The sequence below is a fragment of the Nicotiana attenuata genome, chromosome 3 (assembly GCF_001879085.1).
Source record: "Nicotiana attenuata strain UT chromosome 3, NIATTr2, whole genome shotgun sequence".
NCBI classification, from domain to species: domain Eukaryota; kingdom Viridiplantae; phylum Streptophyta; class Magnoliopsida; order Solanales; family Solanaceae; genus Nicotiana; species Nicotiana attenuata.
Genome location: NC_031991.1, coordinates 67,158,499 through 67,225,469, shown reverse-complemented (window position 1 = coordinate 67,225,469; position 66,971 = coordinate 67,158,499). Strand labels below are relative to the sequence as shown.

Here is a 66,971-nt window from a genome sequence, read left to right as displayed (position 1 = left end):
AGGTCTAATAGGTAAATTCTGAAATTAAAAGAGGAAAAAATGTGTGAAAGCTTCCAGAATATTCTGCCCCACTCCTTGCCTATAAAAGGCACCCCTAATGCCTTCTTGAACAAGTTTTCAGCCTCTAAAATTTCCCCCAAAGTTTTTCTTTCAATTTCAGATTTAAATTTGAAATTTAAGCCTTCCAAAATCCAAAAACATTAGAAAATCAACAGAAAACCAAAAAAAAAAAAGACTGTTTCATTCAAATTTTAGTTTAAAAATTCGAGTTTTGTTGTTTGATACACATTTCTCAGCTTAATCTCTTGCAAGAGAAGTTCAGTTGTAGTTTTAGCTGGTTTCCAGAGAATTTTGAGTTCAACCGAGATTTTAGAAACAGTTCTAGGTTGATTAGTTGTTCCTGCCTGGTTTTAAGCATGTTGGATTGTTGAAATCATTCCTGGGTTAAGAAGTGTTGCTGTGAGTTGCTGCTTGCTTTACAACTGCTCAAATTGCTGCTGATCTCACTTTTGCCTTCTTATTTGCAATTACCAGGTACAAGCTCTGAACATGGTGCTGTGTATTTGATTTGAGAAGTTAAAAAATGGAAATCCTATTGCTCTTAGCTCGATGTTTATGTTATCCGCATCTATTCAATTTAGCTTGGTTTAATTTCGTTAGTTAAATTTGTAATAACTTTGAACTGTATTGGACTGTTTAGATCTCTTTAGTTTGGTTTAATAGGACCATCAACTGCAATTGTGTAGTGTAGTTTTGTAGCATAAAGAGGATGAGACTCACGTAGGTTTACATACAGTGCTGGGATTAAGCCTTAGCAGTAGCGTTTTGTTTTAGTGTATAAATTCAGATCCAAACGCGAAATACAGGTTTAAATCAGCCTAAGGATTGAACGTTCAACAGTTTTGTCTTGACTCTTGTATAATCCAATTCTGATTTCGTATTCAATTGAATCATGAGTAGTCAATTATTTGTCGTGATAAGGTTTTTTTTTGAATCATTCAGTTGCTGTAGGCATCAATTTGTTAAGGCTAGACTGTCTCAGTTTCTGAAAATAGTCTCTTGTTCCATAAGTTCACAAATTAAACGTGGATATCAAAATACATGAACATATATAATTGTTTTGGGTTCAGTTGTCATGATGTTAGGCCTAACAAGCTATAAGACCTTCATTGATCATATTCTCCGGTTGGGCCTGCTTGTCTTCTGCACAAGGCCCATGTCTGGACAGCATTTATTTACTGAACGTTTAAGGCCTATTTTAAGGCCTGTTTTCTCTTACGGGCCTGTTTTAAGGCCCACAAAACTGAACATTTCCTTGGGGCTATTTTGTTTAAGTTCAACACCTATTTGAATACCATGGCAATAATACATGGACATACTAATTAATTGGGGCCTTTTCTTATTAGTAGAGACAATACTTAATAGAAAAATCATAGTTCTTCTAGGTCGACTTTAAAATAAATGAGATGAGTCTCGCTAAGCAAATATATAAATCGCGGGGCCCTCAATAGATGCTATATAAAATGCTTAGAATTCGAGCGGACCATTTAGCGAATTTCACGGTCTTCCCCAAATATAATAAACTCGTAGTTGCTTTAGGCGCGTATTTTAATAATATTACCTTCCTAAAAGTGGGTGCGCATTTATGTGACTCAAATCCAAATCTCAACGAAGTCGAAATGTGTTAACAATCACGGGTGCACTGGTGCGACGTGGTTCGAGATGCATTTTCACGACGTTGCAATTCTTATTAAAAATAAAAAATAATAAAAGCGGTTTACTAATAAAAGCACATGAGTTTGGACATGTTTTGAAATCAGATAAAATCAAATACAACAGTTGAGCGACCGTGCTAGAACCACGGAACCCGGGAATGCCTAACACCTTCTCCCGGGTTAACAGAATTCCTTACTCGAATTTCTGGTTCGCGGACTGTTAACAAAGTCATAATTTCCTCGGATCGGGATTCAACCGGTAACTTGGGACACCATTAATCTCCCAAGTGGCGACTCTGAATATTAATAATAAATCCCGTTCCGATTGTCCTTTAATTGGAAAAACTCCTTTACACCCTCACAGGTGTAGGAAAAAGGAGGTGTGACACCAATCACACACACTAACTCAACGACATCCTACGAACTTAACCGTGCGATCAAATCGCCAAAATAACATCAAAAACGAGGAATCAAACCTCAAAATCATCACTTTTTCATCAAACTTCATAAACTTTCATTTTTAGATATTTAGGTCCGAAACACGTCAAATGACGTCCGATTTTAACCAAATTTCACTGAAAGCGCTTAAACCACGTATAAGACCTGTACCGGGCGCCGGAACCAAAATACGGGCCCGATACCAACACGTTCTAATCAATTTCCCTTTCAAATTTCCATATTAATTTCAAAAAAAAACAATTTCACATAAAAATTCATTTCTCGGGCTCTCGACCTCGGAATTCGACTCCGGGCATATGCCCAAGTCTCATATTTTTCTACGGACCCTTCGGGACCGTCAAATCACGGGTTCGGGTCCGTTTACTCAAAATGTTGACCAAAGTCAACTTTAATCATATTAATATCAAAATTCATCGATTTTTACATAGAATTCATATTTAAGCTTTCCGGCTACGTGCCCGGACTGCACACGCAAATCGAGGCAAGTAAAAATGAGGTTTTCAAGGCCTCGGAAGCACGAAATGAAAGAGAAAACAGGTGATGACCCTTTGGGTCATCACATTCTCCACCTCTAAAACAACCGTTCGTCCTCGAACGGACAAAAGAAAGAAGTACCTGAGTCGGGAAATAGATGAGGATAACGGCTCCGCATATCAGACTCGGACTCCCAGGTCGATGCCTCAGGAGGCTGACCTCTCCATTGGACACGCACTGAAGGAAAACTCTTCGACCTCAACTATCGAACCTGCCGGTCTAGGATAGCTACCGGCTCCTCCTCATAAGACAGATCCTTGTCCAACTGGACATTGCTGAAATCTAACACGTGGGTTGGATTGCCGTGATACCTCCGAAGCATACGTGGGTTGGATCGCCGTGATACCTCCGAAGCATGGACACATGAAAAGCTGGATGCACGGCTGACAAGCTAGGCGGCAAGGCAAGCCTATAAGCCACCTCTCCCACACGGTCGAGAATCTCAAATGGATCAATGAACCTAGGGCTAAGCTTGCCCTTCTTCCCAAATCTCATCACGCCCTTCATAGGCGACACTCGGAGCAATACCCGCTCACCAACCATGAAAACTACATCTCGAGCCTTACGATCTGCATAACTCTTTTGCCGCTACTGAGCCGAACGAAGCCTATCCTGAATGATCTTGACCTTATCCAAGGCCTCCTGAACTAAATCTGTACCCAATAATCGAGCCTCTCCCGGCTCAAACCGGAGACCGACATCGTCTACCATACAATGCCTCGTAAGGAGCCATCTGAATGCTGGACTGGTAGTTGTTGTTATAGGCAAACTCCGCTAAAGGCAAGAACTGATCCCACAATCCTCCAAAGTCAATAACACAAGCTCGTAACATGTCCTACAATATCTGAATAGTCCGCTCGGACTGTCCGTCCGTCTGAGGATGGAATGCTGTGCTCAACTCAACCTGGGTGCGAAACTCTCGCTGAACTGCTCTCCAGAAGCGCAAGGTAAACTGCGTACCCAGGTCCGAAATGATAGATACCGGCACCCCATGAAGGCGAACAATCTCTCTGATGTAGATCTCAGCTAACCTCTCGGATGAATAAGTGGTTGCCACAGGAACAAAATGCACTGACTTGGTCAGCCTATCAACAATGACCCAAATCGCATCAAACTTCTTCTGGGTCAACGGGAGTCCAGTAACAAAATCCATAGTAACCCTCTCCCACTTCCACCCGGGAAGCTCAATCCTCTGAAACAGTCCACCACGCCTCTGATGCTCGTACTTAACCTGCTGACAGTTCAAACATCGAGCCACATATGCAACAATATCCTTCTTCATCCTACGCCACTAATAATGCTGCCTCAGATCCTGATACATCTTCGCGGCCCCCGGGTGAATAGAATACCGAGAACTATGGGCCTCCGCTAAGATCAACTCTCGAATCCCATCGACATTGGGCACACAAACTCGCCCCTGCAATCTCAAAACACCATCATCATCTAAGGTCACCTTCTTGGCACCTCCACGCTGCACCGTGTCTCTCAAGACACACAAATGGGGATCATCAAACTGCCGATCACGGATACGCTCTAATAATGAAGAACGAGCGACCGTGCAAGCTAACACTCTACTAGGCTCAGAAATGTCCAACCTCACAAACCGATTGGCCAAGGCCTGAATATCCAAAGCAAGCGGTCTCTGGCTGACCGGAATATAAGCAAGACTACCCATGCTGGCGGACTTCCTACTCAATGCATCGGCCACCACATTGGCTCTCCCCGGGTGATACAAAATAGTAACATCATAATCTTTCAATAACTCCAACCACCTCCTCTGCCTCAAATTCAACTCCTTTTTGCTTGAACAAGTACTGAAGACTCTTGTGATGAGTGTACACCTCACACGTCACACCATATAGGTAATGCCTCCAAATCTTCAAAGCATGAACAATGGTTGCCAACTCTAGGTCATGAACCGGATAATTTTTCTCGTGGATCTTCAACTGCCTCGAAGCATAAGCAATGACTCTGCCATCCTGCATCAATACCGCACCAAGCCCAATTCGGGAAGCATCACAATAAACTATAAAAGGCCCTGAACCTGTGGGCAAAACCAATACCGGCGCCATAGTCAGAGCTGACTTGAGCTTCTGAAAGCTCGTCTCACACTCATCTGACCATCTAAACCGGGCAACCTTCCGGGTCAATCTGGTCATCGGGGCAGCAATAGATGAAAACCCCTCCACGAACCGTCTGTAGTAGCCTGCCAACCCCAAGAAACTCCGAATCTCTGTAGCTGATGCTGGTCGGGGCCAGTTCTTGACTGCCTCTATCTTCTTCGGGTCCACCTGAATACCCTCTGCTGATACAACGTGACCCAGGAATGCTACTTAACTCAGCCAGAACTCACACTTGGAGAACTTGTCATATAACTGACTATCTCTCAGAGTCTGAAGAACCACTCTGAGGTGCTGCTCGTGCTCCTCCTAGCTGCGGGAGTACACCAAAATATCATTAATAAAGACTATCACGAACATGTCCAAATATGGCCTGAACACTCGGTTCATTAATTCCATAAATGCTGCTGGGGCATTGGTCAACCCAAACGACATGACCAGGAACTCATAATGCCCGTACCGAGTGCGGAATGCTGTCTTAGGGACATCAGACGCCCTAATCCTCAGCTGGTGGTAGCCAGATCTCAAGTCTATCTTTGAAAACACCTTTGCACCCTGAAGCTGGTCGAACAAATCATCAATCCTCGGTAGTGGATACTTGTTCTTAATCGTCACTTTGTTCAATTGCCGGTAATCAATGCACATTCTCATCGAACCATCCTTTTTCTTCACAAATAACACCGGCGCACCCCAAGGCGAAACGCTAGGTCTAATGAAACCCTTCTCAAGCAAATCCTGCAACTGATCCATTAACTCTTTCAACTCTGGCATGCAATACGGCGGGATAGAAATGGGCTGCGTGCACGGAGCCAGATCAATACAAAAATCGATATCCCTGTCGGGCGGCATACCCGGCAGGTCTGAAGGGAAAACCTCGGGGAACTCCCAAACAATAGGAACATAATCAATAGAAGGGACCTCTGCGCTGGAATCGCGAACATACGCCAGATAAGCTAAACACCCTTCTCAACCATGCGTCGAGCCTTCACATATGAGATAACACTGCGAGTGGCATGACCTGGGGTCCCTCGCCACTCCAAACGGGGCAAATCTGGTAAAGCCAAGGTCACGGTCTTGGCGTGACAATCCAAGATGGCATGATACGGGGACAACCAATCCATCCCTAATATAACGTCGAAATCCACCATGTCTAAGAGCAATAAAATCAGCACGGGTCTCAAGACCCTCAAACACTATCACACAGGAACGATGAACTCGGTCGACCACTATAGAATCACCCACCGATGTAGACACATAAACAGGAATACCCAAAGCGTCACTAGGCATAACCAGGTAGGGTGCAAAATAGGACGACACATATGAATACGTAGACCCAGGGTCAAATAGTACTGAAGCATCCCTATCACAGACCAGAATAGTACCTGTAATGACTGCATCTAAAGACTCAGCATCTGGCCTGGCCTGGGAGAGCATAAACATCGGGGCTGGGCCCCCACTCCCTAAACGATATCTTTGGGACGATTCGGCTGCTGGCTGACCTCTACCTCTGGCGGTTCCGAGCCTCCACCTTTTATGACCTCTACCTCAACCTCTATGGCCTCTAACCCCCGCCTCTAGCTAGCTGGGCGAGCCTGTAGATCACCTGATGCCTGAACAATAGGACGAGGACCTGCTGCTTGGGAGCTATCAGAAGCTCGAGGGCAACACCCTGGCAATATGTCTCGTGTCGCCACACGTGTAACAGCCCTCAGCTGCTGAGAATAACGGAGTGGTGGTGCGCTGATAGTGCTTGATGGTGAACTGAAAAGCTGCTGGTCAGAAGACTGCGGCTGAGAGGCCACGACCACCTGAAGTACCATGTGAGACTGTAGGGCTGACTGAAAGGGCCTCGGAGGATGGCTCTACCATAAGAATCCCACCTCCAGACGAGATACCACTGAATCTACCTGTATGACGGTGGCCTCTTATCTGACCCATGACCACCTCCCGTGCAATAGCCATCTCAATCTACGGGCCGCATTGGCCGCCTCCTGAAAAGAAATCTCACTCCCGGCTCCCATAGCCATCTGGAGACGGATCGGCTGAATCAACCCATCAATAAACCTCCGCACTCTCTCTCTCTCGGTAGGGAGTATAACAATAGCATGGCCGTGCTAGATCAATGAACCGAGTCTCATACTGAATACTGCATAGAGCCCTGCTGGAGGCGCTCGAACTGCCTGCGAAGAGCCTCTCGCTGAGCAACTGGGAGAAACTTCTCCAAAAACAACTCTGCAAACTGGTCCCAAGTCAATGATAGCGACCCTGCTGGTCTGGATAAACAATAGTCCCTCCACCAAGTCTTGGCGGATCCTTCTAGTCGAAAGGTGGCGAAGTCGACCCCATTGGTCTCCACAATACCCACAGTCCGAAGAACCTCATGGCTGCTATATAAGAAATCCTGGGGGTCCTCTGAAGAAGCACCGCTGAATGTGGTGGTGAAGAGCTTGGTGAACCTATCCAGTCTCCACAAAGCATCTGCGGACATAGCCGCCCCATCGCCGGTCTGAGTCATAATACCCGGCTGAACTGCCACAGCTGGCTGAGCCACTGGAACCTGAGTCTGGGGAGCTACCTGCTCCAGAGTACGTGTAGCAGGAGTCTGAACCCTTCCTCCAGCCTGAGAAGTGGCTGGTGCTACTGGAAGCAAACCCGCTCGAGAAACGCTCTCCATAAAGCCTACCAACCTGACCAAAGCGTCCTGAAGAACTGGGGTGGCTATAAACCCCTCTGGGATCTGAGCTGGGCCCGCCGGAGCTGCTGGGGCTGGAACCTCCTCATCATAATCAACATGAGGCTCTACTTCTGGGACTGCTGCTCGGGGCTGAGCTCTGCCCCTGCCTCGGCCTCTGGCACAGCCTCGGCCTCGCCCTTTGCCCCTCGTAGGAGCTGCTGTTGGGGGCTCAGGCTGCTACGCGGTAGAAGAGGAAGCACGTGTTCTCGCCATCTGCGAAAGAACAGAGTAGAAAGACAATCAGTATTTGAGAAACAGAATCGCACGACAAGAATGAACAAAAGTGAAATTTTCCTAACTCCGTAGCCTCTGGGGATAAATACAGACGTCTCCGTACCGATCCCTCAGACTCTACTAAGTTTGTCCGTGAGTAGCGAGACCTATGTAACCTAGTGCTCTGATACCAACATGTCACGACCCGGATTTCCCACCTTCGGGAGTCGTGATAACTCCTACTAATAGGAGCTAGGCAAAGCCAATTAATTTAATACCACTCTTGACAATATCAACAATATAAAGAAAGATGAGACAATTAATATAAAATCGGAAGTCTCAAAACATAAATAGCTGAAACCAAGTGCGGAAGCTCAAATACATCTCTACCCAGGTCTGGTGTCACTAACTCACGAACTTCTACAGAATGCTAAATACAAAGTCTGAATAAAAACACAGTACTGTCTGATCCGATACAAAGGAAATCAAACGAAAAACAAGGATAAGAGAGACTCCGGGCCATGCGGACGTCAGCAAGGCTACCTCGGGGATCCCTGGACTGAAGTCAGCTCCCAATGCTCCTACTGCTGTCCAAAAGCTCCTGCTCCGGTACTGTGATTTGTGCAAAAAGATGCACAGAGTGTAGCATCAGCACAACCGACCCCATGTGCTGGTAAGTGCCTGGCCTAACCCCGGCGAAGTAGTGACGAGGCTAGACAGGACTACCAATCAACCTGTGCAGATATATATATATATACAAACTCTATAAAGATAACAACGGAAGGTAATAATTAAGACCGGGAGGGGAACATGCTTTTGGGGATAACAGATAAAATAGAACGGTAGGAATAAATAAGGAAAACTACAACTAATCTCTTCTAACACAGAATACGTGGTCGGCGTGCCACACGATCCCATTTCATGATATATAAGTGGTCGGCGTGCCACACGATCCCATTTCATAATATATGAGTGGTCAGCGTGCCACACGATCCCATTTCATAATATATAAGTGGTCGGCGTGCCACACGATCCCATTTCATAATATATAAGTGGTTTTCCGGCAAGGGAACAAGTATCAATTCAACTATCCCGACGAGGGAGAACACAAGTAAACAGCTAGTTCCCGGCAAGGGAGCAACGACAATAACTTACACGTCCCGGCAAGGGAATAATTACATCTCTTTCTCCTTCGTTCACTTCTTACTTCCTAACCAAATCATAATTCGAGCCAACGCTCCAAGGAGTTTACAAGTCATATTCCTCTTCATACTGTTCACATTATATAACAACTATCAATTAAACAAGGAAGAGTCACTACAGAATCCCAAATAAGCACAACTAAGGACTCACTGTCATGCTAGACACCGGTGTATAGATACTCGTCACCATGCCTATACACCGTACTCCACATTTAGCAATTAGCAAACAATACTCTACTCCTATTCCCTCAAGCCAAAGTTAGATCAAACACTTACCTCGAATGTTCCAAACTCAACTCAAGCCTCTAGTATAGCTTTACCCCTCGAATTCGGCTCCAACTCAGTCAAGTCTATGAAATAATGACTTTATAATATTAATATAAGCTAAACAAATCAAGCCCAATGCCTAAATATAGATTTCTAAGCTTTCTTCCCAAAATCCCAAAAATCGACCCCGGGCACGCTTGGTCAAAACACGAGGTTCGAACCAATTCCATGTCACTCATTCCCCCACGAGCCCGGATATACAATTTGTTTTCAAATTCGACCCCAAAACGAGGTCTATATCAAAGAAAATCGAAAAGCCCTAACTCTACCCTTTTCCCCCAATTTCAACCCTAGATTACATGATTTAGGTTTAGAAACTCATTAATTAATGAAGGAAGATGAAGGACATGAGTGGGAATTTACTTACCCAAGAAACTTTGGTGAAGAAGTGCTCAAAAATTCGCTCAAGAGCCGTGGAGAAGAAGAACTCGTGTGAAATATGGACTAAATCCCGTCACTGTTCTGTTTTGGGGTATTTAAAATCACTAGGCAAAAATGCCCTATGCGATCGCGAAGAAGGTTATGCGATCGCATAGGGTAAGGGGAAGCTGGTCATTGCGATCGCGGGAAGGCTACTGCGAACGCATAGAAGAAAAGACTGTGCATTCCAGGTTTGGACTTAATGAAACGCGAACGCGGAATAAGGATTGCGTTCGCACTGAAGGAACTGGCTAAGCTTATGCGATCGCGAATGGATCTATGCGATCGCATAGAACAAATGTGGGGCACCTGAAGGATTACTCTATGCGATCGCAGTGCTACCTATGCGATCGCATAGAACTGGATACCAGAACATCAGAACTGAAACTTCAGCAATTTTTCTAAGGCCAAAACCACTCCGAAACACTCCCGAGCCCTCGGGGCTCCTAACCAATCACACACACTAACTCAACGACATCCTACGAACTTAACCGTGCGAACAAATCGCCAAAATAACATCAAAAACAAGGAATCAAACCTCACAATCATCACTTTTTCATCAAACTTCATAAACTTTTATTTTTAGATATTTAGGTCCGAAACACGTCAAATGACGGCCGATTTCAACCAAATTTCACAGAAAGCACTTAAACCACATAAAAGACCTGTACCGGGCGCCGGAACCAAAATACGGGCCCGATACCAACACGTTCTAATCAATTTCCTTTTCAAATTTCCATATTAATTTCAAAAAAAAAAAATAATTTCACAGAAAAATTCATTTCTCGGGCTCTCGACCTCGGAATTCGACTCCGGGCATATGCCCGAGTCTCATATTTTTCTACGTACCCTTCGGGACCGTCAAATCACGGGTCCGGGTCCGTTTACTCAAAATGTTGACCCTTCGGCTACGCGCCCGTACTACGCACGCAAATCGAGGCAAGTAAAAATGAGGTTTTCAAGTCCTCGGAAGCACGAAATGAAAGAGAAAACAGGTGATGACCCTTTGGGTCGTCACAGACTCCGGATGAATATCAGGAACTTATTTTGATAAAAATGTTGAAAATGTACGTGAAGGTTGAAGACATTCGCAATAATGAGGTTGCGCAAAGCAGAGATAACCTTCAATAATCGGGTGGTTATTCTGGGCAGTTTTAGCCGAACAGGTTCCGACTAAAAGAGTATGGTCGGATCTACACTTATCTCCACGGGCGAATGAGCAGCGTAGAAATAATATCTCTCCTACTTTACATAATCCACAAGACGACTGGTAAACTTCAATTTTCCTTTGTGTTACGATGTTTATTTTTGTTGTATTGAATTTGTATTAACACTCATATATCCACAGGGGGTACCATCCAGATATGAATATTACAAGTTATGAACCCGCGCCCAGGTGGAATATGCGTAGTTTTGGTGTGTTGGATCAAGGTGGTCCATCCGGGAGTCATCACCAACAGGATAATGTCCATCATGGAATGTCAACACATTACGACTTGTAACTGAAGTGATATATCTATATGTAATGTATTTATCAATTTGAGTAGCTTATTATTTTTTTGTTTGTGCAGTGAAAACGAGCAACTTGATGGTCCTATCCTCACTCAGTTGCTCGTAGACGACGTATTTACTCGGGATTTGGCAGATGCGCAAAGTCAGGAAGATAATAAAGATTATGAAAACAATGCAGATGAGTCTGGAGATAACACACCCTTCCCTAACGGGGGTGATGATGAGGAGGAAGAGAATGTCGAACCTGATTTGACGAGGGAGCATGCTCCACCTCCCGTTAGACCAAGAGTGTACGAGTCTCACGTGTAGTTTCATTCAAGGCATATTGCCTACCTTGATCATTTGCCAAGTATGCCGGATGTGGATGCCCTCACAAGGAATTTTGACAAAATTCGGACATCAATGTGGGATGAGTCAAGACCAACGATGCTGGCAAAGGGCATGCTTTTTCCTTATAAAGCGCGCCTAAGCAGGGGGGCAAAAATGTACTGCGTAAAAGATTGATGATTGTATAGGAGTCAAATCCGGATGTATACAAGGTTGTTTTCCATAGATGGTTTACGGGTTTTCATTGGATGCTGCATGCGAGCAAGAAGAAAACAGGATTATGGAAAGTGGGTAAATATATTGGCACCCACAATTGTGAAATGGATACATTCAATGAGAATCACTTCAACTTGGATGTTGACTTGATTTCTCTTCAGCTGATTCCACACATTTAAGCGTCCATAAGGTACAAGACCAAAGAGTGTATTACATCCATCCACCATGAATACGGGTGTACTATTACCAAAAGAAAGGCATATCTCCGGGGCAAACGTGCAATTGAAATTGTTTATGGTGACTAGGATAAGTCATTTGCATCTCTACCCAGGTAAATGGATGCATTGAAACACTTTAACCCCGAGACTATTGTTGAATGGAAGCTTGAGCGGAGAGTAGGAATATCGAAATATATATTCAGATACGTGTCCTGGGCATTTAAACCAGCAATTGATGGTTTTGTGCATTGTCGTCCGATAATTTCCATAGACGGTACTCATGTTTATGAAAAGTATGATATTAAGTTGTTGATCACCGTTGTAGTAGATGCAAATGGACAAATGTTTCCATTAGCTTTTGCCATCTGTGCTAATAAAAGCCAAGAGACGTGGACGTTATTTTTGAACCACTTGGAGCACCACGTTGTCAAATAACGTTCAGGTATTTGTCTAATATCGTATCGGCATGGTGATATATTAAGTTCTGTAGAGCATTTGCCTGAATGGCAGGAACCCTATGCGTACCACCGTTACTGTGTGAGGCACCTGAAGGCCAATTTCCAGAAGAAATATCTCACAAGGACTTGCATGATTTGATATGGATGCCTGCAACTGATAACCAAGAGTGCGAATTCAGGAGGCGCATGGATTCAATCCGATAGTTAGACGAAAGAGCCTATCATTGGTTGATGCGACATGAGCTTCACAAATGGACATTGCATGCGAATGGTGACAAATGATGGAGAACCCTAACTATAAATGTGTCGGAGTCTTTCAACGAATTATTGAAGTCTGCACGTGGATTACTTGTCACTGCCATGGTGCTGATGTCATTCAAACAGATGGCGGAGAGGTTTGTTGAAAGGCATAGAAGTGCATTGGAATTGATGGAGAAGGGTGTTGAATTTATGCCAATACCAATGAAAAGATTTGAGAAATACAGGAGGCGGGCACATTGCCATTCATTTTTAAAGTATTGCAATGAGCAAAATATTTTTTAAAATCGCACCGCTATCCATCAACACCGGGAGAATAATATACACACCGTAAATGAAGCCAGCTGGTTGTGTTCTTGTGGGAAATGGTCCATCTATCACATGTCGTGCTCACATGCCATGAAGTGCTTTCAATATACAGGTTTAGGGCCAACCCAACTATGTTGATAGGCAATACAGTGTTGCTGCATACTTAAACACATATACTGGACAGTTGCAGCCAGTAGGTGCTGAGCATTATTGGCTGCCGGAACCATTTAAAATGGTGTGTAACAAGTACTATTTTCGTAAGCTACAAGTGCAAAAAAGAACGCATATACAGAACCAAATGAATGTTGGTGATACCATTTATGCGCGTAAATATGGCATATGCTCGCAAACAGGACACGATCGTCGTAAATGTCCTTCAGCTAGTTTAGGTGGCGGTGGTAATCTAGCTCCCGGTGGAAGTTCATCTAATATGCCCAACTATCAAGGATACGTAGCGCTTTGTTTTCTTAATGTGGTTTAATAAGTGTATGTACTTGTTTATATTGCAAGATGTATCAAATAAAATAATGTTTCCATTGTTGTTAAATCTTATCGATATTTAACATTTTTCAGTTGAGTAAATTAATGAATTTCTCCCTCCCGTTCATGTAATCAAAAATACTATTAGATTAAAAAACAAAAATTTTTTACATTCACTTTCGAATTTCACTCCAAAATTATTAGAAAACTACAATGTCAGAGGAGGAGGATGTTTGATAAATAAGTGAATATATATAGCGCGGTAAAATACTACGCTATATGTGTTTTCTTGTCGATCTGAAAAGCTGCCCGACTGTGAACATGATTATCCGGTGTATCGCCATCGATGTCAGGATGCAATGCCTCCAAATACTCTCGAACAGTCGTCAACGAAAAACGACTGGTCCCAGCCTGTACATTCTCATCTTATGGCCGAAAACCAGTGAGCCGCTGCAGCATGTCCAGGTACTGCACACCTGTCATCACTCTCATGCAATGCGGCAGAGCAACGGGGTGTCCATCAACAGGCAGCCCATATAAAACCTCCACGTCCTGCAGTGTGATAGTGGCCTCGCCAATGGGCAGGAGGAATATGTGCGTCTCCGATCGCCACCGCTCTATCAGGGCCGTGACCAAAGACCAATCGAGCTGCAGCCTCCCGATCTCCAAAATCTCGTACAAGCCCGTCTCCCGCAGGCGTGTGATAACACGGGGATGGAGAACTCTGCCATGCAGAAAGTCCCATATGTCGTCCACTCTCCTAACGCGGAGAGTCTGGGTCGATAACTCTCCCTCCTATATGTGGCGGACCTATGATTGCCCTGTAACAATAGTAGCTCATCGCTGAAAGGTCCGGGATGAATAGGCGGCACCTCCATGTCGTCTACTGTAAATTAAACAACATTAATTACATGTTAGTTTTATAATTTTATATGTTTATTTGTAAATTAAATAATTAATTATATTTAGTTATTATATATTAACATAAGAGCTTCAGGCTCGATATTTGAGGCCCAGTAGGACCAAGATATCCTGAATTCTTCTATGTGTTAGTTTTATCATTTTACATGTTAGTTGTGATGACCCAAAAGGTCATCTTTTATTTTAGAGTCCATTTCCGTGTTCCGAGGCCTTGAAAACCTCCTTGTATCTCTCCTCGATTTGCATGCACAGTCCGGGCGCGATTTCGATAAGCTTTTATGTGAATTTTAAGAAAAATATTAAATTTGGCCTTCAAAAATTGATTAAAGTTGACTTCAGTCAATATTTTTGGTAAACGGACTCGGACTAGTGATTTGACGGTCCCGTAAAGTCCGTAGTAAAATATGGGACTTGGGCGTATGCTCGTAATCTTATTCCGAGGTCCCTAGCCCGAGAAAAGAATTTTTTGAAGAAAATTATTTGCTGAAAATTTAAGGACTTTTGGAAATGAAAAGGTGTAAAATCTTGATGGTATCGGGCCCGTATTTTGGTTCCGGTGCCTGGTACGTGCTTAATATAATATTTACGTCATATCTGTGAAATTTGGTAAGAATCGGAGTTGATTTTATATAAATCGGACCCTTGGTTGAGAAAATAGAAATTTGAACTATCTTGTGAAATTCATGAGTTTTGATGTTAAATTCATCGTTTGTGATGTTATTTTGGCGATTTGATCGCACGAACAAGTCTGTATGATATTTTTAGACTTGTGTGCATGTTTAGTTTGGAGCCCCGAGGGCTCGGGTGAATCTTGGATTGGCCACGAAGTGATTTTGGACGTAGGGAGATTGCTGGTATGTTTTAGCTGTGTAGCAGGCCCCGGATCTCGCAATTGCGAGATCAGGTATCGCAACTGCGATGTAAACAGTGACCGCAAATGCGAGCTTTTGCTTCGTACATGCGGAAAAGGTCAGGGCCAGCTTTTCTCGCAAATGCGAAATTTACTTCGCAAATGCGAAGTTGTTCAGGTAGGCTAGAGGTCGCAAATGCGACAAGATTGTCGCAAATGCAAAGGCAGCAGAGATTGCGAAGGTTCGTATTTGCAATGCCCTTCTCTCAATTGCAAGCTTCGCAAATGCGAAGCTACAGTCGCAATTGCGACATCTGCAGCTGATCAAAGCATCATTTGGACGGGATTTTCACTTCACTTTTCAAATTTTCAAACCCTAAACTCCCATAGGCGATTTTCTTGAAGAGAGTTCTTCCCCAAATCATACGTAAACGATTTCTAACTCATCTTCTTCAATCTATTTCATCTTTTTACATGATTTCACTTCAAAATCTAGGGTTTTTCATGGGAAATTGGGTGTTATAAGGTAGAATTAGGATTTTCGAATATTGCGGATTTGGACCTCCATTTGAGGTCGGATTTCAAAACTAATTGCATATTTGATTTTCTGGGTGAATGGGTAATCTGGTTTTGGTTCGAACTTCGAGTTTTGACTAAGCGGACCCGGGATCGAGTTTTGACTTTTGGGGGAAAACATTGGGAAATTCATATTCATGCATTAGAATTGGTTTAATTAGCATATATTGATGTTATTGAACTAATTATGGCTAGATACGAGTGAACTGGTGGTGGAATCGAGAAGGAAAGCGATGGTTGAGTGTTGAATTGTCCGCTGGCTTGAGGTAAGTGTTTGGTCTAACCTTGACTTGAGGGAATAAGAATTCCCGACTTATATGCTAAATGAAATATCATGTGTGTGGCGTATAGGTGTGATGACGAGTAACTATGCGCCACCAAATTTCCATTTTTAGTTTGCTTCCCTTCCTCGTTTCCTATTATACTATTTCTTGTCTTATTTGCTACCTGCTTAAACTGTTTCCATGCCTTAATTGCTATTTGATCATAAATGCTTCCATGCCTTAATTGTACTTGATCACAAATGTTCCATGTCTAATCGCTTCATGTTAACTGTGTTCTCTTCATTGAGTTATTTAATTGTTTCATGTTAGTTGCTGACGTTTCCGTTGAGGTATTATTGGTTTCGTAGCTTCATTTTATTATCCTGTTGGTTTATATGGATTCATTGGTGCCTTATGGTGCACGTTGGTTGGTCTCGCTGATTTGGTTTCGTGAGTGAAGTTTCATAATCCTGGCGAAATTCCATTGTGTAGTTGAAGTATAAGAATTGTGGAAATTGAGTAAACTTTGTGAAACACCTTGTGTTTATTCTTTGTGATTGGTGTTGATATATACATATGTTGGGATCGGGTTGCACGCCCCAACAGGAGGAATAAGGGAGATTTGTGATTGTCAGGTGGGATAGGTTTGTACGCCGCAACAAATAGTAATACGGGTGGACAGGTGGGATCGGGTTGCGCGCCGCAACAGGAGGAATAAGGTTGATATGTGTTGAGGAGCAATAAGGGAGGATAGGTGGGATCGGGTTGCATGCCGCAACAAGGGGGAATAAGGGAGAATATTGATACTGTTATTGTTGGAAATATTGATATTGTTATTGTCTATATGGCGGGATCGGGATGCGCGCCGCATCAGTTATTGTTTTTGGCATTTATTTCTGTTAAAGTTATATTGAGGTGTTGAAATTCCCTAAGGCTTGGTTATAGCTGAATACTAGTAGACTTGTTAAGTCTTGTGTTCCTTTAATGCACGTTCTGGTTATTTTTCATTCCGTACTTCTTTTTCTGTTATTACAAAATGTTGCAGGTTATATATATTATTATGCCCCTGTAGCCTCGTCACTACTTCGTCGAGGTTAGGCTCGACACTTACCAGTACATGGGGTCGGTTGTACTGATGCTACACTCTGCACTTTTTGTGCATATCCCAGTGCTGGACCGTACAGACCGTAGTTCAACGTTGCTGCCTTCAGACTAGTGGAGACCCGAGGTAGTCCTGCAGGCGTCCGCAGGCCTTGGCGTCCCCTTCTATCCTGTCTTCCTTTTCTGTTTTATTTATCTTCGAAACAGATGTGTACTTCTTTGTTCAGGCTATTATGTGTAGTATTCGTAGATGGTCCGTGAAATTGTGACACCAATTTTGGGTGGAGTTTTATTATGGTTTCGCAGTTGTATAGATAACTTGTTAAATTCTTTTCTTTCATTTTATTTCGCTGGTTTACTAATGTTAACTTGCTAATTGTTAAAAGATAAAAGGTAAATACGAAATAATTTGTAACGTTGGCTTGCGTAGCAAGTACAATGTTAGGCGCCATCATGGTCCCAACGGTGGGAAATTCGGGTCGTGACAAGTTGGTATCAAAAGCTCTAAGTCGCTTAGGTCTCACAATTCATGGAGAAACTTGGTAGAGTCTGAGGGATCGGTACTGAGACGTTTGTACTTATCCCCTAGAGGCTACGAAGTTAGGAACAGTTTCACTTCTATTCATTATGTCGTGCGATTTGATCTCTCAATGCTAATTGAACTCCCTACTCTATCCTGTTGCAGATGGCAAGAATGCGTACCGCTTCATTAGCTGATCACCAGCCCGAGCCCCTAATGGCTTCTACAAGGGGTAAAGGACGAGGCCGAGGTCGTGCTAGAGGCCGAGGCAGGGGTTGGGCACAGCCCAGAGCAGCAGCGCCAGCGGCGGAGCCTCAGGTTGAGTTTGATGATGAGGTTCCGACCCAGACCGTTCTAGCGGACCAGCTCAGGTCCCAGAGGGGTTCATAGCTACCCTGGTACTCCACGATGCTCTGGTCCATCTAGTGGGCCTTATGGAGAGAGTCACTAAGGCAGGCACACTTCCAGTAGCACCAGCCGCCTCTCGTGCTGGGGGAGGAGTACAGACTCCCGCTACTCACACACCGGAGCAGATGGCTCCCTAGTTTCAGACTCCAGCAGCTCAGCTAGTTGGGTAGTCCCGCCGGGTGTTGTGGCTCAGACCGGCGATGGAGCAGCTATGTCTACAGATGCTTTATGGAGGTTGGATAGGTTCACCAAGCTTTTCACTACTACCTATGGCGGTACATCTTCAGAGGATCCCCAAGATTATTTGGACAGTTTCCATGAGGTTCTCCGAAACATGGGGATAGTGGAGACCAATGGGGTCGACTTTGCTGCTTTTCGCTTATCAGGTTCCGCTAAGAAATGGTGGAGGGATTTCTGTTTAGCTAGACCAGCTGGGTCGCCTGCTTTGACTTGGGATCAGTTTTCTCAGCTATTTCTGGAGAAGTTTCTCCCTATCACTCAGAGAGAGGACTATCGGAGGCAGTTTGAGCATCTTCAGCAGGGTTCAATGACCGTCACTTAGTACGAGACCAGATTTATTGACTTGGCCCGTCATGCTCTTCTTATACTTCCCACAGAGAGAGAGAGGGGGTGAGGAGATTCATTGAGGGACTCGCTCAGCCTATCAGATTACAGATGGCTAAGGAGATAAGGAGCAAGATTTCTTTCCAGGATGCGGCCAATGCGGCCAGACGAGTCGAGATGGTTTTAGCTCAGGGTAGTGGTCAGGGGTTGACAAGAGACCACGTCATTCGGGCATGTTCAGTGGTGCCTCATCTGGAGGCAGGGATTCTTTTGGTAGAGGCCACCATCCCAGGCCGTTTCATTCAGCGCTTCAGGCATCCCATGGAGCTTCAGGGAGTCGTGGTCCTTATGTACCTCCTTCAGGACAGCCAGCTCATAGTGCACCGCCAGCTCCCATCAGAGCACCTCCTCTTCAGAATTATTATCGCGGTCAGCCGGCCCGTCAGGGTCAGTCTCAGTTTCCTCAGCCACAGTTCAGGTAGATGTTTTTAGTGTGGTGAGTATGGTCATATCCGGAGGGCTTGTCCGAGATTAGTGGGTGCTCAATCACAGCAGCAGAGTTCTCGTGCATGATTCAGGCACCGCCTGCCCAGCCAGCTAGAGGTAGGGGTCAGGGAGCCAGAGGTAGGAGTCAGCTCGCTAGAGGTGGAGGTTAGGCCATTAGAGGTGGAGGCCAGGCCGCTAGGGGCGGAGGCCAGCCAGCAGGAGGCCATCCCAGAGATATAGTTTAGGGTGGTGGGGCCCAGCCCCGATGTTATGCTATCCACCTAGGCCCGAGGCTGACGCTTACGATGCAATTATCACAGGTACGATTTCAGTTTGCAGTAGAGATGCTTCAATTCTATTTGATCCAGGGTCTACGTACTCCTATGTGTCATCTTATTTCGCTCCATATTTGGTTGTGCCTCGTGATGCCTTGAGTGTTCCTGTGTAGGTGTCCACGGCAGTAAGGGATTCTATTGTTGTAGATCATGTCTATCGTTCGTGCGTGGTTGTCATTGGGGGTCTTAAGACTAGTGTATATCTTCTACTTCTCGATATGGTTGATTTCGATGTCATTTTGGGGATGGATTGGCTGTCACCTTACCATGCTATATTGGATTGTCATGCGAGGACCGTGACCTTAGCCTTGCCGGGGTTGCCTCGGTTGGAGTGGAGGGGGACTCCTAGTCATTCTATCAGCAGGGTCATTTCGTATATTAAGGCTCGGCGTATGGTTGAGAAGGGGTGTTTGGCCTATTTGGCCTATGTTCGTGATTCTAGTGTTGAGGTTCCTTCTATGGATTTTGTGCCAGTTGTTCGGGAGTTTCCATAGGTATTTCCTGCAGACCTGCCGGGGATGCCACCCGACAAGGATATTGACTTTTGCATTGATTTGGCTCCAGACACTCAGCCCATTTTTATTCCTCCGTATCGCATGGCCCCGCCAGAGTTGAAAGAATTGAAAGAGCAGTTGCAAGATTTGCTTGATAAGGGCTTTATCAGACCTATTGTCTCGCCTTGGGGTGCGCCAGTGTTGTTTGTTAAGAAGAAGGATGGGTCGATGAGGATGTGTATTGATTATCGGCAATTGAACAAGGTCACCATCAAGAACAAGTATCCATTTCCGAGGATTGATAATTTGTTTGATCAGCTTCAGGGTGCCAAGGTATTTTCGAAGATTGATTTGAGATCTGGCTACCATAAGTTGAGGATTAGGGCATCCGATGTCCCTAAGACAACTTTTCGCACTCGGTACGGGCATTATGAGTTCTTAGTGATGTCATTTGGGTTGACAAATGCCCCTGCAACATTCATGGATTTGATGAACCGAGTGTTCAAGCCTTATTTGGATTCCTTCACGATTGTTTTCATTAATGATATTTTGATCTACTCCCGCAGCCGAGAGGAGCACAAACAGCATCTTCGAGTCGTTCTTCAGACTCTGAGAGACAGTCAATTGTACGCTAAGTTTTCTAAATGTGAGTTCTAGCTGAGTTCAGTTGTATTCTTGGGCCATGTCGTATCAGCAGAGGGTAATCAGGTGGATCCGAAGAAGATAGAGGCAGTCAAGGACTGGCCTAGACCCACATCAGCTATAGAGACCCGGAGTTCTTGGGTTTGGCAGGTTATTATCGCCGGTTCGTTGAGGGGTTTTCATCTATGCAGCCCCGATGACCAGGTTGACCCAGAAGGGTGCCCAGTTCAGGTGGTTGGACAAGTGCGAGGCGAGCTTTCAGAAGCTCAAGACAGCTTTGACCACGGCGCCGGTGTTGGTTTTGCCCACAGGTTGAGGTCCATTTACAGTATATTGTGACACATCTCGTATTGGACTTGGTGCGGTGTTGATGCAGAATGGCAAGGTTATTGCATATGCTTCGCGGCAGTTGAAGATTCACGAGAAGAATTATCCAGTTCATGATTTGGAGCTAGCAGCCATTGTTCACGCGCTGAAGATCTGGAGGCATTATTTATATGGCGTGTCATGTGACGTGTTCACAAATCATAGGAGTTTGCAGTATTTGTTCAAGCAGAAGGAGCTCAATTTGAGGTAGAGAAGGTGGTTGGAGCTACTAAAAGACTATGATATCACCATCTTGTATCATCCGGGGAAGGCCAATGTGGTGGCCGATGCTTTGAGTAGGAAGTCAACTAGTATGGGCAGCCATCCGTATATTCCGGTCGGTGAGAGGCCGCTTGCTCTGGATCACTACTAAAAAATCAGGTTTTGGCGACGGACAAAATCTGTAGCTAAATAGAAAAATCCATCGCTAATCTAATTTAGCGACGGATTAGCAATGGATTATCAAGAAATTCTGCTAGCTATGAGCATTTTAGCGACAGATTAGCGACGTCGTTCGTAGCTAATTCCAGTTTTTTTGTAGTGGATGTCCATGCATTAGCCAATCAGTTCGTGAGGTTGGATGTTTCTGAGCCTAGTCGTGTTCTAGCTTGTTCAGTCGCTCAGTGAGCGTATCAGGGATCGGCAGTATGATGATCCTCATTTACTAGTCCTTAGGGACACAGTGTGGCACGGTGGTGCCAAGCAGGTTATAGTTGGAGATGATGGAGTTTTGAGGATGCAGGGTCGAGTTTGTGGGCCTAATGTGGATGGACTTTGTGAGTTGATTCTAGAGGAGGCCCATAGTTCCCGGTATTCTATTCATCCGGGTGCCGCTAAGATGTATCAGGTTTTGCGGCAACATTATTAGTGGATAAGGATGAAGAAGGACATTGTTGCGTATGTAGCTTGGTGTTTGAATTGTCAGCAGGAAAAGTACGAGCATCAGAGACCGGGTGGTTTGTTCCAGAAGATTGAGATTCCTGAGTGGAAGTGGGAGCGTATCACCATGGACTTCGTTGTTGGACTCCCACGGACTCAGAGGAAGTTCACTGCGGTATGGGTTATTGTTGATAGGCTGACAAAGTCAGCGCATTTCATTCCTGTGGAAGTCTCCTATTCTTCAGAACGGTTAGCTGAGATCTGTATCCGGGAGATTGTTCGTCTTCATGGTGTGCCCGTGTCTATCATTTCCGATCGGGGTACGCAGTTTTACCTCGCATTTCTGGAGGGCAGTTCAGCGTGAGTTGGGTACACGGGTCGAGTTGAGCACAGCATTTCATCCTCAGAAGGACGGACAGTCCGAGGGTACTATTCTGATTTTGGAGGATATGCTCCGAGCATGTGTTATTGACTTGGAGGTTCGTGGGACCAGTTCTTGCCATTAGCGGAGTTTGCCTACAACAACAGCTATCAGTCGAGCATCCAGATGGCTCCTTATGAGGCATTATATGGTGGACGGTGTCGATTGCCAGTTGGGTGGTTTGAGCCGGGGGAGGCTCGGTTGTTGGGTACGGATTTGGTACAGGATGCCTTTGACAAGGTTAAGATCATTCAGGATAGGCTTCGTACAGCTCAGTCCAGGCAAAAGAGTTATGTTGATCGTAAGGTTCGTGACGTGGCATTCATGGTCGGAGAGAGAGTATTGCTTCGGGTGTCGCCCATGAAGGGCGTGATGAGATTTGGAAAGAGGGGCAAGCTAAGCCCTAGGTTCATAGGGCCTTTTGAGATTCTTGATCGAGAGGGAGAGGTGGCTTACAGACTTGCGTTGCCACCGAGTTTATCAGCTGTGCATCCAGTGTTTCATGTGTCTATGCTACAGAAGTATCACGGCGATCCATCCCACGTGTTAGACTTCAGCATTGTCCAATTGGACAGGGATTTGACCTATGAGGAGGAGCCGGTAGCTATTCTAGACCGGCAGGTTCGTCAGTTGAAATCAAAGACTTATCCGTCGGTTCGTGTTCAGTGGAGAGGTCAGCCTGTTGAGGAGCTATCTGGGAGTACGAGTCTGATATGCGAAGCCGGTATCCCCATCTTTTCATCGACTCAGGTACTTTTCTATGTCCGTTCAAGGACGAACGGTTGTTTTAGAGGTGGAGAATGTGATGATTCAAAAGGTCATCTTTTGTTTTAGAGTCCATTTCCGTGTTCCGAGTCCTTGAAAAGCTCTTTGTATCTCTCCTCGATTTGCATGCACAGTCTCGACGCGATTCCGGAAAGCTTTTATGTGAATTTTAAGAAAAATATTAAATTTGGCCTTTAAAAATTGATTAAAGTTGACTTCGGTCAATATTTTTGGTAAACGGACCCGGACCCGTGATTTGATGGTCCCGTAGGGTCCGTAGGAAAATATGGGACTTAGCCGTATGCCCGGAATCGAATTCCGAGGTCCCTAGCCCGAGAAAAGAATTTTTTAAAGAAAATTGTTTGCTGGAAAATATAAGGACTTTTGGAAATAAAATGGTGTAAAATCTTGATGGCACCGGGCCCGTATTTTGGTTCCGGAGCCCGGTACATGTTTAATATAATATTTACGTCATATCTGTAAAATTTGATAAGAATCGGAGTTGATTTGGTATAAATTGGACCCTTGGTTGAGAAAATAGAAATTTGAACTATCTTGTGAAATTCATGAGTTTTGATGTTAAATTCGTTGTTTGAGATGTCATTTTGGCGATTTGATCGCACAAACAAGTCTGTATGATGTTTTTAGACTTGTGTACATGTTTGGTTTGGAACCCTGAGAACTAGGATAAGTTTTGAATAGACCACAGAGTGATTTTGAATTTAGGGAGATTGCTGGTATGTTTTAGCTGTGTAGCAGGCCCCGGATCAGGCATCATCCTAAGAATTAACGAACATAAAATTAAACGAAGAGACTATCATCCGAATCCAGATCCTTGTAGTGGACCAGGACCAGTGCTAATCTGGGAAAAGTAAAAAGATGGGAAGCTTTATTTGAATTTGTCATGTGGCTTTTGGCTGTGTATCAAGTAACACCGAGTACGAGAAGGGGCAACCTCTAGGCTCTACTCGTGTACTCCTGTCCCCCATAGACATCTTTATCCTCAATTTTTTTTTAAAAAGAAATTTTCTTTGATATTCAAAATTTAAAATATAGCCTCTCAACTTTTATAAGGTATGCATACAAAATAACATTCGTTAGACCTCACTTTGTGGGATTACATTGAATTTACGTTGTTATTGTTGTTGTTATCAAAACCTAACGCTCAATATAATTTGATCTAATGCATTTTCTTGCCGGGTGTATTCTTATTATATCACCTATAACACATTTCTTGGTATTTTTAGCCAAATATTGAGTTTCAACTTTTAACAAGAGTTACAGTATAGTGGTACATTTTTTTTTTATTCTTAATCAGAAATCCCGAATTCGAACCCTGTGTGAAGTCGTTTCCATTATGAACTTTCCTATGTGAGTTTAAATTTAGTCATACGTCAATGCAAATACCAAATACCGAGTGAAAAACTAACAAAAAAAGAATTTTGCGTTTTTGGGATAACATGATGTTATTATCTTTTAGACAGAACGATCAAACTAAATTAAAAGATGTAGTTATTTAATTCATAACAAACTGATAAAGAGGGCACATCCTGTCGTGAAAATTAACTTTATTCTTTAAGATAACAATTTTTTCTTTTTTAAAAATGAAACAGATGTAGTATTTCTTAAATTTAAATCAGATCTCCCCTCTCCCCCATCCACCCACCCCCACCCAAAAAAAAAAACAGCTTTAATAATCCCTTCTTTTAACTTAAAGCAGGTAAAGAAATAAAACGTTAATCATATTAGTAATTTAATAAATTTTTGTTCTCAACAAATCATTTCGCATAAGATTGGGGTGGCCTTTGCTACATCTCATCATTGATGTGATTATTCAAATAAAGTTGATCATCATATATGTATGATAACCAATATGTAATTGCTGCCAATTTTTTTTTATAACAATATGTTAATTGAAAAAGCATACGAACAAAGCTATAAAATGCCAAAATCCGTCTACCTAGTTTTGTTGGAATGCTTACATTGTCCAACCAATAATTTGGACAATCATTAAAATTTATTTTAAACAAATTCTATAGAAAGATTAAGCATAAAGTATAAAAGTAAGATGTTTTAATATCCATAATAATCTATCTCTTTCCTTTTTAATATTTCCTATTCTCTTTTCTATCTCTATCTCTTTTCCCTTTTGTTTTAAATCTTGGATTTTTGTATCAAATTCCCTCCTAAATTTAAAATTTCCTCTGAGACGCTGAAATTGTCTCTATTCACTTTATAATATATATAAAAAAAAAAAATTAAAGTTAGCTGTAGTATTCATAATTACTGGCAAAAGTTTATGATTCCCAAGAAAAAAGAGACAAAAATTATATTATATGAATGAAAAAGACAAGTTAAATACTGCAATGACACCTTCCATTCTCTTAGTGGGGTCTCGTAGCAAATCTTCAGCTCATTCAAAATACAATAAACAAAGTATAATAAGTAGAAACTTTTGGTGAATTTCGTGCCAAAACAGAAAACGAAATAAATAGAAGGGACAAGTATATTAACTATAGGCTACAGAAAATGTAGCAATAATTTGGGACATGAATTTTGGAGTGTAGTAGCTTAGCATATCGACACCCTTCAAATCCAAAATCTTTATTTTTCTTTCTTTTTTATTTTTACTTGGGCGCTGCAGGATTTCAAAACTCAAAAAATTTGGCTCATACGAGGTAATCTTGTAATACTATATTTTTAGTTATATATGAGAATCAGAAAGTATAAAAAAAAGGTAAAGGTGCGGTGAAATTGATCTCACCAATTGTGTGAAAATTTACACATATTATTAGAGTAGGAGCTTTTACGGTTACATGGATTCTGTTTTATAATTCAATTATTCAGAATTTAAAGATTACTTTTTGACTAATGTAAATTTACGTCAAGGAAACTAAGCTAGAGTTTGGATATGGATCGAAAAGAAATTGAAGTTTAATGAGTAAAAACTTGAAAAACTAATCTACCATTTATTGAAACTTGAAAAATACTTCTTGAAAAATTGCCCAAACAATAGTTACTTTTATAACCAAACAATACAACAACAACAACCCAGTGTGATTTATAACCAAACAATATTTTAAAAATATTTTTGGAATTTTTTTTTGGCCAAGCACGAGCTAAACAAAGAATAAGATATTTCCTATAAACTAATTACAATTATAAACGTCTGAATTAAACGTGAAATAAGCTCAATTATCTTATCACATGCAAGTGTTTGCAATATAGGGGCGTTCGATTACATAAGTCATTGATCTTGTTAGGAGATTGATGGAATAATATAGGGAGATGAAGAGGGACTTGCATATGGTGCTCATCCAATTAGAAAAGGCTTACGATAAAGTCCCGAGGAAGGTTTTGTGGAGATGTTTGGAAGTTAGAAGGGTATATGTGGCCTACATAAGGATGATTAAAAACATGTATGATGGAGCGAAGACCTATGTGAGGACAGTGGAAGGGGTCTTGGATATTTCCCGGTCATGATAGGGTTGCATTAGGGGTCGACACTCAGCCCTTTTTTTATTTTCCATGGCGATGGACGTACTGACTCGCGACATCCAAGGGGAGCTGCTGTGGTGCATGGTATTTGCAGACAACATTGTTTTGATTGACGAGACGCGAGACGGTGTTACGCGAGGTTAGAGGTGTTGAGACAGATCGCACAGTCTAAAGGTTTCAAGCTGAGTAGAATCAAGACGGAATACTTGGAGTGTAAGTTTAGTGGTGCTATTTAGGGAGTGGAAGGGGAGGTAAGGTTGGATTCACAAGTAATCCCTATGAGGGAAAGTTTTAAGTACCTTGAGTCTATTATACAAGGAAGTAGGGAGATTGACGAAGGTGTCACACATCGTATTGGGGCGGGATGGATGAAATGGAGACTTGCTTCTTGTGTTCTCTGTGACAAAAAGGTACCACAAAATCTTAAAGGTATGTTTTATGGAGCGGTGGTCGGACCAGCTGTGTTGTTTGGGGTTGAGTGTTAGCAAATCAAGAGCTCCCACGCCTAGAAGATGAAGGTAGTAGAGATGAGGATGTTGAGATGGACATGCGGGCACACCTGGTTAGATAGGATTAGGAATGAAGTTAATCAAGATAAAATGAGTACGACCCCTATTGAGGACAAGATGCGGGAAGCACGACTTAGATATTTTGGACATGTGATGAGAAGAAGCACAGACGCCCCAAGGAAGTGTGAGAGGTTGACATTGGATGGCCTTAGGAGAGGTGGAGATAGGACGAAAAAGAGTTGGGATGAGGTGGTTAGGCATGACATGGCGCAACTACGATTGAGCGAGGACATGACTCTTGATAGGAAGGTGTGGAGGTCAATGATTATGATAGTAGGTTAGGTAGTCTAGATTATTCGTACCAGTAGTATTAGTACATACTCTTGCATTTGGTTGGTATTAGGTTTCTTTAAATGCACAACCTCTTAACCCGCACAAGGTAGGGTAAGGTCTCCGTATACACTACTCCCCAGGCCCTATTATGGAATTATATTGGATATGTTATTGTTATTGTTGTATGCAATAACTTATTTGCTATATATTCTACTTAACATATGTTTTTTCTTGATTGGCTTGCAAAAGGAAGGGAATTAATTATTGTACTCCAATTGATTCTGTATTAAAAAAATGTTTCACTTCATTACTTTAACAAAGTAATCACAATTGATTCGACGAACTACAATAAAGTGATTTCAAGCAATCACTTTATGTTTCAACTTTCAAAAACATAAATAATTCAAAAAACATTCAAGAAGCACACAACAAATGAAAACGTGATTCTATATCAATAAATTTAAATTTCATAATGGGTTTACTACTTCTCTTTACACATCTCTGAAATCAATGTAAGTAATAACTTATTAATAAAACAATTCAATTTATCATAAGAAAAAAGGAAGAAGAAACCTTGGAGAAAGAAAGGTCAAGGTCGATATTTTTAAAAAGAAATGAGGGTATTTGCGGGAATAAAAAAAATATCTGAGTACAATTGAATATTTGAATTGATTGTGTTTGACACAGTAAAAAATCTGCAGAAAAACTTTAACATAAAAGAAGAAAGAGCTAGCAGAGAGAGTAAATGTACTACTTAGCTGTCTTCTTTACCTGATCATTTCTTGATTTCTTGATATCTATATTTCTGTGTAAAAAATAATATATCTAAAGCCTAAAAGAGACTGTTAAACAGAATCACTGCTGAAAAAAAAAAAACACTGATATTGGAAAAGCACAGCTCATTCATTCATTAGCAGAAGTTATCAATTAAAGGTGTGGGTCAACTTCGAAAAATCTCTTTCATTTATTGTCCAGTTTCTCCGATTCAGCTCTTTCAGGTCATTATTATTATTATTTTCTTGAGTCGAATTTTTGTTACATTGTTTCAGCTTTGGGCAGAATGTTGTGTTTTTTAGCTGCTTTTTGATGTTGAAAGCAGAGAAAAAAATTGAATGAATGATAGAGATATATGCATACATTACAGACAGCTAAGACCCATCACATTGTATCTTCAACATCATTATCCTTTGGCCCCAAAAATCAATTGATTAACTATTCGTAAAAGTACTGTTCATTTACTGCTCTCGACTTTTTTGTATTGATATTGGAATTTTGTAGATTGGGGGAGGTTCATTCTACGATCTGAGTGCTTTTGGGTGTTTGCTTCACTTTTATTATCAGCCACAGGTCACTGAGATTTCAACTCTCGTGTCATTTCAACGATTTTGGGTCGTCGTCTTTTAGCATTTTGGACATTTAGGATGCTTTCGCATTTTGTGATATGAAATGGCAGAGGAAAACTGTTACAAGTACTGTTCCTATTCCATTATTAGATTCTGAATTCCATGGTTCTTTTGCTTTAAGTCTTACCATTTTTAAACATAAAGAGGATAAAGGGTCAGCGATTCAATAGTTTTTTCTTTCAGCTGAGGCTTTTAGCACAAATTTTTGACTCTTGTGATCTGATAAAGCAGCATATAAAAGAACACTTTATTTGGTAACCCTTTTGACTGTAGTGTTTGTGGGACAATATCTCTGTCCTTTGCATTGTATTTTTGCAGAAAAATCATGTGTTCAAGTTTTGGTGTTTATACACTTTTGAGCTATTTGTGCTTCTAAATTTGGAAAAAAAAGAAGGGTGAATCTTCTTTCCTTTAGCTAGAGTTTCTTGAGAAATTGACAAGGTCTATAGGGTTAAGAAACACTGTGATAGAATAGTGGCTATTTTGGTGTGTATATGCATAAAAATCACAACTTTTTTGTGGGTCAGTTTAGTACAATAATGAATGCTTATATTGTTTTCTTCTTATTGTTTGTAGCAGACATGAATTCCATGTGGGTTCTAAGATCTGGTATCTTGGTAAAGAGAAATAGTGTCATGTCTCTGTTGATTTGAGTTCAAAGTTGAATAAAAAAAAGTCCACTATAGTGTTGTGATGAGTAAAGAGATGAAGAAAGGAAAACAGGATATGAGTTGTGATGCTGCTGAGAAAATGATGGTGGCTGTTAAGGCTTCTAAGGAAATACCCAAAACAGCTCTTGTGTGGGCTTTGACTCATGTTGTTCAGCCTGGGGATTGCATTACGCTTCTTGTGGTTGTACCTTCACAAAGTTCTGGTAATTTCTATTTTCTTTGTTCTTTTATGATGTCCTAAAAATTATCATTCAGTGTAGCTTGCAATTCTCTAGCTGCTTACTTCTGTAATTGCTAGTTGAATTGTTGGTTAGTACTTCTGTTATACGAGAGAGACTTTTTGGCTTGTTAATTGTTTCTGCTCGCTTATCGTTGACATTATGGTATTCTTTTTCGAGTGAACTTTAAATTTTTTAAGGGTATCACCAATGTATTCTCTTTTCCTGGAAATTTTCAAAGATAAGCTTCCACTGGCAATTCTAAGAGTGTGGATGGGAATTACTTTACACAATACTGATTAGTTCATTGATGCTAATTCCATTTCATGTTTTTTCTTTACTGCTTTCTGACGGGGTTTTTCATTTATTAACTTTGTCCACTTGCCACTCTACCTTCACTAGGTAGGGTAAGGTCTGGGTTTGCACTACCCTCCCCAGACCCCACTTGTGGGAATATACTGGGTTTGTTGTGTTGTTATTGTAACTTTGTCCACTTGCTATATTGTTGTTTTCATTTGATGCTGTTTTGTGCTAGCACAAAAAAAAAGTCCTGTGAGAAGTACCTTTTGTAAGAGTTGCAATAATTTGTAGGTAGGAAGCTATGGGGTTTCCCTAGGTTTGCTGGAGATTGTGCCAGTGGCCACTGGAAGTTGCACTCTGGAAGTAGTTCCGAGCACAAATCTGACATAACGGATTATTGCTCTCAGATGATCCTTCAGCTCCATGATGTTTATGATCCCAACAAGGCAAGCATACAAATTCTTATTCTCCATTGTTGAGATATCATTAAAAAATTTGGTACTAAACAGGTTCTTCTTGTTTTCCTCCAGATAAATGTCAAGATTAAAATTGTTTCTGGTTCACCACATGGAGCTGTGGCTGCAGAGGCAAAGAAGACTCGAGCTAGTTGGGTCGTTTTGGACAAGTAATTTTTAGCAAGTTTTTTAGAGTCTGATGCGTTGTTAAAGTGATGTTATATTTTCAAGCTTTATTAAATTTGCTTGCTTCTTATTGTCTGAATTTCTCTAGGCACCTCAAACACGAGAAGAAACGCTGTATGGAAGAGTTGCAGTGCAATATTGTAGTCATGAAGCGATCTCAACCAAAAGTTCTCCGCTTAAATTTAGTTGGCTCACCTAAAAAGGAACCTGATGTGACGGGCACGTTATCTTCTGAGCAAACTCAAACATGTGGAAAAGAATCGAACAAAAAGGATTCGTTGGATTCCTCTCGAGGTCCACTAGTAACTCCAACAAGTAGTCCAGAGATGTTCAGTACGACTGAAGCTGGTACTTCATCAGTTTCAAGCTCTGATCCTGGAACTTCACCATTTTCTGTCGCTGAAGTAAATAGGGATATGAAGAAAGCAGATTTGTTGGCTGCTAAGGAAGATCAAGATGTAGATGAATCGAGTTCAGAGAGTGAGAGTGAAAATTTATCCGCGTCATCAAGTTTGAGGTTCCAACCATGGATGGTGGACATGATCACTTCACATTCTGAACTCTCACAAATCAAAGGGAAGAGTTCGTTGAGAACTCATGACAGGCCACAAGATTCCACAAATAAGGCATTGCTGCGGAAGTTTAGTAAGCTTGATGATGAAGGTGATTTTGGATCCCCGAGTTGTAGATCTGATTTGGAGTACAGTGGGAATGTGAGAGAAGCAGTTTCGCTATCTAGAAGTGCACCTCTTGGCCCTCCTCCCTTGTGCTCAATTTGTCAACACAAGGCACCTGTATTTGGAAAACCTCCTCGGTGGTTCGCTTATGCTGAGCTGGAGCTTGCAACCGGAGGATTCTCACAAGCCAATTTTTTGGCTGAGGGAGGATACGGATCTGTTCATAGAGGAGTCCTTCCGGATGGTCAGGTTGTTGCTGTTAAGCAACACAAATTGGCAAGTTCTCAAGGGGATCAAGAGTTTTGCTCGGAAGTTGAAGTGCTCAGCTGTGCTCAGCACCGAAATGTTGTAATGCTAATAGGATTCTGTATCGAGAACAGCAGAAGACTGCTAGTATATGAATATATATGCAACGGATCTTTAGATTCTCATCTATATGGTATGTTATACCCCCTTTTTTTTTTCTTTCTATCCTTGACAGCTCCAATGAGTATGATAATACTTTCTTTAATCAGTAAATCGACCTCTATCTAGATACCTTGTGTGAAGAGGGACACTCTAAGATCTTGATCTCCTTTCTAGCTCACTGTCTGGTTTTACTAATTTGTAATTACCTAAGGTGAATTTGTATCTGCACGCTTCTCAACTTCGATTACCTTGCAAATTAACATTGGGTTGTTTTAGACGTACTGAGCATTCAAAATTTGTAGATTTTCTTTTTTGCTTTGTGAATCTAAATTTAATCTCATATGATATAAACTTGCACTTGATAAAATTTATATGGGAAAAGTTTATGTAAAGGTTTTGGTGATCTGCTCATTTGTCTTCAAGGTTAATTCTTTCGTCTTTTATTGTTTAAAATCACTTTCTGGTATTCACAGGTCGTACTAGAGATCCTTTGGAATGGTCTGCTCGTCAAAAGATTGCTGTAGGTGCTGCCCGAGGTTTACGTTATCTTCATGAAGAATGCAGAGTGGGCTGCATTGTCCACCGAGATATGAGACCCAACAACATTCTCATAACCCATGACTTCGAACCACTAGTATGGAAATCTCTCTTCTCCAAATTTTAATGATATACATTACTCATGAGTATACCTTTTATGCTTCTCCTTGCATTGTCAAGGCACTGATTAGAATACTCATTGAAAAAAGTTGATACTAATAGAAAAGTTTGTGGTGAAGTCTCTATTCGATTCGATTATACTATTAGTCTCTAAATATCACTACATACTGGACTATTTCAACTGCACATCTCGGTTGATCACATACTATCTTTTTCTTTTTCCAGGTTGGAGACTTTGGTTTGGCCAGGTGGCAACCTGATGGCGACACAGGTGTTGAAACGAGAGTAATTGGAACATTTGGGTAAGCATTGGAAGTTGTTTGGTTTACTTTGATGTTATATTATTGAATCAATCGGCTAATTTGAGGAATTTAGGTACTTGGCGCCCGAGTATGCTCAAAGTGGCCAGATTACAGAAAAAGCTGATGTTTACTCATTTGGAGTGGTACTGGTCGAGCTTGTTACAGGACGCAAGGCGGTGGATCTTACTAGGCCTAAGGGCCAGCAATGTCTCACAGAATGGGTATATATTTAGTTTATCTTAATTGCAGCCATTTTTTGTGCTGACATGAGGAATATATATGTGGAGATTAAGGAGACCGCCCTCCTCCCCTTTCATGTGTAGCTGATATTGTAATTAATTTGTTATAGGCGCGTCCATTATTGGAAGAATGTGCGGTTGACGAGCTAATAGATCCCCGGCTAGAAAACTGCTACTCCGAACATGAAATATACTGCATGTTGCATGCGGCATCTTTGTGCATACGGCGGGATCCTCAGGCCAGGCCTCGCATGTCTCAGGTAATGGTACAACTTGTGTTTTCATTTTTCACAAACATGAATGCATGCAATGGCAGATATAGCATGCACCAACAAGTTTAACTTAACAAGCATTTTTGACACAATATATATTTTCATGTGGAAAATCACTAAAATTTCAAAAGAATTTGACTTCTGAACCGATAATTTCATATATGAAGCAAGTTAAGTTCCAAGAACCTTAAGGTTGAACTCATCAAGTGAAGTCTTGGATCCAGCTCTTGTTGCCCGTTGCATCTTCGTGCTTTGATATTTTGCCATATATATTGGGGAATTCTCATGTTTCTTTGGATGTTGTGGTGAAGGTACTGCGGATACTTGAAGGCGACCTCATCGTGGAATCTGGTAAACTGTCAGCACCACCTGCTTATGATGTTGGAAGCCAAAGTGGAAGAATTGTGTCAGATTCGCTGCAACAGTACCAAAGGTTTAGTGGTTCCTTATTAAGTGATGGATTAGAGGGCTTTAGTGCTAAGCTCTCATTCGACAAAAGGAGTCCCTCCAATATTTGGGATAGGGATCAATCCAGGAAAGCATATTAGGACCATCTGTAAATTGCATGATTTTGACACTAAGATACATTGCTTGGTTTATCAGGTCTATTAGCCAGGCATTTTTGTCGAAAGCCATGTTTTTTGTCATATCTTGTATAGAAGGTAGGCATAATAGTTAGTATATGTTTTATATTTGCTGGCTTGTTTACATATTTTGTATTTTAGGATTTAATGAAAAACTGGCCACTGTACTCAATCCTCAAGTTGTTTATTCGTGTAGCTCAAAGAAAAGAGCTCTATTTTCATGGGCAAAAAAGAATCTGTTGTTGCAATCTCTGTTGCCAGCTTGCCTACACATTTATATTGTTTCGTTCCTTCTCTTGTTAATAAGATAACAAAAGAGATACAATTACACTCCGACTCAACCACAATTGAAAACCCAAAAGATGATACTAACACCATGTATGCCAAAGTAATGTGATTTGTTTCTTGAAAGAACAATTTCTTACAAGGAAAATGCACGAAATGTTAAGAATTCTATAGTTCCCTCAACCCCCACGGTCAGGGAAGAAGATTGAATAACCTATGCCCTGTTGTCATTTTGTACTAATCAGAAACCTCAGAATACTGCTAGTAAAACTATACGGTCCTGTTCGATAACCCATAGCTAAAATCTACAATAACACAAACATATGTCAAGGCAGTTAAGTCTGCAAAAATCTTGGATTCGCATTTCTGCCCTTAAAGCCAATAGAAAAGGCAGTCAACTGCTGGTCCACAAAAGAGTAGTCAGTTAAGTAACCATTGAACTGCTTGTTTACCATAAGAAGGCATCTAGGGCTTTCTCATTTTGGATCTCGCGTACCTGAATAGGAGAGGAGGAAAATATCAGCAAAAGCACAACAAGAATGTAAACCTCAGAATATACACGCAGAGCATGATCAGGACTGAGAAGAATACTCTATGTGCATGCCACCCCGATCAGAAGATGGTAATGTGGTTCCTTGAAGAGCATTCAGCACTTCAGTTGCTTGGTCAATTCCCTAAAAGGTAAAATATAAATACATAACTGTAGAGCGGATTCAGAATTCCAAGAAAATGACTACACTATTACAAAAAGGTGAATCTGGAATTTATATTTGACAGGTTCAACCTTTGGGTTCTTACCATAATTCCAATACCATTTAGAATTTATAGGATAAAATAAACTTTTTTCTTGCAATTTTAGTGATTTTTAACGTATATACTTAATACTCCACACCAAAAATCTTGGAATAATTAAACCATGCTACATCATCCACTGCTATTAGTTTTAATTATATTAAATTTTGTGATGATAAAAAGGTAGATCAAGGATTTCAATGTGTTAGATTTTGGGATTTTGAATGGATAAACCAAATAAAACAAGAAATAAAAGAAAAAATACTTAATTAAAACACAAGAGGGGACACTAGACATGCTTAGGTTTACCAATTAAGATTTGAACCTCTAACTTTACTAGTAAAGGTGCACCCGATAATCATAAAACTCTTTGAGCTGGGTGCACACATGTATATTTAAGGAATTTAAAGAAATATTATACATAGTATAGAGAGAGGAGCATGGGTCCATGCGCCCCATGCTCCAACATATTGATATGCCCCTGCATAACTGGTGGGAACATGGTTATGGTAAAAACCCTTTACAGTTAGTAACGTATGTACAGGGAACTCTGATATTTTCCCGAATTACTGCAGCAGAGATTTAGAATGATTGAAAATTCCAAATACATGGGCATGTCTCTTGAGAAATTCGAAATGCGACAGCTGAAAATAAGCTTCTTATTTAGGTAAATTAGTTTTAGTTTTAAGTCTTTGACCTGATAGAAAATTTACAGTTTTGCTGTAGCCACACTAAGAAGCTGCAAGGAGTACCTGAAAATCAGCAAAAGCAACAGGCATCCCGCCTCTTGCACGCACCTTGAGGGTGTTAAATCCAGGATACCTGACAGGAAAAACAACATATACTGTCAATTATAGGTAGCCTTTAGCAAGCTACTTCATGAGATGGTACGTATGAGAGAGAAAAATGTCTCAAGTATAATATTGCCATTCTGCAGCTAGGTACAGAGAACCAACTTTTTAGCCATATGAACACTGAGTTGTCAAGAAAGAACTGAAAGAGAACACCCTCCATTGCAGGAGTTATACAGGAACTTACTTAGAAATAACTTGCTTCAGTTCATCCTCAGTGCAATTTGGACCAAGATTGGCAATAAACAGAGTGGAACATGGTTGTGCACCATCTGTTGTCTTCTCGCTTTGTTCCTATAATGTCCAATCCAAAGACGCTAAAAGTCACATTGGTCCATGCATTAATTGAAGAGCACTTGCTGCATAAATATAGCGAAACTTTTGCTTGGAAGTACAGAATACTGATTTATATGCATTACATTTATTCCGATTTTCAAAACGGATAAAGGGTCAAATATACCCCTATACTATTAGAAAAGGTTTAAATGTACCCCTTGTTATACTTTGAGTCCAAATATACCCTTATCGTTATACTATTGGTTTAAATATATCCCTTTTCCGTCAAGTTTGTCCAAAGTGGACATTCAATCCTACGTGGCACTAACATTTGATGGGATGGATGCCACATGGCTTGCCACCTGAGTGCCCCTAACCAATTTTACCCCTCCCTTTTATTTTTTTTCCACCACTAAATTTTTTTCCCTCCCCCACTATTGCCACCATTACCGCTACCATAGAAAATATTGTATTTCAAATTTTAGTCTTTTATATATGGAGTAGTGGCGCTGAGGTGGCATGCCAGGTGGCATCCACTTCATCAAATGTAAGTGCCACGAAGGATTGGATCCCATCTTGGACAAACTTAAAAGAAGAGGGGTATATTTGAACAAATAGTATTACGGCAGGGGTGTATTTGGACCCAAAGTATAACGAAGGGTATATTTAAACTTTTTCTCATAGTGTAAGGGTATATTTGGCCCTTTGCTGTTTTCAAAATTTGAAGGGCACACTTTCAGAGATTTATCTACTCTGCTTGCAATGCATATGTAACAGTCTAACGTACAACACATGCTACAGATAGAGGGTAATATATAGGCTTACACTTTTCGGGGCCAAAGCATGGTCAGACTCTACCACTTTCTCCTCACTGTTTCACAATAAAGAATATAAAGTCTTCCATGACACATTAAAGCAACAGACCTCTAATAACCATGCCTTCATAAGTAAATTTAGTTTGAGTGTCAAGAATGTTTGACCTGTTCTCTTCCGAAGGATCGTCATTTGTGCCAGAATCAGCATTGTCAGGCTCGGAAGCATCATCTGATTCAGTATCACCTGAATAAGCAAACAACGGTAACATGTTATGAGTCTCAATTCAGAAATTGGACATATATGCGAAATACAGATGTATTTTGGCATCTTAATGTGTGCACTGGAGTATTAGCAAAGATCAAGGCTAGTACCTTCATTGCTTGATGTGTCTTTGGCATTTTTGGACTTGGTTCTGTTGTCAATAACTACATAAGGTCCTCTTCCTGAGAATAACCATCTAAATGAGCTAATATAAGCAATAACCATAAGAAAACAAGAACTAGAAAAGAAATTTCCCATTTTATTGGATATCATGGTATGGGATGCAAAGAGTTTATGGATATCTAATAAATATTAAAAATTGCAATAAATTATACCTGGAACTTGTACTCTTCTAGAGTTTGATCTCGCCAGTTCAATATGCAAAGTCGATCCTGTTTGAGGATCAAATTCTACACCCTGGAAATGGGAATGGTAAAGGACCAGAAAGATACGAAATGACTAAACTAATAGCAAAGCAAAAGTTGAATGCCCAAATGAGCCTCAAGCTAGGTAGCTATTTATTAGGAATCAGCAAAACTAGTTACTGTGGTGATGGCTACATTCATGTAAAAATATTAGAGGAGCCAGATAATTAATCTGTTTTTAAATTGAAGTTAAATGAATATGCAATCAGAAAGCTATCTTCGCATCTAATGATTTCTACATTTTTTTAAAGCAAAGAAAACAACCAAATATGTAGTTTAGAATGCTTTCAGTTTTTATTTTAATTTGACAGCTTTCGTTCAAGATGAGTATTACGGACTAAAAGATAACAAAAATAAGCATAGAATGACCTCCGGTATTGTCTGTCAAAGTTCTACTGCTTGTATGGTTTACAAAACCACCACCACCTCCTCCACTCATCATGTTTGTGTGCTTGTGTGTGTGTGTGTGTGTGCGTGTGTGTGTGAGAGAGAGAGAGAGAGAGAGAGAGAGAGAGAGAGAGAGAGAGAGAGAGAGAGAGAGGGAGGGAGGGAGAGGGAGAGAGAGAGAGTACACATAGTAAACTCAAATTTGAATTAAGAGAAGGTTAGCAGAAAAAAGAGAACTTTTTGCTCTCTTTTGCACTTAATGTACACTGTGGACATATAGTATTAGAAGAAGAGGAGCAACAAAACTAGACCAGATTAAATCATCAACGATGAATTGACACGTCCAGATAATAAGCCAAGGTCTCGGTGTGAATAGTTGGATGAGTTTAATGCTTCTGAGATCCTTTATCTTTTAAACAGAAAAACAAGAAGAATGGAATAAGAAGATCTTGGAATAAGGTGGTCTTGAAATCAGCTATATGTAATTTCCAAAATCCAAACAGCATGTGGAACATAACTAGACATACTCAGATTAGATATCTCACATTCAGGGAATGCATGGCAGCCATTGCTGATGGATGATCTATAAAAGTAGCAAAAGCAACAACCTGCATAATGGGAGAAGAAGATTAGAAGTAGGAATGTAAATCTAAACGGATTGGCGCCGATGGCGGAGCCACGAATGCAAAGGGACTCAAATAAATACTAGAACAGCCACACTACATTTGGATTTAAAACCAAGACAAATAAATTCCAAACATCCTTTACCACTACACTAGAATCTTTCCTTATGTCAAGAGAATCAACAATTTATATATAACTAATTTGTTGCTGCCCTATTAGCACAGTATAATTTTATGGCGAAGGGGATTCAATGAAACCCCTAGCCTCCACTTAGCTCCACCTTTGATTGGTGCAGGAATACTTAGCTCCACCTTTGATTGGCGCATGGATACTACAATAGATGAAAAAAAACATCTTGTCTTTCACTACCAATTCCTTCATTTTCAAACCGGAAGCTTCAGAAGAGAATAAAGTTTAGTCATTGATCATGATGTCTTCAGAATAACTAACAAGTAACTATTTACTTTCCCCTTCTAAGAGTCTCTTTTGTATGTGGAAGAAGCTAAAGTGAAAATGACCTTTGCCTATTTCTGTCTGCATTGCGTATCAAGTATCAAATCCTTTGCAGACGAATGATTATTTCTAATAACAAGTACCTATTTTATTTCTAATCAGTACAGTTTCAGGAAGTGAAACCCTTATTATTTCTAATAACAAGTAAAACCTTTCTGTCTTCAAAATCTAAGTAATAACAATAACCTGCCAAAATTCAAAAATTTAATCCTAAACGTTTCTGAACTTCATAAATAAGCATAACTATTCACATAGGGGACTAAAAGTTCCTTACTCGGAGAACTTAATAGCTTCGTAATATATTAGCATCAAGTCGGCGGAAAATTAGGAGAGAGAGAGGATACCTGATCCCCTCGACCCGTGTACTTAAGCTGACAGGATTCAAAACCAAGACGGCGGCGGAAGAGATTGTGAATTTCACGAGCTTTAACATCGTCGGGAAGTCCGGATACGAACAGTGTTTTTATATCGTTCTGCTCCTTGTTGTACCCATACACTGGTGCTGTTACGTAGTAAGGATCGTACGCCGGGACGTGAGCCATCTTCACTGCGACGGCGACGGCGACGGCGACGGGTTTCGGTAGAGGAGATGATTGAATTGGCGACTGGCAATTGCAATCGTCTATAGTTTTCAGATTTCTTTTCTTTTTTTACCACGGTAAAATACGCTTTACTCACCTAGTCACCTGCATTACATAGCAGGTACAACTCCTTCGGCACGGCGCACAAGTTATGAATGTTATGTAATGTTGTCTGAATTCTGAAATCCTTAAGAAAAGAAAATGTATAAATATAATCGCATCAATCTTTCAATCCAGGGAGTAAAAATCACTGTTTCGAATTATAATTATTTTCACTTGTTCTGACGTGTTCATTTTTATAGGCTGAATAAGTTGCTACTATTTTCATTTACAGCTAATTTGGACGGTTGTTACCTATCGTATCGTATCGTATCGTATTGTTACTTTAAATACAATATTTGTTTTGATTGTTACTTAAATTTTATAGTATCGTATCGTTAAATCCGTCGTTACGTAACGATGAAATGTGTTACTTTATGTAACGACCGATTTGGTGTGGTCGCGTCGTTTCCTTGTGTTTTTCTCTCAATCTCACCCTTCATTATTAATTAAATAATTTTATTTTATCATTTACCCTACCTTTTTATATACCGTATCATAATTTTTCTTTATAATATTGCAAGTTCATTCATCATATCACAGGTGCGTGATACCATGAAACGACGCCAAAACGACAATTCATCCAAACATTGTATTTATCAAACGATAGAGTACAATACAATACAATACGATACGATACATTATGAAACGATACGTAACAACCATCCAAACAAGCTGTTAGATATCTCCACGAAGACTTGTTTTGATCGAACACCTATAGTGGATTCAAAGTGCCAGTCAGACACCTCACATTGGGTTAGAAATATCCAAAGCGCGTGTCTACAAACACTACTTACATAAAATAATTAACTAATTACTATCATTTATTACACTTGAAACATGTCAATTTCACATCTCCTTCGGACAATTTTTCATAATTTTTCACACCAAACTAATTTAATTGGCTAATTAGTCCACGTAAAGAGCGGTTGTAGACACACGCTTGAGGTGTCTAATTGGTACACTTTGGACCTATTACAAGTGTTCAATTGAAATAAGACCTAGTTAAAACATATAAATGAAAAATTGTGGTAACTTTAGATGTCCCCGTATGTATTTAGTCTTAAAGTCATAATAACAAATTAACAATAGCTATTTTTATCAAGTTACTAATTATTCTCTTCGTTTCAGTTTATTCAACGCATGTGATTGGGCATAAATTTAAGAAGAGAAGACTAGGTTCCAAGCGGAGAGAATGGATTTACCTCTGGTCACCGATGACTAGGTTGTTCAAGCTTTTACTCAAGGTCTCAACACTCGGAGTTCCATAGCTTAACGTCAATTGGAGCAAAGTTTAATCGAGTACCCGGCTATCACTTGGGCCGACTTACATAATCGATATCAGTCGAAGATCCGGGTTGAGGATGATCAACTGGGGACTCCTTTGGGGTCCGTTAATCCTAGCAGGCCCATGGATAGGATCAAAAGGGACATCGATCGAGATCCGAGGTCGAATAGAGATCGATATCAACCCTACAACGGAGACCGTAGAGGCAGCAGGTATGGGCGAAGCTTCGTACGAAATGATCGAGGCCAAAATTCACGGGGGATTGATGCTGAGGAAGATCACGTTAAATATCCAAAATCCGAATGAAAGGTACGACCCCATTCCAGTTCTTTCAATTTTTTCGACTAACACTTGCAGGCTATTGAAAAGGATCGACACGAAGCTTTGGATCTTAAAGCATGCGTTACACTCTTTTTCCTTTAGATCGGCTTTTATCCCAAATGGGTTTTCCCGGCGAGGGTTTTAACGAGGCAACCATTGTTCGTGCTAACTTAGAGCAGTTCAACAGTATCTGAGGTTCCCTACAATAAGCCTCAAGTACTGGGGGGCATTACCCTCGAATGTCTACTTTGTTGCAAGGAAATTACTTCGTGATAGCGAGGTCTCGATAGGAAAACGTTGTAAGGGTCAAACGATCAAATGAACCGTGCCCATATAGATTACTCGAGCCCTAACATCAAACATGCATGCATGTATAATCATCTATTGAGAGGAGTACTTTTCCTTGCTAAAATCTCATGCCTTTAGAAAAATTTCCTACTTTATTCTCTTGATCTATTGTGTAAACAGGCTTACGGGCTGATCATGACGGAAGTTCGAACAACTAACCCCACGCTTGAGGACTACCGTCCGAAAAACAAACGAAGTCGAGCTACTAAAATTTCGAGACCATAAGACCTTAAAGGCGACCCTCGATTTTACAGGCCACGGCCACCCCACTCGGGGACTGACACTTCGGGCAAGCTCGAGGTGAAACGGAAAATAATCCCAAAGGGCAAGTTCCGAACTAAAGAGGCTACGACCAAATTAACGCGGACGTCCGAAATCCATAACAAATACAAAGGCCTAAGGGCTACTTCTACTTCGAGTTCGAACAAGTCCTCACTCGATCATAAAAGCCCAAGGGCTATCTTAACCCGAGTTCGAGCAAACTCTCACTCGGGGACTATCTATAAAGCCTAAGGGCTAACTTTACTTCGAGTTCGAGCAAATCCTCACTCGACTATAAAGCCTAAGGGCTAACTTCACTTCGAGTTCGAGCAAGTCCTTACTCGATCATAAAAGCCCAAGGTCTATTATAACCTGAGTTCGAGCAAACTTTCACTTAGGGACTATCTATAAAGCCTAAGGGCTAACTTTACTTCGAGTTCGAGCAAATCCTCACTCGACTATAAAGCCTAAGGGCTAACTTCACTTCGAGTTTGAGCAAGTCCTCACTCGATCATAAAAGCCTAAGGGCTATCTTAACCCGAGTTCGAGCAAACTCTCACTCAGGGACTATCTATAAAGCCTAAGGGCTAACTTTACTTCGAGTTCGAGCAAATCCTCACTTGACTATAAAGCCTAAGGGTTACTTCACTTCGAGTTCGAGAAAATACTCACTCGGTTATAAGGCCTAAGGGCTAACTTCACTTCGAGTTCGAGCAAGTCCTCACTCGATCATAAAAGCCCAAGGGCTATCATAACCCGAGTTCGAGCAAACTCTCACTCAAGGACTATCTATAAAGCCTAAGGGCTAACTTTACTTCGAGTTCGAGCAAATCCTCACTCGACTATAAAGCCTAAGGGCTAACTTCACTTCGAGTTCGAGTAAGTCCTTACTCGATCATAAAAGCCCAAGGGCTGTCTTAATCCGAGCTCGAGCAAACTCTCACCCGGGGACTATTTATGAAGCCTAAGGGTTAACTTTACTTCGAGTTCGAGCAAATCTTCACTCGACTGGTAAGCCTAAGAGCTACTCAAACTCTAGTTTAAATGGTCATTCGGGGTCCATCGATCTCATTCGAAAGATCAAAGCCCCGAGCATGGGTATTTTCAAGGGTCTCCCCCCGAGACTGACACTTGGCGCGCTCGGCAACCTCCTTTGCCCGAACCCAAGCAGTTTCCTTTTGCGGAACGGTTTTAGATATTTTGGCCATTTTGTTTTTGTGAGCAAGGAAGAATAGATATTGAAATATTTGGTGCTTCGAGAAGAACAAGCAAAGGAAATTGGGCTTAATTCGTTTCTTGTCATTACACTCCAAAAACGAGGGGACTATATATATGTATACGGTTAAAATCAGGCTCACCCGATTTTACTGATTTATCGAGACCGGTATGAAGCATCGAAGATCGATCCCGTAATAGATCAGATCGAGGCACGAGGATAAGACACCGAGTTCGGATTCGAGGTACCTAGCAAGATCGAAACCGATAATGATCGAGGTTGAGCAAGACAGACATCGAGCAAGACCGAACGGAAAGGTGAGATATCTGTAACTGGTCGAAGGTCGTGGTGGAAATCTCGGAACAGATCGAATTAAGGGCGGTTGTTTAGTTAATCATGGGATTTACTTCTATAATTGGAATTGTACCATAGATAGGATTCCTCTACTATATAAACACAGTTCCAATCATTTGTAAGACACATTGTTCTCACGTATCAAAGCAATATAACACTTTCTCTAGCTCATATTCTTGTTCATCAGCTTGTTATACTTTTAACTGTTCTTGCACCAATTAGTTTGAGGGTACTCAAGCTCAAGGGCTGAATTCCATCCAAACAGTGGTTTGCTTTATCATATTGTCAATTTCCATTATTGATCTTCATATTCATCAATTGGTATTAGGTAAAATCACGTATCCTTAAAATCACATTATAAGTTTAAGTGTTATCCAATTTTTAGGGTAAATAATGTTATATATAAAAATTATACAATTTGATACACTTTTTCGACTAACAAATATAAATAGTTTCTGTTGAGGGCTAAAAGTGATAACACCCTTTTTATTTGAACGTTTAATTTGGACGATTCTCTTTTCAGGAAGGTTTTAGTAGTAGTGATACCATCTTCCCGTGCCTTTCCAATTTATGTCCTGCTATTACAAGTAACTTTTTTTTTTTGTTGGTAATTTACTACACGTAATTAAAATGCCCAATTTGGACGAAGAAGGACCGCGAAAGTACACGTTTTTGCCATGTCCCCAAAATTATTTCTGCCGACACTAATTAACTAAACACAACACGCATTGCATAAGTAAACAAAAATCACTAATAACAACAAGGTAACCACCATTCAATTATGATCAAATTCAACGAGGAATAAACAAAGTTTATGGTGATAAAAATACAACAATCAATCGAAGATATTACCGGAAATAAATAAATTAAAAAACGAAAAACAGAAAAAGAAACTACATTGGTTCTCACGCTTCAATTGAATTGGGGAAAATAACACAGCAAAACTAAGACGACGGAGGAGTTCTCAAAAACCCAGCAGCTTCTTCATCCATGAACAAATCATCAGTCTTCCTTATCGAAGCATGAATCAACACCACAACCACGGCCACCGCTAGCGAAATTAAAATATTCGAAGTCGCATTAGTAAGCAGGAGCATACCGATAGTAAAAACAGAGAGCACAATCAGAACCACAAGATCAGAAATCAGACGGCCAAAAATCACCAAAGGCTCATCACGGAGAAAATACAAAAACAACCAAATGGCCATCAGAACTAAGAACACAATAAGCGAGATCGCGTGCCAGAGGAGGCTTAAGAAGACAATTCCGAGCACTACGATGGCGTAGTTCATCTGGAAGTAGGAGATATTTGTTTTAATTCGTGAAATTGCATCGTTGACTCCAGATGGAAGATTTAGGGAGTGGAAATTGAACATCTCCTTCCATGGCCGGCGAGTACCTAATCCTTCCTTTATCCTATCTTTTGCCCTGGAGATGTACTCCACGTTTGCCGGACCTGAAGAGGACGTCGGTATTGTGCCGTAATTTGTCATTATTTCGCCGTGGAATAGACTTCTACTGTTTTGAAATGGAAACTAAAAGAGGACGGAGAGGATGAGAGGCGTGGTATTTAATGTTGAATAGTTTTATATGGTCCAAACAGAGTCTGAAAATACCAAGTCGACTTTACATAAAGCTAAGTGACACGTGGCGGTTGATAGCTGCCTCCGACGCATTCTTTACACGGAGTTTTTTCCCTTCTTGCTTTTCTTTATTTCACAAATTTCATTTGACAAACTCTTTTTAATATTCCCTTTTGTTTCAATTTATATGAACCTATTTGACTGGGTACAGAGTTTAAAAAAAAAAGAAGATTTTTAAATTTATAGTATAAAATAAAGTATATATATTTTGTATAGCTATAAATTATTGTATCAAGATAAATTATTTTCAAATAGGGGAAGATATCGTTTTTTTTGGATCTGACTAAAAATAAAATAGATTCAGATAAATTAAAACGAAGGGAGTAGGATAGTTGAAATTTCAACTATGTCACATCCAATCATACCTTTCATTTTATTTTTCGCATATTAGGGGCTAGCTGTCAAATTGAACAGCAAAAGGCTCAAATGGTTGCTAATATGAACAAGTAACATTTTAGTATAAATTATGAATTTTTAACTAATAGTAGAACATATTGGCGACCACCTTTGTTGATTACGCCAACTACTTTCTTTGTTTATCTGAAGTCTAATTAAAAGGCTAACATTTTGAATACAATTTGGAGCTAAACCAAAACTTTTGTCTCCTATCATGTGTGTTGAAATATAGCAATTGTCAATTCTCTCTAAAAAATAGAAGAACTACTCTCCCGAAACCCCCCTTGATCAACCCACCACTTCCACCAGAACCCCCGGATAAACAAGTCCAAATGGAGATTGAATCACCTCAACATTCCTATAAGGGAACGCTCTTAGACAAACAAGAGTGCAACCAAGCTAACTATTACGACATGGAACACCAATTAACCCCATAGGGGGTCAAAGAAAAACACATTGAAGGATCCATTCCCCTATCACCAGAGGAGAAGGAACGCTTATACAGGCCATGGAATTCTCAGTAATCATCAAGGTTTACAAAAGAAAGATGCCTCATCACATGCTACGCTCTAAACTAATTGATCTATGGAAGCCATCCGAACAGTTAATCTTGATTGCCTTGGATGGAACTTCTTCATAGTGAAATTTAGCTTAGAGGAAAGCATGATGAAAGCGCTACACTTAGGCCCATGGTTTGTCTCTGGGCACTTTCTTTCTGTTCGAAAATGGGAACCGAAATTTATTCCTCAGGAAGCCACTCTTACTTCTACTGCCATTTGGATAAGACTACCCCAACAACCAACGGAGTTCTATGACATAGTCATCCTGGAGAAAGTTGGGAAGAAACTAGGCAAACTACTGAAGATTGATCAATGTACATCTTCTACACTAAGGGGTAGATACGCACGCATATGTATCCAAGTCCCACTTGAATCACCAGTGGAAACATCAGTAATTATTGGCGATCACAAGCAGTCAGTGGTCTATGAAGGCAATGGAACCTTATGCACCAGTTGTGGTAGGATAGGTCACATGGCCTCAAAATGTAATTACAATCCACGTCCAGCCACAATAGCCAATGGATCACAAGAATCCCACCAAACAGACCTCTCACCAGAAGAGAGTGAATGGAAGACTGTCACATTCCCACAAAGACGTAAACAGGGACAACAAAAAGCAACCATCAACGTTGAAGGTAATGTGCTGAAACCACAATGTACTACAAATGCGGAGGAGGAACAGGTAAACATGTTTGACGCCATCTCAGGTAAATTCCTCCAAACAAAATCCTTAAATTACGATGTTAAAAAACAAGTATAAAACACTCAAAAAAACTCAAGAAGGCCACAAGGCCCAATAATTAAAACCACCGGTGACCCACAAACGCCTAGACATGTGCCTAACCCAAGCCCAAGAGAGCAGCCCAACACGGGGTCCAATTCTGACGACCCCACCAACCCCACTCATCAGCCCAGCTCTCAAGTGGGATACAACCCAACCCCCGATGCTTCAATCATCACTCTGGGCAATTTGCCCAATGGGGCCGCAAATATGCAATCACATGAATACACAACCATAGGCATCTCTGGTAACGTACCTTCCAACCCAAACGTCAAAGCCTACGCCTCCCCTACCAAAGCTACTGAAACTCCCTCTAATGGAGAAAATCCAAGCGATAGGAATGGCAATCGAGTGCCCTATCTGCACTCTTCTCCCTCTCCAGTCGAAAAGACCTCAAAGGTCACCTCCATTACACCCCCAATTAATGAGCAGCCAAATCCCCTAATCCCAACACCAAGCAACCCTTCCACTGTCCAAGATGTGACATTAGGAGGTTTTATGATGGTAAATCCGTCGATTAACCCCACTTCAATCTTTCCCCAAAATAGCAAAGCCAAGAAAGACAAAAATGGCAAGAAACACGATCCCAACCACCATAACCACCCACCCATTGCCACCGGACCACCAACTGGCCTCCTGGTTGGAAGTTGCCTTGCAGGGGCAAGGCCTCTCATATGATTTCACACTGGACAACAAGAAGATCACACTAATAGTGCAAAATCCGGCGCATCTTGCAAGAGTGACAATGGAAGCCCTCAACAAAGCCCTAGCAGCATTTGGCCCTCTCCTATGGCAGTCGATGGCCAACAACGATAGTCCAGCACCGATACCCACAAGCCCTCAACAACCACATCCTCCAGAATTTCCAATCGCTCCCCTTCTTCCCAGATCTGATGAGGGAGGACCCGGCAGCGGAGCCAGTCTTCACTCAGATCAACCTACCATCAAAACCCACAGCTTCCAATCCAAAAAAAGGAACTCCCCACCTCCACTACAGAACATCCATCAAGGAATCTCCACATCACTGGAGATTCTCAAGAAGACATATGCCACAGAAGAGCTGGAACAGACCTACCCAGCACCAAGAACAGAATCGATCTTACTAGACTCGGTAAGGTCGATCGAGTTCAGCACAGAAGCGAGCGAAATAATAGTGGTCTTGTGCCCCAAAGAAATGTCTAAGTGTGGAATGAGCCTAGTCTCAGCCCAAACACAAGGACCACTGAAACCACTTTTGAATCTAACCCCTATCCTGAGTCTGAAGAGGAAGTCTCCCCCCTCTAGTGCCCAGCCTACCAGGCCCTTCGACCCCTCAAGAGGGAACTCAACTATCACCCACATCCCCAGTGATGAATTACATCATATGGAATGTTAGGGGTGGTAACAGTGCCGAATTTAAAAGGCACTGTCTAGAGATGGTTAAAATGCACAAGCCGGCTATGCTAGTCCTACTGGAAACCAAGATGGCTGACTATCAGGCATTGGCCCAAACCCTAGAGCTTGATATGATCATTCAATCTCCAGCGGTGGGCTCATCTGGGGGAATCGTATTCATGTGGAAGGAGGACCTTGTAGCTGTGGAAGAAGTAGCCACTACCCCCCAAGGCATCCACGCAATGGTGAAGGTAAGACCTGAGCACCCTCCTTGGTTTTTTTCAGCTATCTATGCCAGTAACATGCTCTCAGAAAGAAAAATCCTATGGGAGCAGCTTATCACCATCGCTAGAAACACCAGTGAAAACTGGTTCATTGACTTCAATGAAGTCTTGAAGGCTAGAGACAAGTTTGGGGAAACCCTATAAACTTAAGCCGTAGTAACCAATTCTGGAAATGCATAAATAAGTGTAACTTAATTGACCTAGGGTACAAAGGTAGCAAATACACATGGACTAACAAAAGATACTCCAATAGTAATGCCCTAATTCTGGAAAGGATTGATAGGTGCTTTGCCAACGAGGGCTGGATTAAACAGTAACCTGAGGCAAGTGTACAACACCTCCCTAGGATCCACTCAGATCATTGCCCCTTGAAAATTCAAATGGAAGGGCCCCCAAGTAATAAACCAACAAGGACCTTCAAGTTTGAAACAATGTGGGCTAGCCACCCTTCTTTCCCCAGTATCATCAACCAAGCCTTCTCTGGCCAGCACACCCTCCTCTAATCCACTGATGAATTCAAAAGGCTGGCAATAAAATGGAACCAGGAGGTCTTTGGTAACATATTCCACCAAAAAAATAGACTCCTGGCCAGAATCAGTGGCATCCAAAAGTCCCCTAGCTACCAATTCAGTAGATTCCTGCAAAACCTTGAATCAGAACTCAACAATGAGCTGAACCTCATCCTCAAAAATGAGGAAGACTTTTGGAAACTGAAATCAAGGATCAACTGGCTCAATGATGGAGATGCCAGCACAAGGTTCTTCCATACTTCTACCCTAAATAGAAGGAGGAGAAACAGGATACTTTCCCTCAAAGAAGACAATGGCAACTGGATCAATGATCAAAAAGAGATCCAGTCCACCATTGTCAACTTCTTTACTAAGCTTTACACTACCTCCCATTCTCAAGTTCCTTGGGCAACCACTAACCACTCCACTATGGATCCTACCCTGCATCAAAGCCATAAGGCTTTCATGGATAGGCCCCTCCATATGTCTGAAATAAAAAAAGGTTGTCTTCTCCAATAAACCATTCAAATCTCCTGGTCCTGATGGCCTCCAGCCCTTTTTCTACCAAAAATACTGGATATTGTGGGGGACTCTGTCTCGGAATTTTGCATGAAATGCTTCAGCAATGCCTCTATGGATAAAACCATGAATCAAACCCTTTTGGGCCTAATCCCAAAATGCCCCCAAGCTTCAATGCTGAAAAACTTCAGGCCCATTGGCCTCTGCAACACAATCTACAAAACAGTCACAAAGATCATAGTAAATAGGATAAAACCAATCATGCCCCACATCATAGGTCCAAGCCAAGCCAGTTTCCTATCCAATAGAAGGGCCTGTGACAATGCCATTATTGTCCAGGAATACATCAACCATTTTAGGAAAATGAAAGGAAAGAGTAGCAACATGATCCTCAAAATAGACCTAGAGAAAGCCTTTGACAGGCTGGAATGATCTTTCATTAGAGACACTCTCCAAGCCTTCAACTTCCCCAAGGGCCTGTCCAAACTCATCATGTCATGCATCAATACTTCATCCAACTTCATCCTTGTCAATGGAGGTAAAACTGATGCTTTCACTCCTTCAAGAGGCATCAGGCAGGGGGACCCCATGTCACCATACCTATTCATCTTATGGAAAGGCTCTCCAGATCCATTGACCAGGCAGTCATGCAAAACCAATGGCACCCCATAAGCATAAGCAGGACCGGGCCTAAGATTTCACACCTTTTCTTTGCAGATGACCTCACCCTCTTTGCAAAAGGTAATATTAGGAACTGCAATACAATCTTATCCATATTACAGAACTTCAACAATCAACCAGGATAAAAAATAAACCTAACCAAATCCAGAGTCCTGTTCTCTTCAAATATAACCAAGGACACCTCCCAACAACTCACCAACCTCCTTTCCATCAAGCACACTACCTCCTTTGGGAAATATCTTGGCTTCCCCATTTTCCACAAAAAACAGACAACCTCAGATTTCCAATTCCTCATGGATAATATGCAATCTAAATTGGCTGGTTGGAAAACTAAATACCTCAACATGGCTGGGAGAACAGTCCTGGCTAAGACCACACTGAGCAGTATCCCAAGCCATGTAATGCAATACATCTCCCTCCCCATCAAAGTAACTAATCAAATTGATAGAATCCAGAGAAACTTCCTCTGGGGCACCACCCCTGAAAAAAGGAAGATTCACTTGATTAAGTGGGATGTAGTTACTCAAACAAAATCAGAGGGAGGACTAGGATTGCAAAAAACTAGCTTTAAAAACAAAGCTGCTCTAGCAAACCTAGCTTGGAGAGCCTACAAGAACACTAACAACCTTTGGGCCAGAGTTCTGATCCACAAACACTGTAACATGTCCAGACCTACACAAGCTTTGAGACACCCTAGGATCCAAAAATCACCAATTTGGAAGGGTATTCTAAAGGGCTGGGAAACATGTAGCAAAGCCAACAGATGGGTAGTTAACAAAGGGAATAGGGTCTTCAATGACACCTGGATTCCCAATCAGCCAGCACTCAGGCAATTGATTCAAGGTTCCCAAACTCAGAATGACCTTAACATCAAGGTCGATTCAATCCACAATATGGGCACCTGGGACACCTCAATCTTGTCCTTTGATCTACCCCCACCCCCCCCCCATATCCTAAACCTCCTTAACTCTGTGTTCATCCCAAGTGTAGCCACTAAAGAGGACAACCTAATTTGGGACCTCACTGCCAATGGGCAATTCTCCAATAGCACTGCTTACTCCTTCTTAAGCAGGAATACTCATGCCTACTCTCCTAATGAAGAACAACAATTCAAGGAGATCTGGAAACTCCAAACACCAAACAAAATAAAATATCTCATTTGGCTCTTGACCCACAGAAGACCGTCCACCAGGAGCTTCCTAAACTCAATAGGACTGGACTGTCCCCCCCCCCCCCCCCCCAATGCCAATTCTATAGGTTTGAAAATGAAGACATTGACCACATCTTCTCCCAATGTCCAAATGCTGTTCAGTTTTGGCAGGAAATTCAATCAAAATCTACAGCCCCTCCATCATCCAATCCAAATCCCAATAGCCACCCTTGGATATCTGTCTTGCAAAATATCAAAGGTGTTAAGTATAATAAATGCCTCAACTGGGGCAATCTCCTCCCATACTGCCTCTGGCACATTTGGCTGGCTAGGAACAACAATGTATTCAACAATAAAAAGGACCCAATCAACGCCAACAACACAATTGCCAAGGCAACTGAGTACCGTGTGCTTAATAATAACAAGCAACACAAATACAAGCACCAAATCATGCTAAAGTGGACTCCACCACCAAGAGGCTCCTACAAGCTCAACACAGATGGTGCATCTAAAGGAAACCTAGGAATGGGAGGAATAGGGGGGGTCTTCAGAAACCACAATGGAAACTGGATCTTGGGGTACATGGAAAACATACCCCATGCAACAAACATAGAGCAGAAATCAAAGCCCTTATCAGAGGTCTACAACTAGCAGAACAAAATAACATACTTCCACTAGAAATAGACACTAATTCTTCTGAAGTAATCAATATGCTGTTAAATGGTAATCTAATATTTGATCCTCTAATTTGTGAATGCAAATCACTGATCCAAAGGATGGGCAGCGTGGTGGTAAGGCACACATTCATGGAGCAAAACAGGGTAGCTGACCAGCTGGCAAAGGAAGCAGCAAAGGAAATTTTTTTGTGTAAATCAGTATCGCTAGCAGTTCCTCCGGTGTTTGCCACTGATATATTTTGGGCAGACATCCCAGGAACTGAACTACCTAGATCTTTTTTGGGTTGTAACTTAAGTACAATTATGCAAAACTATGCATCCCTGGGGGCCTTAAAGTACCCCAGTAACTGCCAAAGTAGTGTAACACCATGTGTCAACTTCTAATATATATAATATCCCTTTAACCAAAAAAAGGCTAACATTTTAACAAAACAAAAAGGGGAGTGCCTTTTAAATTAACTTTACAGTGGCGTAAGAGCAAAAACAATTCGATCTTGACCAAGTAAGAACTCCATTTGAACTAATATGATGATTGGATAAGTGGTTTTCATTAGTGAAATTCATGGAAGGATTTAAGAGAGAAAGCAGAGGCGCAAGGTCAATCCATTAATTTCTAATCTATGTTTGACCAAAAAGTTTGAACCCTTTTAAGTTAAACCAATTTAATAAAGAGATGAGGGGTGAATCCAAGTTAAAAGTACTAAATTCTAGATTCGAAATCAATCAACGTAGGCGGCACGAGTCCGTGTTCAAGTTAACAAATGCCGAGTTAATGCTCTATGACTAACAATCAATATGAGGATGGAAACATGCAATAAACGTGACAAATGTCATTAAATGTAATTAAAAGGAATTTGTCACCCAAAGATTGGATGAGATGGATGATTCCCTCCCTTGACTACAACACGTGACAACATACAAGTGAAGTGGATTATGTGTTCTTGGATCTTGTGAGCTAAAGAGGAATGCTATGTGATTGAACCAAACAAGAGAGACAAAACAAGCTTTTTGTATATTCCTGATAGTCAACTCTTTACAAGATCCTCTTCTCACAAAGGTCCCGAATCCCCTTTTTGTTTCCTCTCTCTTCCAATTTATATGGGATATTCTAGAAAACCCTAGAAAAGTACAATGTGGGAGAATATTCAACAGAATATTCCTATTCACAGTCACAGGAACATTCTAACAATTGTAGCCGTTGCTCTGTACTCGACCTCGGCACCGGTCTCCCCCTTTGAGCGACTCCTCGCCATTAGACCGTACTTGGTTTCGACCTTGGCCTCAGCTCGTCCATTTGTATTCGCTACACTAGACCTAATTTTGACCCATACAGTTAGTCCCTCCGCTTATTGGGGTCGTCCTCTTGTGAGTCCTTGATGAGAAAATTTTATCTGTATCTAATCACAAAATATTTCGCCACGGCGTATGGGCTGAATTGGTCAAGGTCGCATTGGTGACAGGTCGTCACAAAGGTTGTGGTTGGTATGGCTAACACAGGATGACGTCATGACCACACGCGTCATCATTACCCATTTTCCCGATGCAATGCATTATTTCCAGCGCCTCTGTTGCTTCGATCTTAGTGTCAGTGACAGTTTCTTGCATCGATTTTGGCGCCATAATACCTTATAAATAGGGGAAGGGAGATTCAAAAATGAGACTTTTGAATTTCATACTTATTTGGTACTTTGCTTGTTCTTCTGCTTCTTGTCTGACCCTTGCTTCTAATTCCCTTCTTCTTCTCGGCTCCAGCTTTCCTGTTGGCCATACATTTCCCATTGGTACCATTCTTCCGGTTCTATTGTACATACGTTTATTGCAGAAATGACAAACCCCCCTCATGTTTTCGATATAATTTCCGATGCCACCCCTTTATCGATGGCTATGCCTTCCGGTAGTGGCGAACCTACGGTTGTGGAAGATGAAAATTTTCCCACCATAGAGGAGATAGTTCCTTGGAACGCGTCGGTCAGAAATAACTTTTAGAAGGAACCTGCTCCCACTCCTGAGCAGGTTCTATCAGTCATGGGTTCGAAGCAAATATCTGATATGCGGTCTAAATTCCGTATTCCTGATTACGTCGATATCGTTCCGGTGGGGAACGACTCAATAAAAATTTACCGACCTGGGTATTGCCCTTTCTACCAATACCCGTTCTTGGTGGGTTACTCTTTTCCTCTTCCCCTCTTACTAAGTAGTTCTGCCATTTTTATAGCGTCTCCCCGGCTCAGCTTTCCCCTTACCTATATAAGGCCTTTTTAATGCTGGTGAAGTTTGCAGAATTGGCCGGTTGTCAGGTCTCCTTTCGTCATCTCCTGCACCTTTTTGCGCCCAGTTTCTACAGGGGGATGCTGATTCATCTTCGCCACTGTGGGACTAAAGGATTGGTGACGGGGATGGATGACAAGGCCAAATGCCGGTTCTGGTGCAATTATTTCTTCTTCAGGACCGAGCATGTTATGGCGAACCCAACCGGGTTCCCTAAGCAGTGGAACTTCAACCGTAAGGGCCTTTTTCTGTTCGTCACATTTTGTTCATCCACCCTCTTTTTTGTTTCTGACTTTCTCATGTTTTTCTACTTTCAGCTGGTAAGTATCCACCTCTCTTGGTTCCTGACATCAAGGACTAGGTGACTCGCGTCTTACCTCATACTGCGGAGATTCGTGACTGGCTATCATTTAACAAGCGGCTCGGTCTCAAGCCTTTGACTGGTGAGTCTAATTTCTATTTCTACGATCCTTTCTCTTTCGTTATAGCTTACCACAGTTTCGTCATCATTTTTGTTAAATATGATTTTTTTTTTGCGCCAGGTCGGCGAGCTTCTGAAAAGGCGAAGGCTCTGGTGCCCGTGTTTCGCCAGGCAGTCGCTTTGGCTGGAATGCTATTCGTACTAGCTGAATCTGCCCGAGGGGGTCAAAACCTCGCTCCGCTGTGGAGGTGCGAGCTTTTGAGGAGAGGTACACCTGAGTGGAGATAAGGACGGAAAGGACTGATCGACACATAGTCATTCCTGTGGATTACGATCTCTTGGCCAACTCAGAACGGGTGGTATCGGCCTTTGCCCCTCTGTGTGCGGATTCTGAGAATAGGACGCTACAGTCGCTGAGGGATGCGGATCTGTCGTTGGGTATATTTGGCATGGCCTTGCGAGTGAGTTTGCTTTTCCCATTTTAGGTTAATTACTTCGTTTGTGTAATTTGCTTCCACTGACATATCTTCTTTTACACGTCAGACCCTCATCATAGAGATTGAGCGTGACCGGCGGGAAGAGCGAAGGACGGTCCTTTTCAAGAAGATGGTGTCCAAGTACAGAGAGTATCGTTCTAAGCATCGAATGCTAGTTGACTTTCTTAACCAGTATAGCCAATTCCAGGCGCTCCGTGATGGGCTCAAGCAGAAAGATGAGGAGTTGAGAGAGAAAGACGAAGAGCTTATGAGGGTCATCGGCAAGTGTAGTATGCTTGAGGAGGCGTTGAAGGCTAAGGACGATGAGCTCGAGGTGAGCAAGGGAATGACGACCGAAAATGCTGACCTTCAAGCGCAGGTGGCGTCTTTAAAGGCCGAGCTCGAGCAGAGCAAAACAAGGGCCGTCAACTTGCAGGATGAGTTGAGCACCAGGGTTGAAGAGTTGGGTCGAGCCGAGAAAGCGAGAACGATTGCTGTGGCGAAGGCGGCAACCCTAGGACACCCTTCAAGTTTGCAGGTCTGAGCAAGATACTGAGGCAGAAACTTCGGCGCTTAAGGAAGCGAGGTTTGAGGAGAGAATTGGGGATTTGGAGGTGGATCTATCTCGGCTGAATGAGCAGGTTGTCGCCCTAAGAGCCGAGAAGATGCGGGTGCAGGCTCAGCCATCCACTTCTCATACTTCTGTTGCTCCCGGTGTGAGGCTCAACTTGACATATATAGGTCTTTGAAGACGGTTGGGAAGGTTTCTGAGGCTGAATTTGAGGATGTTCGTGTTAAGGCGCGTGCATCCTGTGACACCTGTGGTTATGATCCCAGTATGCTCGAAGGAGACGATGATGAAGATGCCTTGGATAGGCTTGCCTCCGACCCTAGGTACGACGATGAGTATGTTGGTGATGTTGGTGATGGGGGGGGGGGGATGATGCAGCATGAAGTGTTTGTACTTGCTTTTTGCTTTTTTGTGTTTTGCTGTCTTTGTGGGGGCGTCTTTCCAGCCCTTTGTAAAAAATGTATTGGAATGGAATGATTAAAATGAAATAGTTTTCTTTTGTTGTGTATTTCTGGCTCTTATTTCTCTTCTTTCTTTTTCTTGTGAGTTCTTTTGCGAGAAAGTCCCTGACTTTCGGTTTACTCTGGACGAGGTCGTCGACTCGAACGAGGTCGAAGGTAAGTTAATTGAGCGAGGTTGAATGTATATTGATTCGAACGAGGTCGAATGTAAGTTAATTCGAGCGAGATCAAATGTATATTGATTCGAACGAGGTCGAATGAAAGTTAATTCGAGCGAGGTCGAAAGTGTATTGATTCTAACGAGGTCGAATGTAAGTTAATTCGAGCGAGGTCGAATGTATATTGATTCGAACGAGGTCGAATGTGCATTGCCTTTGGTTTGGCGTGACGTGCAAATTTGGCGGAGGTGTAAAAAATATTGCTTTGTTTATTCATTGGAGAAAATTACATTCCTTTTCGGTTCGTACATACATTCGAGGAGTCCCAGTCTATCTAGTCCCTTCACCACCCGGCCTAGAGAAGTAGTCGATAGGCGGGGCGATGAACAAAATACCTAAACTCCGAGATGCTCCCTTCGTCGCCTCATTAAACACCTCCCCGAGAATACCCAATTGGGACAAAGCTCGGGTGAGGGAAAAAGAGTACGACTTGGAGGACGTCCATCTTCAAAAGTTGAAGTCTTTGAGGTGGGCAACGTTCCAATTGTTTGGTAGTAGTTTTCCCTCCATTGTTTCTAGTTGGAATGACCCTTTGATTGTTGTTGCTGTGATTTTGTATGGTCCGTCCCAATTGGTTCCCAGTTTACCTTATCGTGGGTCTTTGCTCGCTTGTGTTTTGGCTTTGAGCACATAATCCCCTACCTTGAGTGGTCTGACTTTGGCTTTTTTGTTGTAGTACCTTTCTGCTTGTTGTTTTCGAGCTATCATTCTTATGTAGGCCATGTTTCTTCGCTCATCTGTTTCGTCGAGGTCTTGCTTTCTGCTTTCATCGTTACTTGGTCCGCTCTCGTTGGAGTGTCTTAAACTTGGCTCCCCGACTTCGACTGGTATCATTGCGTCAGTCCCATAGACTAGTGAATATGGTGTTTCTCCTGTGCTTGTTTTTGGCGTGGTGCGGTATGACCATAGCACTTCCGGTAGCATTTCCGGCCACAGTCCCTTGGCGTCCTCAAGCTTCTTCTTCATGATGTTCAGTATTGTTTTGTTGGAGGATTCTGACCAACCATTGCCGGCGGGGTGATATGGTGTGGAGAGTATTCGCTTAACGTGCCATTTCTCGAAGAATTCGGCGGTCTTTTTACCGGTGAACTGGGGTCTGTTGTCACAACTGATTTCTTTGGGATGCCGAAGCGGCATATGATGTTTCTCCATATGAATGTGATAACTTCCTGCTCGCGTATTTGAGCGAATGCACCTGCTTCTACCCACTTGGAAAAATAGTCAGTTAAAACCAAAAGGAATCGTATATTACCTCGTCCCGCTGGAAGGGGTCCGACGATGTCCATCCCCCACTTGATAAATGGCCAAGGTGAAGTGACGGAGTGGAGGTGCTCGCCCACCTGGTGGATCATTGGAGCGTATTTTTGGCATTGTTCACACTTTCGAACGTAGTCGGCGGCTTCCTTTTTCATGGTTGTCCAGTAATAGCTGGCCCGTATGAGGCATCTAATGAGGGCTCGATTACCGGTATGTGCTCCGCAATAGCCTTCGTGTACTTTTTCGAGGATGCGCCTAGTTTGGTTTGGTCCTAGGCATTTTGCAAAGGGACCGCCGAATGTTCTTTTGTATAGCTCATGGTTGATGATGTTGTATCGGGCCGCCTGCATTCGGAGCTTCTTGCCTTCTTTTTTGTCGGGTGAGAGCAACCGTCCTGCAAATATGACACAATGCGGTTGCGCCAGTCCCAAGTCAAGTTTATAGTGTGTACCTCAATTTGGTCTATCGACGAACGGAGGAGGGTGACCACGTTTTCTTTTCCGCTTATGTTTTTGGTGGCCGTTGCTAATTTGGCAAGGCCGTCTGCTTTGATGTTTTGTGCTCGGGGTATCTGGTCGAGTTGGCACTCGTCGAACTTGGGCAGTAGCTTATGAATTTCTGCCTGATGTTTTTGTAGCCTTTCTTCTTTTATTTGGAAAGTCCCTGTGACTTGGTTGACGACGAGTTCTGAGTCACATCGGAGGATGACTTGCCGTGCTTCATGCTTGAGAGCTAGTTTCGGTCTTGCAATTACGACCTCATACTCGGCCTCATTGTTAGTCATGTCGGGACACCGTATGGACTGGCGAATGACTTCGCCTGTTGGGACCTCGAGCACGAGTCCCAGTCCAGACCCTGCCGCGTTAGAGGCACCATCGGTGTATAGGACCCATAGGTCGGGTAACTTGGGAGAGGTACGAGTGGCTTCCCGCTCGGCCTTAGGTGATATTTTGGTGCTGAAGTCGGCGACGAAGTCGGGAAGTACTTGCGACTTTATCGCTGTTCGCGGTTGATATGTTATATCGTGCTCGCTTAATTCGATGGCCCACTTGGCCAGTCTATCGACAGCTCGGGTTTATGTAAGATGCTTCTTGAGGGAAGGTCGTGACCACCGAAATGGATTGGAAATAGCGTCTCAGCTTTCGTGAAGCAACGACTAATGCCGGGGCCAGTTTTTCGAGGTGGGGATACCTCGTTTCGGCATCGGCCAGGGTTTTGCTAATGTAATAGATTGAAGATTGCGTACCTTTATTTTCTCGGACCAAGACTGCGCTTACTGCGACATCGGACACGGCCAGGTAGATTGAGAGACGTTCTCCTGGTTCTGCCTTGGTGGGTAATGGGGGTGAGGACAAGTACGTCTTTAGTTCTCTTAGGGCATTGATGCGTTCGGAATTCTACTGGAGTCCATTGTCCTTTTTGAGAACGTTGAAGAATTTGTGGCATCTGTCAGAGGATCATGAGATGAACCTCGACAGAGGGCTATACGGCCGGTCAGCTTCTGCACTTGTTTCTTGTTGGTCAAAATTTCAGGTATTCCCTCTATAGCCTTGATTTGGTCGGGATTGACCTTGGTGCCTCTCTATGACACCAAAAAACTGAGGAACTTTCCCGAGGTCACACCGAAAGCACACTTCTCGGGGTTCAGCTTCATGCCGTATCGTCTGAGTATGTCGAAGGCTTCCCTCAGGTGGTCGATGTGATCCTCTTTTCTTTTGGATTTGACTAGCATGTCGTCTATATAGACTTTCATCATTTTGCCGAACTGCTCTTTGAACATTTTGGTGACCAACCTTTGGTAGGTCGCCCCTGCATTTTTCACCGCGGATGCTGAATATTCCCCATGGGGTAGGGAACTTGATGACCTGATATAAACTGGACGGGATGGCCCTCATGGCGTGTATCCAGGGTCGTCCTATAATGGCGTTGTAGGCTGTGTCTTGGTTCATGACATGGAATGTTATTTCCAGGGTGACGTCCCCGGCCAGAATGGGCAATATTATCTCTCCGGATGTTCGTTCAACTGCATTGTTAAAACTTGTTAGCGTTATGCAGCGTGGCACTATCTTATCCTCGAATTTCATCTTTGTGAGAAATCGTGGGTGGATAATACACACACCGCTCCCGTCGTCTACCATGATTCTTTTTTACGTCGGTATCTGAAATTCGTAAGGTAATAATAAGAGCGTCAAAATGAGGAAAGGTCAAACCGTGGGTATCTGACTTATCGAAGATGATATGTCTTCGAGGTCATCATACCGTTCATGGGTGATCGACCGATTCAATTTGTGTGTGGTGGTGAACTTCAGATGGTTGATTGTTGCTTCATCGCCTCCGCCAATGATCATTTGGATGGTGCGAGCGGAGGAGGGTGGCTTTGGGGTCCTTGATGTGGTTCTCGTCCACGGGCGAAATTGGCTCTCCCTCGGTCGCTTATCAACTCCCTTAAATGTCCTTGGTGGAGCATGTTCACTACTTCTTGCCGTAGGGCTATGCAATCCTCGGTCTTGTGCCCCATTCCTGATAGAAATCACAGAGGATATTCGACTTTCTAGAATTTGGGTCCAACTTCATCTTTTGTGGCCATTTCACCTTGGGACCGAGCGTCTCCAGGGCGTAAACTATTTTTGAAGGAGACACACAAAAATTGTGAGAAGATAATAGTGGAGGCATACCTCTTTCATTTCGGTGAGTTCCTATTTGTAGCCGGGAAGCCCCTTCGGCTTGGCGGGGGGATGGCGGGATGGTCGCTCTGTTGTACGGTTAGTGCATTTCCCGATTGAGGTGTGGGCCTGCATGATCTCTTCGGCTGTCATTCCGGCGATCTTTCCTTGATTCCATTTGGACTGTCGTTAGCCGTTGGGTCGGACCATTGAGGTCGTCTTCATCTGCCCTGACCTCGGCACAGTAAGTGTTGTGAATTTCTTCCCAAGTGGCGGGAGGGTATTTCATGAGTCTACTTAATAATTTTTTGGTCGCCCTTGAACTATTTCTGTTTAACCCATTTTAAAATGCCGCTACCGCCATCCCTTCTGGCATATTCGGCAGGCTCATTCTCACACCGTTGAACCGGCCAAGGAAGTCCCTGAGCCCTTTGCCGAGCGATTGTTTGACGGCGAATATGTAATTCCCTCTCGCTTCTGCTTTCTTGGCCCCGGCATGGGCAGTGACAAACTTGTCGGCCATTTCTTCGAACGTCATTATGGAACGTGCTGATAATTATGAGTACCATGTTAAGGCTCCTCCTGTTAGGGTTTCACCAAACTTCTTCAGCAGTACCGACGGCACCTGCTCTTTCGAGAGGTCGTTGCCTTTTACCGTCGTGTGCCGTTGTATATTTTTAGATATGGTGGCATTTTGAATGTTTTAGGTATGGCATGTGGGGCTGCCTCCTCGATGTATGGCTGTTCCACGAACCGGCCGACATCCCGTTTTGGCAGGAGTTTCGGGGCGCCTGGTATCTTATCAACTCTTTCTTGGTGCTCCCTCATCTAGTCGTGGAGCGCTTTATTCTCATTCTCCATTTTTCCACTTTCTTTAGAACAGCTACGAGGGCGTCATTACCTGCATCAACAACGGTGTGAGGGTTACCTGTTGGGGGAGGAGCGTGTTGCTCGTTGATGATTATTAGGGTGTCAACTCGCACGGTGCTCCTACTCGCCACTTGAGCGGGTTTGTCGAGTATACTGTTTAGGGTGCTTGGCAGCCATGCTTCCAATAACTTTCTCACTACGGGCAACGCTTCTTCCGTCGTGGACATAGAGGCCCCCTTCTTATGTGAAGCGGTTACACTCCCATGAGGAGGGGGTGAATCACTTTGCCTTGGTGAGGCGCTCGGTGTCGCATCCTCCTCGCCTTCCCTGTCCATCTCGTTGATGGTGCCTAGGAGGTTGGTGGTGACACCCATCATTGCTTTCAGTCTTTCCTCTCCTTTTCGTGCCATTGTTAGCTTGTGCAAACGGGAAAAAAAGGAGCTTTTGTTGTTGTTTTTTTTATCTAGAGGAAATGAAGATCTTTAACTAGGAAGTCCCTACAGACGGCGCCAAATTGTTTGACCAAAAAGTTTGAACCCTTTTAGTTAAACCAATTTAATAAAGAGATGAGGGATGAATCCAAGTTAAAAGTAATAAATTCTAGATACGAAATCAATCAACCTAGACAGCATGAGTCCGTGTTCAAGTTGACAAATGCCGAGTTAATGCTCTATGACTAACAATCAATATGATGATGGAAACATGCAATAAATGTGACAAATGACATTAAATGTAATTAAAAGGAATTTGTCACCTAAAGGTTGGATGAGATGGATGATTCCCTCCCTTGAGTACAACACGTGACAACAGACAAGTGAAGTGGATTATGTGTTCTTGGATCTTGTGAGCTAAAGAGGAATGCTATGTGATGGAACCAAACAAGAGAGACAAAACAAGCTTTTTATATATTGCTGATAGTCAACTCTTTACAAGATCCTCTTCTCACAAAGGTCCGGAATCCCCTTTTTGTTTCCTCTCTCTTCCTATTTATAAGGGATATTCTTAGAAAACCCTAGAAAAGTACAATGTGAGGGAATATTCAGCAGAATATTCCTATTCACAGTCATAGGAACATTCTAACAATTGTTGTCGTTGCTCTGTACTCGACCTCGGCACCGGCCTCCCCCTTTGAGCGACTCCTCGCCACTAGACCGTATTTGGTTTTGACCTCGGCCTCTGCTCGTCCATTTGCATTCGCTACACTAAACCTAGTTTTGACCCATACAATCCACTAAATCCGCTCCACCTTAAACAGGGTGATTATGACTCGTTTAATTGACTTGACTTAAGATATTGAATCAGAAATGACCCGTCAAAATATCAAGTCGTAGTGAGTCAAACAACATACTCCAGGGATCAAATTTTAACCCTATGTAATTAGTGTCTATAACCATGAATTCGGTTGACTATTTATGTAAAAATCCTATTAAAATTCAAAACAAGCCCCCACAAACGAGTTTGATCATATTGGGTGGGTTTATGATCCTTTATTTGATTCCTTTTTCACATAAACAAACGTGAACTCTTTCTTAATCCATCCCACCTGTAAAAAAGAGAGGTGAGATATGCATGTGACGAAGTGGTCAGAGTATGTCCCGAGAGGGATAGCAGTAAAACATACCTCCATATATAGAAGAGAGTCTCTTGGCAATGGCCCAAGAATTGTTTGATTAGAAGATAAAAATTGAAGTAGTGGGAGAAGGTGAGGGGGATAAGATAAGACTACATTAAACGTCGTGGGGACGGCGATGATGTAGAGATGGCAAGGCAACAACGAAGCCGGCCATTCGCACCACGTGGTTTGTCTCGGTCTACACGGGAAAAAGCTCTTTTTTATTTGTTTTTCTTCTTTGTCCTTTTCTTCCTTTTTAAAATTTAAAAAGTTGTTGTATGATCTATAAGTTAAGGATTCGAGCTGTCTATGTAGTTGTATACGGGTAAAATCGAAGCTATGGATACCTGATTTTCAGGTGAGACAAACGAAGCAAGGACATGACTGCAATGAATCGGAATCGAAACCAGGAGCCTCTCGTATAAAGGCCCGACCAAAACACTCGCCCTCGGAGCTATCAAGACCACGCCCCCGGGTCCGGTTCGAGCTCCAAGACCTTGGAGAGCATTACCAAACTACCGTGCACGATTAACGACGGGCCGTGATATCCGTGTCCAACCGGATATCACGACGTGAATCTCGGCCTGTATCAGCGGTGGATCAGTGATTAGCGAAAAGGAAGATTTTTATCTTTCTTAGAAATGTACTTAGGGTAAAACTCCCCTACTATATAAAGGGAAAACTGATTATTCATTAGAGACTCTATAACACGCATATCAAGGCAATATACATTTGTTTCCTCTGCTTCTAAAGATTATCCTAAGTTCTTAGTTTTGTTCATAGCCCTTCATAAGTGTTTGATTCTGAGTCGAAGGCATGCTAATTGTTTGGATCACAACCGAGCCCAAACTCGCCTTACAACTGGTTTGGCCATTTATTTCATTTTTAATTTGCTCATCTAACGCTATTAATCACTTGTATTGAATTAGTCCACATATCCTTAAAATCGCGTATAAATTCAATTGTTATCCATTTTTAAGGGTAAACGGTAGTCATTACTCCCTCCGGTTCACAATAAGTGACCGATTTGCTTTTAGCACGCCCATTAAGAAAATACTAAATTCTATACAAAAATACCTACTATGACTAAACTACCCCTAATTAAACATTTAATGTGAGGAGTAAAAAAACTTTTTAGGGATATGTACATAGGGGTTATTTTGTAAAAACAAATTGAATACTTTCTTGATTACATAACTGAACACTTATTTTGAACCAAAATGAAAAAGGAAACTGGTCACTTATAATGAACCGGAGGGAGTAATATTTATTAAAATAAGTTATTTACATAACACCCCTAAAAATGTGATCCTTTCATAGATTACATGTGATTGCGAGATACTTTGTGTATCGAGCTGAAAGAAAAAAGAAAAAATTATGTATTTATAAAAATAGGTGCTGATAAATAAAGTAGCTTAAGAGGAAGTCCCGAGAAATATCTGCAAACGTGGGTGGTAGATTGAGTTTTCCAAGTCAATTGGAGTGGGAAAGCATGTTGGGATCCTACATTAGCCAAGTTGATACTATCAATAGCTAAAATTGAAGTGCATAAGAGCACATTCAGGAATCCCATGTGACTCTCTACCTTTTCACCATCAGTCCTTGCTTCATCTACTTAATTTTCTTTTGTTTTTTGAACATTCAGTATTGAAATTTATTGGTTAGATTCGAATTTGCAACAAGTAAACAAACAAAGATAATAAAATGTTCTTTATCAGATTTTTTTCCCGATCCTAGATATCAAATAGAAAATCTTTAATTAAGAGTAGAAGAAATTCGTTTGTTCTATCACACTCCTTAAATACAGGCGCGGAAGGAAAGTATTAGCTATCGGTTTGGACGGAATCTAATAGTTTAGTTACTGCCTCCCAGAATATCCTATATCAACAATAGTGGGGATATATAACGCGCACAAAATGTGGAAGGTTTGGATCTCTATACGTACTAGTTCGAGAAGATTCGTTTCTCGCAAACTATACAGGAGTCAGGAGATATAAACCGCACTAAGGGAGCCTGATGCGACGAGCTCTGACTGAGGAGCAGAGGCGGATCTAGAATTTTTATAAAATCAGTGCACCACTAAAAAAAGGAGAAAAATAAAAGTATTAAGGAGAATTGATCCTTGCTCCTTTACGTAAATGACTCAGCATTCAGCTAAGTGCACTATTTAGCCTCTTTGTAGCATGAGTGCCAACTAAAGGTATTAATCGGGTTAGGCCGGCCCACTAACAACCCGGTTTGACCTGGTTCAGCCCGGTTCGGTAAGGGGTGTGACGGGTTGGCTACGGTAGGGGGGTTGTGCTGGACGGGGTTGGGCTTTTTTTTGCTAGCGGTGCATCGGAACCCGGCTAGCCCGCTAACCCTTCCAACTCGATTTATGTTGTAATATTTTAAAAAAAAATCCGACAGTTGCCAACAGTCAAAATAAAAAATGATCGTTGGAAAACGGCCATTTTTTGCACTTTTAGCTATTTCGGGCTCCCTCCTTACTAAACTAGCCCCTTCATCCCCTAATAATTGATAAATTACATTCTTAGCCTTTTAATAACTATAAATAGCCCTCCTCTTCTTCATTTTATTTCACAACTTGCTCTCTTCTTCTACTCTAATTCTCTCCCAATTCCCTTTTGATTATTGAATTGCTTATTGCTCTCAAGTTCAATTAATTAATATTTTAAGTTTATCAATTATTTACGGTAGCCACTACAATATTACAATTATCAAGTGAAGTGTGATTACCATTTTTGTTAGGTTCAAGTTAAATCATACCCCGTGCTTCTAGAGTGCACTCACATGTTTGGGAACACTTTGAGGTGGTAGAAGAAAATGAAAAAGTTTGCAAAGTTCAGTGCAAGAATTGTGGTCTAGTCTTTAATGTTCGTCGAAAGGGGGAAGGCACAACTGGTTTAAGGAGGCATATCAAGGGTTGTCTTGAGTGTCCTCCGTCAATTCGTATTATAAGTTGATTTGAGATAATTTGTGTTATTTTGTATTTGTTAGACTTATTTAAACTTAATGTGTTAGTGTATTAGACAAGTTAATTTGAAGTATCATTATGCAATAAAAATATGAAATGAAAGCCTTTGAAGTTTAATCCTTACATATTGGTCTTATTAAATAATTTTATGTAGCCACTTAATTTCAATTTTCAAATTTTAATTCAAATTTCACATTTAAAACTTTAAATTTTAAAACTTTAATTTTAAGCCTTAAAAATTTTCAAACACCTAAGTATCAATAACATTGAATAAGAAAACAAAATATACTAAAAAAAAAAAGTAAGTAACCCAACCCGCTCCGGCCCTTTAAGCCCGGAACCGGACAGGCCCACCAAAACCCGAAAAATCCTAGCCGGAACCCCAGCCAACTCACCCGGAACAATAACTGGACGGGCTATTTGTTTTTCGTGTCCAGCCCAGACCAACACACCGGTTAACATCTTTAGTGCCAGCAGATAATATTAAATTAATTATAAAATAATATGTACATAAAATACCTAGTTTGGAAGAAAGATCATGAATTCACGTGCCCCATATATAAGCCTATAAGTCCGCCCCTGTTGGGATGGATGAAATCTCAATAAATACTTATTCATATTTGATGTTCATATAAATACTTGATGTAATTATTTACCATATGATCCCTTCATCTTATACCAAAAATTTCTAGTTTGAGCTTATGTTTTTCCCTTGAGTAGATCATATACCATGCATGTCTCTCTGGTAAATCATATGCGGCGTGAATTAGAACTTTGTCACATGAGTGTAACGTGAATCTAAATTAATCAGATCAGTATGTTTCGAACAAAAGTTTATAACAATTCTGTCGTTAGCACACAATATCATTCTATATCATTCTCTATTTTTTCTTTACTTTTTAAATTTCTCTCTTGTAATAAAATAATAAAAGTAGAAGAACAATATTGCTGAGAAAGAGAGTAATTCTTATTGAATTTTTGGGATGATTTATAATGGGGTAAGACCCCGTCTATTTAAAGGGGAAAAATACTTAGCCAACAAAGTAAAAACTCTCTAAAAAGATAGACATTCACTCTAATTACAATTCTATTCATAATAC

The 66,971-nt window shown here is 41.8% G+C and overlaps 3 protein-coding genes across 10 annotated transcripts; 1 reads left to right on the top strand and 2 right to left on the bottom strand.

Annotated features, from left to right (window-relative positions):
* On the top strand, positions 28,130-34,053 carry LOC109223994 (inactive protein kinase SELMODRAFT_444075). Of its 8 annotated transcripts, XM_019388516.1 has the most exons (11): positions 28,130-28,431; positions 28,712-28,902; positions 29,416-29,710; positions 30,317-30,471; positions 30,556-30,650; positions 30,755-31,782; positions 32,225-32,385; positions 32,634-32,710; positions 32,784-32,931; positions 33,060-33,209; positions 33,533-34,053. In XM_019388516.1, the coding sequence occupies exons 3-11, from the start codon at positions 29,530-29,532 to the stop codon at positions 33,767-33,769; spliced, it is 2,232 nt and encodes a 743-aa protein (XP_019244061.1). In that variant the 5' UTR covers positions 28,130-28,431; positions 28,712-28,902; positions 29,416-29,529; the 3' UTR covers positions 33,770-34,053. The 8 variants fall into 8 exon arrangements, with proteins under 8 accessions (XP_019244061.1, XP_019244065.1, XP_019244066.1 ...); XM_019388520.1 differs by lacking the exon at positions 28,712-28,902 and having other exon boundaries at positions 28,130-28,366; XM_019388521.1 differs by lacking the exon at positions 28,712-28,902 and having other exon boundaries at positions 28,130-28,366; positions 29,413-29,710.
* On the bottom strand, positions 34,153-39,807 carry LOC109223995 (cell wall integrity protein scw1). Its single transcript, XM_019388524.1, has 10 exons — positions 39,380-39,807; positions 38,444-38,506; positions 37,422-37,503; positions 37,197-37,268; positions 36,990-37,068; positions 36,835-36,880; positions 35,921-36,027; positions 35,635-35,704; positions 34,682-34,764; positions 34,153-34,586 (listed from the first exon to the last, which is right to left on the bottom strand). The coding sequence occupies exons 1-10, from the start codon at positions 39,575-39,577 to the stop codon at positions 34,556-34,558; spliced, it is 831 nt and encodes a 276-aa protein (XP_019244069.1). The 5' UTR covers positions 39,578-39,807; the 3' UTR covers positions 34,153-34,555.
* Positions 44,255-45,099, bottom strand: LOC109223993 (PRA1 family protein F2-like). The gene has a single exon (XM_019388514.1). The coding sequence runs from the start codon at positions 44,994-44,996 to the stop codon at positions 44,448-44,450; it is 549 nt and encodes a 182-aa protein (XP_019244059.1). The 5' UTR covers positions 44,997-45,099; the 3' UTR covers positions 44,255-44,447.

Bases quoted from the DNA above. Each gene is read 5' to 3' on its own strand.
- LOC109223993 (XM_019388514.1), bottom strand. From the start codon at position 44,996: ATGACAAATTACGGCACAATACCGACGTCCTCTTCAGGTCCGGCAAAC.
- LOC109223995 (XM_019388524.1), bottom strand. From the start codon at position 39,577: ATGGCTCACGTCCCGGCGTACGATCCTTACTACGTAACAGCACCAGTG. The intron at 37,504-38,443 runs GTGAGATATCTA...TCCCATTTCCAG, and splicing joins CTGCCATGCATTCCCTGAAT to GGTGTAGAATTTGATCCTCA. The intron at 37,069-37,196 runs GTACTAGCCTTG...TTGCTTATTCAG, and splicing joins AGACACATCAAGCAATGAAG to GTGATACTGAATCAGATGAT.
- LOC109223994 (XM_019388520.1), top strand. From the start codon at position 29,530: ATGAGTAAAGAGATGAAGAAAGGAAAACAGGATATGAGTTGTGATGCT. The intron at 30,472-30,555 runs GCAAGCATACAA...GTTTTCCTCCAG, and splicing joins ATGTTTATGATCCCAACAAG to ATAAATGTCAAGATTAAAAT. The intron at 31,783-32,224 runs GTATGTTATACC...TGGTATTCACAG, and splicing joins TTTAGATTCTCATCTATATG to GTCGTACTAGAGATCCTTTG.